The 72,089-nt window shown below is 38.5% G+C and overlaps 1 protein-coding gene across 3 annotated transcripts; it reads left to right on the top strand.

Moving 5' to 3' along the window:
- Nucleotides 1–15,749: 15,749 nt before the first annotated feature.
- On the top strand, nt 15,750–69,873 carry lipeb (lipase, hormone-sensitive b). Of its 3 annotated transcripts, none has more exons than XM_051920626.1 (13): nt 15,750–15,854; nt 42,608–42,927; nt 43,016–43,300; nt 46,367–46,457; nt 46,757–46,902; nt 47,218–47,403; nt 47,523–47,672; nt 51,716–51,860; nt 52,383–52,610; nt 52,711–52,863; nt 63,358–63,560; nt 67,025–67,354; nt 68,339–69,873. In XM_051920626.1, exons 2-13 carry the CDS (start codon nt 42,697–42,699, stop codon nt 68,690–68,692), a joined length of 2,502 nt encoding a protein of 833 aa, XP_051776586.1. In that variant the 5' UTR covers nt 15,750–15,854; nt 42,608–42,696; the 3' UTR covers nt 68,693–69,873. The 3 variants fall into 3 exon arrangements, with proteins under 3 accessions (XP_051776586.1, XP_051776587.1, XP_028679686.1); XM_051920627.1 differs by lacking the exon at nt 15,750–15,854 and adding an exon at nt 15,867–15,918; XM_028823853.2 differs by lacking the exon at nt 15,750–15,854 and adding an exon at nt 40,998–41,232.
- Nucleotides 69,874–72,089: the final 2,216 nt, after the last annotated feature.

Here is a 72,089-nt window from a genome sequence, read left to right as displayed (position 1 = left end):
AAGCCTTTAAGTACTACAACGCCCTATTGGCTGTACGGGTTGGACAAAAAATCTATATATTTACTTGTTTAACCTCACACTCTCTCTCTTACTAACCAACATCTGAAAGAAGCATCTCTCTTGCTAACCTGTGATGATGAAGAGAACATAAAATGTTGCAGGACAAAGTAATAATGAGATACTGACAACAGAGCTTTCTTGGCACAGTTTCAGTTTAGTGCCATAAGTGGATAAAGTTTCAGGGTCCTTCTCATGCTGCCTTCTAGTGGTCGCTGTCTGTCTACAAAGGCATGTAGAATAAGGGTCTGAGCCCTTCTCTGTCACTCGGAGGTCCAGTGTGACAGTTTTTTGCCCTTGCCATGTTTATTGCATGCAAACACTAGTAAATCTTTTACTCACCACACAAAAATGATTTTCTCTTATACATCAACACTATCTAAACAGTACATGCCAAAAGCATATTTTAGGCAGCTCACTTTGTAAAGTATATTCTTCTTTTCAATATCCAGTGTGATAAAAACACAGACCAGACATCATAAAAAGGTTTGGGGCAGCCACCCGTATAATATCCCTGGCTGCAAAAAGTTTTGAGATTGACAGAGATGTTCACAATACTGAGTCCAAAACAGAACTGATTCCTTTGTGGTAAGATGGCGGCTTTAAAGGCCCATATAGGAAGTGACGTCATCGAAGGGCCTGGGCCCGGAAGTGATGTCTTCTGAGGTACTGGAACCTGGCAGGATTTCTCGGGAAAGGTCTGCAGGGAACTGAGAAAGACAGTTACTGCACACCGCCCTCTGGTCGGATGTGGTATTACCATTACTTAAGCCCTTCAGCTGCTTCCTACTCGCACGTGTGTGACAAGAACCCCCCTCCCCCCCTTAGTCCAGACCCACCAGGTCGGGCGACCTGCACCAAGAGGTCATGAGCACAAGAGAGGGCATCAGCTTTGGTATGGAGAGAGCCCTTACGATGAATGAGCGAAAACTTGTAAGGTTGTAGGTCAAGAAACCACCTACTGACCCGTGGATTTGAATCTTTGTGAAGGGCCATCCACTGTAAAGGAGCATGATCCGACACTAGAGTGAACTGTTGTCCCAAGAGGTAGTACCTCAACTGCGTAATCACCCATTTAATCGCCAGGGCTTCCCTTTCCACTGTTGCGTACCTGGTCTCTCGATCCAGCAGTTTCCGGCTCAGGTACATGATGGGGTGTTCAACACCATCGACACTTTGACTCAACACGGCACTGGACAAACAGGAGAGAAAAATTAGGAGCGATTAACACTGGTGCTGAAGTAAGAGCCTGTTTTAAGTCACAGAACGCAGCTTCCGTCTTGTCAATCCATACTACGTTATTAGGAGCTCTTTTCTTCATCAAATCAGTCAAGGACGTTGCTCTCTCAGAAAACTGAGGTACAAACCGGCGGTAGTACCCGGCTAATCCGTGAAATGCTTGGACTTGTCCCTTGGTTCGCGGACGGGACCATTTTATAATGGTATCTACTTTTGAACACTGTGGCTTCACGGTGCCCTGACCCACCAGGTAGCCCAAATATTTAGCTTCTTTCAGTCCATAGAAACATTTCTTTGGATTGATTCGGAGCCCGGCTTCTCCTAGTGTCTGCAACACCGCTCTGACCTGCTGTACGTATTCCTTCCATGTGCTGGAATAAATGACTATACGCATTATGGGGACGGAGCACTTTGTCCACCAGACGCTGGAAAGTCGCTGGAGCCCTGTGTAACCCGAATGGAAGAATATGATACTGCCAGTGTCCGCTAGGGGTGCTAAATACCGTCTTCACCTTTGCGGAATCCGTTAAAGGAATCTGCCAGTACCCCTTTGTCATGTCAAGTGTGGTCAAGAACCTTGCTTGGCCCAGCCTTTCGAGAAGGTTGTCCACGTGAGGCATGGGATAAGCATCAAATTGTGAGACTTGGTTAATCCGACGGAAGTCATTGCAAACCCTCCAACTGCCGTCAGGCTTACTAACCAAGATGATTGGAGTGGACCAGGGACTAAAACTTTTCTCTATCACTCCTAGTTCCAGCATTCGCTTGATTTCCAGATCCACTTCTACTTTCTTTGTCTCTGGGAGTCTATCAGGACGCTCTTGGATGATAACTCCAGGCTCAGTCATTATGTCATGCGCAATCAGAGAGGTCCTTCCGGGTTTCTCACTCACCACCTCTAGAACAGATAGGATAGCTGACTCCAGCTTCAGTCTCTGTCTGAAAGTTAATTCCTAAATTAAGAGTGTCTATTAGAGCAAAGAATGAGCGTGGCAGAGCGGAGGAGGGATCGGGATCCCTGTCCTTCCACTGCTTCAGCAAGTTCACATGATAAATCTGCTCTATTGGTCGATAATTGGGTTGTTTCAGCAAATAGTCGATGAGTCCTTTCCTCTCCTTAATTTCATAAGGGCTTTGCCAATGGGCGAGTAATTTGGAATGGGAGGTGGGAACCAACACCATGACATGATCCCCCAGATGGAATTCTTGGAGCGTCGTGCTACAACCATAATAATGGGCCTTTGCTGCTTGCGCCTCTTCCATATGACTTTTTATTATAGGCCGAATTTTTCCAAATCTGTTGAGTAATTGCACAATATATTCCAATATATTTGTAGAGGAAAGAGCCTCTCCTTCCCAACCTTCTTTCAAAATATCTAATATACTCCGGGGTTGTAGACTGTATAATAATTCAAAAGGTGAGAACCCCGTAGAGGCTTGTGGGACTTCCCAGTATGCAAATAGAACGAATGGGAGGAGTTGATCCCAATTCCTCCCATCCCCGCTGACCACCTTGCGAAGCATCTGCTTGAGAGTCTGGTTAAACCTCTCTACTAGACCGTCGGTTTGAGGATGATACACCGTGGTCTTTAAGTGCTTTATTTTCAGTAATTTGGCCGTTTCCCTGAACGTTTCCGAGGTAAAAGGTGTCCCTTGGTCCGTGCGATTGCTTTAGACATAGCTGAGCGCAAAGGAACAGCTTCCAGGTATTGGGTATAATCCATAATTTGCATAATCCACGAGGACTAATATATATTTGTGTCCTCGGGCTGAGAGCTCTAATGGTCCCACTATATCGACCCCTATTCTTTCAAAGGGAATGTCAATTTGGGGAAGGGGAACGAGAGGAGCACGGCCCCTCCTAGGAATTTGCCGTAATTGACACTCCGGACAAGATGTACAAAAACCTCCTCATTAATTCCTGGCCAATAAAATCTGAGCTTGATCTGCTGTAAGGTTTTTTTGGTGCCTAAATGGCCTCCAAGGAGGTGAGAATGTGCCAATTCACAAACTTGTTGCCAGAAGGTTCGTAGGATTAACAACAATTTCCGGACCTCCCCCTCATGCTCGGCGACCCGATATAATAAGTCATTCTCTATTACGAAGTGAGGTCCTTGTGGCATGGACTGATGTGTGCGTTGGCCATTAACAAGAACAACTTCGTGTTTTGCGAATTTAAGGGAGTCATCATTCCATTGCTTCCTTTTAAAAGAAGCTGGCATTTCTCTAAATTGAAAATGAATTTGGGAGAGAGGATCTGGGTTGACCTCAAGGGGCAGAGATTCGTCCCGAACCATCGAGGTATATGTGGATGACGATTCCACCTGTGACGGTCCCAGAGTCTCTCTGTCCTCCTCACGGGCTTCCGTATCTCTCTCTGCCGGCTGAATACATGGCGCGGAGACAGCTTGAGATGAATCATCCTCATCTATAACTAGGCCCAAGTGTGGATCAGGAGTAGTCTGTTGCTCACCGCATTTATTATTAGTCCAGTCCCGCCCCAGTATTACTGGAAAAGGTGGATCGGGGAGGACCGCTACGGGGAATTTTTTTAGCAATCCTCCTTGAGAAATTAAAACTAGGGCGGATTTATAGGTACAGACTTCTCAGTGAATACATTTAATACTGGTCTTTACTTTCATCTATTGTTGTGGTAACACATATCGGCAATCAACAATGGAAATGTTACTGCCGGAGTCGAACAATGCCTTGAGTTTGTAACCATTTACAACTACTTGTCCCGTATGGGAAACCATCAGGGGATTAGCAAGGGCACACAAAACGCTCTCCGTCCTTCACCTGCATTCCGCCTCGGTCCTGGATAGCTTATCCAGAACAGGCTCCAGCTTATCGCAGAGACTTATGGTATAGGACGTAATCTCTAGGGAATCCATTAGAGGACCGTTCTGCTCTCCCAGATTTCGAGGCTGACTCAGGTTTTTTTATGAGCCGCATCAGCTCTTCCATTGAATGGAATTCTCCCCAGACCGGCTGGGCAAAGTGCTGGGGAAGCCCTTGTAAAAAAATAAAGCAGGCTATTTGCTGCACTATTTGGAAGGGGGTTAATTCAAATGGCCGTAGCCATAACGACACCTGTTCCCAGAGGGCCATAGCTTGCACCCTAAACTGATCCCTTAGGATTGAATTTCCAAGTTTTTATTCTCCCTACCTGCTGGTCTGGGGTTAACCCATTTTTAGCTTGGTCCTTGGTCCCAATGGGGTCTCAGCTCTCTCGTCCGAGAGAACATAATAAGCCCTTTTTGTTTCATTCCCAGAAACCAGCCTACATCTGTATGTCTCCTCTACACTCTCCTTCTGGTAAGATACTAGCCCGGGGTTGCACTTATGGAGCGGAGCCTGTACCGAGCCTTTCCTGACCACCGGACGAACTCCCCACCCAGAAACTCGGCCCCGATACTTTCCTAACAGGCTGAAGTTTAGGTCCTGTCCTGGTTTCTTCTGGGACGAAATCCTGCCGGCTACACCACTTGTGATAAAAACACAGACCAAACATCATAAAAAGGTTTGGGGCAGCCACCCGTATAATATCCCTGGCTGCAGACGGTTTTGAGATTGACAGAGATGTTCACAATATTGAGTCCAAAACAGAACTGATTCCTTGGTGGTAAAATGGTGGCTTTAAAGGGGACGTGACGTCATCGAAGGGGACTGACCTGGAAGTAGCGTCATCGAAGGGGGCGTGCCCGGAAGTGGCATCATCTGGGCCAGAAGTGACATCTTCGAGGGCCCTGGACATGGAAGTGATGTCGTCTGGACCGGAAGTGACGTCATCGAAGGGCCTAGACCCAGAAGTGATGTCTTCTGAGGTACCAGAACCTGGCAGGATTTCTCGGGAAAGGGAACTGATAAAGACAGTTAGTGCACCCTGCCGCCCCCGGTCGGATGTGGTATTACCATTACTTAAGCCCTTCAGCTGCCTCCTACTCGCACATGTGTGACACCAGATTTTTTTATCTTTGTAACATCAAAATGAAAAAGCCACCTGCATAAAAAGTTGTTTTTCTGTCACAGTTATAGTTTCTCATGCAAAGTACTTCCTGCTGTACAGATCAAATTTTTTTTGCATTGCAAGATAAAATATTCTGTACTTTTCAAAGAAAAAGAACATATTTAATCAACCTTAGCTTAATTTTTAGGTTCAGTGAGTTTTGAAATTCCAACAAATTACATTTAACTTATGCATATGGATTTTTGTTGGTATTTTGCTACACTGTAAGATCCATTTCCAAGAACGACTATCCCTTACCATGTCAAACATGACCAGACCACAAAGTGAACTTTGAAAATCTGCACTTTACTTGCCAGTGTTGCATTCTTAATGCAAGATAGGGTGGATGCGGTTGTTACCAAACATAGACGGAACTGAGCATGAATTCTGATTGCCTGAATACAGTGTAAGGATGGCATAACCTTCTTTACTTCATCCTTCATTTTTCTATAGAAACATTACAAAGGGTTATATTCACCAGCCTGAGAATTGTGTGCTACAAAAATGAAGAAATTCATTTTCAGCTGAATTTACTTTCTTTGAAACCCATCCATCTTTAAGAGCATAAATGATTCCTGTAATTTACTGATTACCACCTTCTTACATATATCTGCAATCATCTTAGATTTTCACCATGTAACTAGAAAAGCAGGAAATAATTAAAGAATATGTAATTTCCTGTTGTAACCCAAGTGTTTTCTGTACCACTTCTCCAGTTTTATAAAACAGCTATCTTCATTTCTGGGTTTCTTATTACTGTATATTTGTTTGTAACTTGTACATCATATTTTTAGTGATCATCTCCCAAATTTAAATATAACTGACACAGTACCATATTAGAATGCATTATTAACAACAATTAATGTTTAACAATCATGTATTTCCTGACAGACTGAACTTAATTCAAGGTTGTGGAATGCCACAGTGTATTACAGCAGCAGCAAGAACATGGCAGCTACCAACCCTGCATTAGTTGTTGGTCCATAATGGCCTATATACCCACATTCAGTCTTGCTGTGCCAATTAGAGCTCATCTTTGAGGTGTGTGAGTAAAGTAAAGATCTGCATGATAGCCTGGTTGTTGATACCTAACTGGGCTGGAAAAAGTGACTGTGGCATATATGTGTAAGTGCATAACTGCAATTCGACCAGGAATTGTTTCAGCCTTGCTACTCGGATAGGCTCTGTAACCTCCTGATCCTGAAATTTAAAAATAAAAAATCAAGTTAAGAGTCTGGTACTTTTAAAATTATATAAAATATGCTCAATGCCCTTTTAAATATATATATCCTCTTTAATAAAATCCCTGTGTGCTTCCAGGTGTCCGTGTGTGTGTGTCTTCTGGTGAAGTGCGCATGCGTGGGGTACGGTGAGATGCGCGATATTACTGTCAGAGAAAGTTAGAGGCTTTTCACGGAAATACAAACCAGTATTACTGCGAGAGGAAATTAAAGGTACACAATACAGTGACACATATTACAGCCACATACAAGCCAGTATTACTGTCAGAGAAAATTAAAGGCATATTACCGACGCGCACGCCTGTATTACCGCCAGAGAAAATTAAAGGTATATTACGGACGTACAAGCCAGCGGACGTACAAGACAGTATTACTGTCACAGAAAATTAAAGACACACAATACACGGTGGCAGCCCACGAAGAACGGTCAGCTCAGCAACTAAACATCAACAAAAGAAAGGCTGAAAAACAAAGAAAAATACGACCAACAAACAGAATGCGGTCAAGGTCCCTTGCCATTTAATATAGACTGTTCCTACTAATGTTTATGCACTACTGTTCTAGCGCCTGTTATTGTAACGGGCTAAATGACTAGTATATATATATTTTCTCCAAAGATTCAACTGAAACAAATCAAAAGGAAAAAAAATGATATTATGGTGCCTATTTAACCATCCATTCATTTTCTATACTCACTTTGTCCTGATTAAACCTATATGGTCCTACCCCAGCAGCAACATGCACAATACTGGTTCCAAATTTAAATGCAATGCCAAACATGGTTAATAATCTCTAACGACATTGAATTGAATTGGTGAGGAAGCCAGGAATTCCTAAAGTGGAGGACATATCAACATGAGAAGATCATGCTAACTTCACAATAAAGGTACCTCATGAAGAAATCATGCATGCAATGTGAAACAGACATAGTGTCAACTGTGCTACATTTATTTTACATGTACTCCTCATATTTACAGTATATTATTTAACCTTTATCTGAAATTACTTTTAGTAGTTGCTGTATGATAAAACTAGACGTAGACAGGAAAATTCTGAGAGACATGGATGGCATCAACTAATTTTTATAATTCCAAATATGCAATGTGTCACTGGACAGCAACAAGAAAGCCCCCGCAAGAAGAGAAAGAACATGCAGTCTTTACACCTCCCACCAGTACTTGATCTGAAGAGCAGTGCGTCAGCAGGATTAATAACTATACTGGACATAAATGTATGGAAATAAATAAAGTAACATTTAACTTTTGTGTTCTGGTATTTGGAGGACAAAGGAAATTATAGCTGGGAAGCACGGACTAGTAGCCAGAGCCACAGATAAGTGGAATGCTTTTTTGGGCCCTTATGAGATGAGGTGTTGAGAATTCTCTGAAGCTTATTATAAGCAATGACAACCATGTGTATGAATGGGGTTTCTTTGCTTACATGACTACACACAACTCTGCCTCTTTTGAAATGCTGAACCGCACCTCCTTCAAACCACCAGACTGACATGAATCAAGACTCCTCATCACCTCTAATTTAAGAGACCCCTTAATAACCACAAAAATTCAATGCTAATATAAAAGTGACTGTCTAAACATGCTGAATTATTATTTATGGTCAATAAATACAGAGGGAATAGACTCTGTCTGACTGTAATTACAATGAAAAAGAGAAAGCTTTTACTGCAAAATTAAAGTTCAAAAGAATTAGCTTTAGAGAACCAGCTTCTAATATAATGTAAAGCATCATCAAAATTAGATAATCATCGATTATTATGCTAAATACATTTTAAATTCAAACATGGTATAGCTTGTGAAAATACATCCTACTGTTCTTGCCATTGTTCTTAAAATGTTTGCAGATGTAAAGTGCCTTTTGGAATCTTCTTACTAAGTGTGATTGCTTTCCTTCTACTTCTAAAGATATCCAAAAGAAGAGAATTAGGAGATCTTTTTTCCTAAAGTTATTTTGCATTCAAGAACCTTTGACCTCTTGTGGAATTTTTGCAGAGGCGTTTTCCTGTGTTTTACAGTGTCCTCATTTTGATACTGTTGCAGCTCTGCTATTTTTGATTGGAATTCTTGAAATTCTGTTGAAAAGGCTGCTACAGTTTCACTGCCAATAAACTGTACAAATAGATCTCCTGCCCACCTGGCAACAAAACCTGCGCCTTTCAGTAGCTGACTAGTAGTTAGTAAGGAATAAATTGCTACATTAAAGTAGGTTGTTACATGTGCTTGTTGAAATAATTATTACGTGTTTTCTGTGTGATCAAAATACAATTTAATCTGAAATGTTATCATTTTCTATCACATGGCTATGCTGGTTTACCCGGAATGTCCAATGTTATCAAAGTGACAGTAGCTTTCATACTGTAGAAAATTTCTATCTTTACTGCCATAGGTCAGAAAAACAACAGACATGTTACTTGTACTTGTTTTATGTAACTCAAGCAAAATATCACTGTCACATGCGCAAAGAAGGTCTCTTCCCTGATGTAAAAAGGACAAGGAGTGATGGAGATAGAGGCTGCACAGCAGCTTTCTCATCCTTTGCTTCCACCCCCAACCAGGATGACCCTGAACAATCAGGATGTGTAACATTATCAACACCATGTGTCCTCTCCTGTTTCTTCCTTCATAAATGACATTAGCACAAGGAAAAGGTCATCATTTTGGGACCAACACAGGCAAAAGGCACATCACTCTCACTAACTCTTGCACTTCTAGCACAACAAACAGACTAAAAAATCTTCATTAAACACAGTAGCCAATGTTGCCCCAACTCTTTTCACTTGTTCTCTTGTCTTTTGTCAACAGGCTGTTAAGAACACATAATATCTTATGCAACATGCATCTTATAACAAAAGCACAATGTAAAGTTCTCAGTATAATAAGTATGCTTATTATATTATATTAGTAGGGGGCTTTGCCCACACCGCCAAATACTTCACATCTCTGCTGCTCGCTTGTGAAGAGGGGGTTGAACACACCCCAAGGAGAAGCGATCACTCTTCCAACACCCCCTCATAAATAGTGATACAATGGGAAACACAAAGTTTTTTTTTTACCTCCTCTTTGCCCGATCAGCTGCTGGCTTGCTGCTGCTGCCGTGCCGCGTGATCTGCATTTCACGAGGCGCACTTCTGTCATATCACCTATGTCCATATATTCAATCTCTTTTCACTTTTACCTTTTCATTAATATTGCATTGAATTTTGATTCTGTGTTTGGAATTACATCGTGACAATGCAACATATAACTGCCTGTGAGTGAATATCGCTTCTTTCTCTCTACAAGAAATGTGTCTGACATAACCAGGCAGGACTTTTCCAAATCTCTTTGCATAAACTCTTGTCTCATGGGACTTCTGGCCCAGGGCGTGGTTACATCGCTTGGCACGAAGACTCGTCTCATGGGATGTGAAAGTGTCTCTGAGACAATCAAATCTTGTCTCCTTCCAAGGTTTTTTTTAATATATTATATTATATTATCCATCCATCCATCCATTTTCCAACCCGCTGAATCCGAACACAGGGTCACGGGGGTCTGCTGGAGCCAATCCCAGCCAACACAGGGCACAAGGCAGGAACCAATCCTGGGCAGGGTGCCAACTCACCGCAGGACACACACAAACACACCCACACACCAAGCACACACTAGGGCCAATTTAGAATCGCCAATCCACCTAACCTGCATGTCTTTGGACTGTGGGAGGAAACCGGAGTGCCCGGAGGAAACCCACGCAGACACGGGGAGAACATGCAAACTCCACGCAGGGAGGACCCGGGAAGCGAACCCAGGTCCCCAGATCACCCAACTGCGAGGCAGCAGTGCTACCCACTGCGCCACTTATATTATATTATATTATATTATATTATATTATATTATATTATATTATATTATATTATGGACGGCACGGTGGCACAGTGGGTAGCGCTGCTGCCTCGCAGTTGGGAGATCTGGGGACCTGGGTTCGCTTCCCGGGTCCTCCCTGCATGGAGTTTGCATGTTCTCCCCGTGTCTGCGTGGGTTTCCTCCGGGTGCTCCGGTTTCCTCCCACAGTCCAAAGACATGCAGATTAGGTGGATTGGCAATTCTAAATTGGCCCTAGTGTGTGCTTGGTGTGTGGGTGTGTTTGTGTGTGTCCTGTGGTGGGTTGGCACCCTGCCCGGGATTGGTTCCTGCCTTGTGCCCTGTGTTGGCTGGGATTGGCTCCAGCAGATCCCCGTGAACCTGTGTTCGGATTCAGCGGGTTGGAAAATGGATGGCTGGATGGATGGGCTGGATATTATATTATATTATATTATATTATATTATATTATATTATATTATATTAGGTAATGATGCAACAGTCCTTCAGTACTGACTTATACTATACAATACTGATTATATTATATTATATTATATTATATTATATTATATTATATTATATTATATTATATTATATTAGGTAATGATGCAACAGTCCTTCAGTACTGACTTTGATGTTACTGTCAGGCAAATGTCCAGATGCATAAATTCTGATCTGACAACTCGCTTGTTGGTGCTAATCTAGCCATTTAGTTCAAGTGAGGCCATCTATCTTTGCAGATAAAGATCATGGCATTATTCACAGCAACAGCAAAGGGCAAGAGTAACAACTGAGCACTCAGAGTGAATCTTACTTGACCTAACCAGACATTTCCATAGATGTCTGTGGATCCAGTTTTACTAAGTTTATATAGCAGCGTGTCACTCTCTCCTAATATCCTTAACAAGCCATTGATCTTATAATGATCAAGGCCAGGCCGGATGAGAAACAGAAACTCACAGTTAGATAAAAGTACATGGCAGCCTGTTTTCTGCATAACTCTAAGCAAGGCAAGGTGAACATAGCCATTGCCTTAGGGACTGCTGTGCAGTACCTACTGTACATTTTAGTCATTAAAAATGAGATCTGACACAAAAAAGAAAACAAATATTAATACTAAGACCACAACACTGGAGACGGTATTCTTAAAAGATGTCAGTCAATTGCCCTATTGGGCAAGAATTTAAGCTGAGAGGTGGGAAAGAGATCTTGGCAAAAGAACCACCCAGTAATTAGACTGTTGTTAAAATGCTAATTTCTTGTTTGGGTGGGTCAGACCATTAAAGCACTATTTGTGGTATCTGGCCTTGGGTACTATTAGCAGGTGATATACTGTATATAATCCAGATGGGACTGAAATTCATTCCTGCGGAGTAGCTCATTGATGTAAGCAGTGGGCTTGTTGATATCTAAATGCATATGAGAGGAAAAGGAGATCCTGTTGGCACAGAATACCGCAGTCCTTGTTGCAAATGGAAAGAAAGAAATTTTAGAGAAGCTTGATTCACCACAAAATACAACAGATTCCAATGAGATAGTAGAACATTATGGACTAAGACATTCTTTGCAGCTTTTCAATTGCTATAGTATAGTGCTGTGGTTAACAGTCAGAGATCTGGCATAATCAATCCATCAGTCTTGATGTAATTCAGAAAGAATTCTAGAGTGCTAAGGTGGAACCTTTAAATCCCTTAGCCTATTTCTTCTTGAAAGGAATAGACATAAAAAACAGTTTAAAGACTCAATTGCTTACCTATGTCACCTCTTGGCCTGGGGCAATTGCACTGGCCTCCTCCTAGTCCTCCATGACTTCACTGTCTTTCCATTACCCCATAATGGTATACTTACAAGGAACAACTTTGGCACTTGGCAAACCCTGTTTACTTGTATGTGCATGTATGAGAGCTCTCTGTTTTCCAGCATGGTGTTTAATCCTTGGCATGTCCAAAACACTAACAGTGTGACTTGGGTACTCACCCTGCGGCTATGCTAGGAAAGGGGTTTTAGTATATGCGAGAAAATTAATGCCTAATAACAGAAAAAGTCCAAGTTTTTACTGGCAGTAACAGAGAGCAATAAGTGATCCGTGAGTCTCATGATAATAAACCTATTCAATCAAACCTGATTAAAACATTTAACAAGCAAAGTTTAAGCCCTGGTTGGCTGATGTAGTTGAGGCATGATCAGAGCAGGTGTCTAATTGCTTTTATACGATCAGAGGTCTGACAAAAAAAAATTAAATACAGAACGAAGCAAACAATGTTGTTTTGATAAAAAAACTATACATGGCAGTTTTTTTTTAAAACCAAAATGATCATTTGAACAAGTCATTAATACTGCAGTTGAGACATTACAGATAGTCTGGAAAGAGCCACTTCTAGCGGCTTTAACAACAACATCCAGTACAATTCTGCATAGTCCAGGAAAGCTGACATAAACCTAAACAACAAAATGGTAGACAATAAGGACATTGCAGGAAATAAGGCACTTCAAAAACACTTCAAAATGAGCAAAGGGTATCTTTACAACCTTTCCAAATATGGGAATCCAATGTGTGCAGTGATATATTACTTTTTTGCCACAAAGTGTAATAGGCTTTTAAAAAATGTTTAATTGATGTTCATTAACTATGCTATACTCAAATGTATTTGTAACAGCATTCGGTTGCAAATCATTCAGAATGCAGCATTAAGAATCTTAACCAGAAAAAGAAAATGTTTTATCATTGTAACATTGGTTTCCTGTGTTCTTTTGAATTAACATTAAAATACTACTAATGGTATATAAAGCTTTAAATAATCTTGCTTGTTCCTATGTTTTGGAGTGCCTACCCCTTACATTCCAAGTTGTAAGCTTTGATTTTCTAATGATGGTCTACTTATTGGCGGCACGGTGGCGCAGTGGGTAGTGCTGCTGCCTCGGGGTTGGGAGACCTGGGGACCTGGGTTTGCTTCCCGGGTCCTCCCTGCGTGGAGTTTGCATGTTCTCCCTGTGTCTGCGTGGGTTTCCTCCGGGCGCTCCGGTTTCCTCCCACAGTCCAAAGACATGCAGGTTAGGTGGATTGGCGATTCTAAATTGGCCCTAGTGTGTGCTTGGTGTGTGGGTGTGTTTGTGTGTGTCCTGCGGTGGGTTGGCACCCTGCCCGGGATTGGTTCCTGCCTTGTGCCCTGTGTTGGCTGGGATTGGCTCCAGCAGACCCCCATGACCCTGTGTTCGGATTCAGCAGGTTGGAAAATGGATGGATGGTCTACTTATTATTTCAAGAGCTAAGCATAAAAGAAGTTGTGAGTCACCCTTTTGCTGTTATATACAGTATCAAAAATCTGGAACAGTTTACCAACAGAAATATGCCTGGCTAGCACTATGGATCACTTTAAAAAAATCCTAAAAACCCACTTTTTAAATTTTGGCTTTACCGTAGCTACATTTTAGTTCTACTCCTAATAGAATATACATATCATATTTTCAATCATTACAAGTCTCTACTTTTCATGTTTCTTTTTCCGTTTTTTTCTGTGGTGGTATGTTGTGACACCACCACCATGTGATCGAGGCACTATGCAGTTGCCTGTGATACTAGACGGAAGGTGGGAGACCCGACTGTACACGAGACCAACTGCATTGAATCTTCTGGGATGAAGCCTGGAAACAACGAGGAATTATATAAGTGCATTTATGTCAGGTAGAATTCTCAGTGGGGGTTGGGTGGTCTTCTAGCCTTGAACCTCTGCAGATTTTGTTTTTTTTCTCCAGCTAACTGATGATATTTTATTTTTTTCTGTCCTCCCTGGCCATCTGACCATATCATTGCACTTATTTGATTAGATTAGATAAAATGTATTAATCTCATGAGGAAATTCAAATGCCTATAGCAGCTGAAACATAAATAAACAAGAATACAGTCAATCAATCAATCGATAAATAACTAAATAAAAACAAATTTAACAAGTATCAATTTAGAGACTTAGAATATGATAGTAAATATACTGTATAAGACCTATACCTTTCTACTAATTATATAGTACATCCATTTTATTTTATGTAAGCCCATGTTTTTTATTCATTTGTATTCTTACCTAATTTAATTAATTCTTCTTTTCTTAGAACTATTTCTTTGACATTTTATAAAGCACTTTGAGCTACATTCTGAATATGACAATGTGCTATACAAATTCATTTTGTTGTTATCTTAAGTTGATTTTCCGCAGATGCAATGTTGCATTTCCCATAGTTTATTTCTGTCATTACAAAGCACTAATGAACAAAAGGAAGGTGTAGTTTACATGATTATTATTGGTTATTGACATATGCAATGCTCAAAATGTCTGAGCATATTCCTGTCTCTAGTGGGAGTAATTGGGGGGGGGTCCTTTTGAGCTCAACACCCTTGGGCCCACAGGGGTCTTAATCTGGCCTTATTTCTTGGGCATTATTCTGTCTAGCGCTCGCTCACTGCCTGTTTTGAACTGAAGTAGCTCTTTCTAGCAAAACATACAGCCTGTTTCGATATTTACCTTATTTTGAAATAATCAGACCTGTAACAAATCAAAATTATTAATAAGTATTTATCAAAATAATGATTTATCAGTTCATTTATTAGAAATGAAGAGAGGTTGTGTGGTTAAAGTTGTATACTGTAGCAATAAAGCCACACAGAGTCAATGAGGGGAAACATATTGGTTATTTCTGCGGTGGGCTGGCGCCCTGTCCGGGGTTTGTTTCCTACCTTGCGCCCAGTGCTGGCTGGGATTGGCTCCAGCCGACCCCCGTGACCCTGTAGTTAGGATATAGCGGGTTGGATAATGGGAGGATAAATGGAAATTGGTTATTTCCGTGTTAAACAAATTGAAAATTAGGCTGGTGACGGACAATATATCCTTTATCTGGTACACCGGATGAAGCCTATACAGCCCAAACACTGTGTCTCTTACTCTAACCTACTTTTCTATTTTTTCTTTCAGTGTGGGAATGACCTTAATCTGTTTTTTTTTTTTTCTTTTCTAGAAGCTCGCTGGCGTAGCCCTTCACTAATTCCAATAATAAGAAATGTCATATATGTAAATAATATTTTTATGGTGCACTCACGTCACAAATAGGTCCAAAGTGTAGAAGAGAAAACCCTGTGCTTTGTAATATTTGTATACTTAATGACATCACGCAGACAGGGCGCTGGGCCAGCGACACGGAATCCTCCTGGCGTCACAGTTTAGTAGATAAACATCAGAGATGGGAGGGACATGGAAACCACGCGAGGGGCGTGGCCAGGAGCTTCGAGAACTGGACAGGTTTAGAAGAATTGGTGCAAGGGCGTTGAAACCGGTTATTGGTCGATGTAAAGTAACTGGGCGTGAGGATGGGGGCCAAATGTCACAAAAAAGATGGCGTCAGGGAAGTGGGAGGTGTGAATTTGTGAAACTGGAAACTGATGGAGTGGGGCGGCAGCAATTGATTCTCAGGTAAGACTTGGGGTACTGCCGAGTGTGATTTTGGGGACAAGAATTTTTCGCGATTGCTCGGGCGGTAAGTATGAGTAGCGAAAGATGATCGGGCATCAGGTACTTTTTTGGCAGCTGATGTGCCTGTTTGGCATCGGATTAGACAGAATATATTGATTGCTAACTATGGGAATTATACGAGGGGCATTTAACCAGCTTGCGAACTCTGCCAATCTGATATGGCTACAACTGCAGCACCGTAGAGCATCTGACTGAGGAGTACCGGCATGATGAGACTGATATGTGATATTTAAGTGGTTTGAACGAGTCTCCTAAAAAGTATGTGCTGGGCTCGGATTTGGAGCAGTTACAGAAAAGTCGGGGACAGATTCTGTAGTATGTGGTCTTGCATTTTGGAAGAGCCTATTTTGAATGCTGTGTGGTAGAAGCCCAGTCTGTCACGAGAAGCTTTACCTTAAACGATCGGACTCGATGATCTGGAATGTTGTGCCATTGCAACTGTCCTAGCTTGTGCTGCATGAGAAACCGCTGCTGGATTAACTGTGTTTAATGTACTCTTGTCCAGCCAGTAAATCTTTTTATTTTTTGACTGATTGATTTTACGGTCAGAGCTAAGGGTGTTTTACTGCATATGCGGTCTGGCCAACCGACTTGGTAAGTAGCTGGAATACAGAGTCGCAGTGTATCTGGGTTGGTCACAATAGGGAGTTACACTATTATTTCGGTATATAGGTAATGCATTTTGTTTAATTGGTATGCAGATGATACCTCTCTGTTGCAGTACTTGAACTGCAGCTAAGCGGAAAATCCAACAGAGTGCAACTACTGTCATTTTGTCAAACTACAAGGATTAGCAGCGCACTAAGCAGTGTTTTGACGAGCGCAGGGGTATTTGATTGGCCGAGGGGTCTTGAGGTGGGGTTCCGCTATTCGGCCTTTGGAATGTTACTTATCCGTGCTGCTACAATATATAATGCCTGCTAAAGTATATCAATCAGAATGCTGCCACGGGTTACAAAGTGGGGTTACTTATTATGATCGCATTATACATTAAACGTGAATAACAACCGTGCCACCCTGTTATTAAAGACACTTCGCAATGTACAATTGTGAAGTATTCGGAAATGTCCATATCAATGACACAATCACGTGCTCATTGCAACATCTGCGCAGGTACCGCTGCGTTTTCTGTAAATTTTGATTGGCGTCCCAACTGAGCATGCTTGGAAACAACGAACGGGATTTCTTACTAGAGTATGTTTAAGTTGCAAGGCTATTATTCACCAAAACTACCACCACGTTAATTCAGGAAAAAACGTGAACCCGTAGAAAAATGAAGTTTGTGTTATTTGACCCAATTTTTTTAAATAGTGTCCGTATTCCTGATACAAAGTGAAGTAACGGAAACGGTATAACCATCACTATAAAGAAACGATATTTCTTCGCCTTGGTGAGCCTTATTAAGCACTACTTCATCTTACAAATTAGAAAAAAAAAAACGTTGAGCAGACATGCTTGTGTTACACCTGCATTGATTAAACTCAGTTTTGCCAGTGATGTGATTTGTCACCTCCTTGTACTGTACTAAGCCAATCTGAGTGTTCCCTGTGAAGGACGGGGTCTCATTAAGCATTAGTTCCTGCCTTGTACCATAGCCAGCTGAGATACACGCCCCACTACATGTTTCTAAACATCTTGGGTAGAAGAGACAAACAGATGGAACTTTATCTTTTCCTGTGCCAAGATACAGAAAGCAGCAATCTATCCTAACAGAAATGCAATAGCACAAAGTCAAATTAGTGTTGCCTATCCATCTAGAAACATGTGGGAGGAAACCTTGACTATAAGCACCATACCTGGGTTTAAACTGGGATCAATTCCCTGTGAAACATAATTTCTAGCTGCTGTGCCACCATACTGCCTTTATTTTGTTTCTTTCTTATAAATATTCAGAGCACAGTTCTTTCTAGACTCTTAGCATTACAAGTTTCTCAATGGTATATCAGTCTTTTTCATAGTATCCATTATCCTAACTATGTTTAGCTGTAAACTATTATTTATTTATCTGAATTCCTATCTGCAGTGTATCAGTTTTAAACAACATAATAAAAGTCTGACAAGTTCAAAACTGTGAGCACTAATTATATCCTTTTTAAAGTTGAAATTAGAGATTCCATGCAGCAACTTAGGCCACTAGGTTCTTATTTGTGTGTAAAATGAAGGACAGCGTTTATGTCACAATGGAACAGTCAGCTGGGGTTAAGGCTGCATAGACGCCCACTGAGCGAGGAGTCAAGGGTTACTTTTATTTATGACAGTTAGAGGGGTGGTGAGATTTCAGATCTTCCAATAGAATGGAGTTTAGATGACCAATGGAGTTGACAGAGTTTAAGTTTTATCAGTCAGAACTGTCAAGTCTGCATTCTGTGTTCTAGAGCTTTTATGCTTTCTCTCTTGTTTTCAGCAAAGCAGCTATTTGCCTAGGCAGAGGTAAATTAAACTGGTCATATTTAAATTCTTTAATCTAGGAAAGGGATAACATCTAATGAGAACAGTGTGAACCTTTTACAAATTATAAGCTTGTACCCATACTGACATCCAATTTGTTTACTTTCGTAGTTATTTACAAAGCTGAGTGGAGGCAGAGTCTTTCCCAGAAGCATTGGGTACAAGGCAAAAATCAACACTATGTGGGATGCCATTCTGTCAGAGGCACACTCGTGCACACTCCAGTCACTCATACTGAGCTTATTTTAAACCTACCAATAAAACTAACATTCATGATTTTGGAATACTCAAAGAAAACCCACACAGATTTTGTGTATAGGTGTCAAACCTAGGACTTTGAGGAAGCTTTATGAATGATTGAGCCAATGCAACAATGCACGCTCAAACTATCTTAATCCATCTCAGGTTCACAGGGTGCCGGAGCCTATCTGCAGTTTTGGATAAAAGGCAGGAACCAACCCTGGACAGGCTGGAAGTCAATCACAGGGTTCACTGATGCACATACGCAATTTAGAATACCAAACTTACTTAATACATGTTGTCTTTGAACTAATGTTTTTGCATTAGTTTGATGTTGTATCCAAAGTGTCAGCTTTATAAAGTGCACAGATTACCTCTTAAAAAATGTGTTTATAAAATCTGACCCTCTTTAAACCATTTTGTTATTTATTTGTGTTGCTTAGGGTTTTAAATTAAACATAAAAAGAGAAAAGTGCCCAATGGGTAGGTAACTGTGCTTAGATTTCTATAGAAGAAAAAGAAGAGGTGTGTATCCCAGAAAGGCAGCCATATATTATAAAACAGCTGGACTGATTCTCAGTTGAATTTTATTCTTTTAGTTTCAGAAAAATGTCATCCCGTTGGCCACCACAAAGAAGATAGTGGTATAGGATCTATCCACATCCATCTATTTTCTAGTGTACTTATGGATTTCTTTCTTTCAAACAAAAGTAAGAATTATGCATTTGTCAGAATGGGTACTCTGCTAGAAAATGCTCCTGAACAGACAGTGTGGTTGATTAGTATCTATTAAGATAACAAAGACCTCCGACAGCATGGTAAATGTAGACATCCAGTACTGAGCCACATTGTGAGGCCAAGGGAAGCTGGTTTTATCAAGGAGATTGATCTCATGATGTGGCCAACATTTGTAAGGTTAATTTTCAGTACAGATGATTCCACTCTATAGTCAAGTTTGGTTCCGACATTAAACTGATTATTTTATGTGCTTAAATTCATGGTGTAATCAAACCATTGATTTTTATTTGGTACTGCTTTCTTGATGACTGGTGGGGATGGAGGTTTAGTCCAACTTAAGCCTCTGCATTTTTTGTCCAAAAAATAAATAGCTGAAGGAATCAAGTGGAAAAGCATAATATTAGAGTGGCGTCACAAGTATTTCTTTTTATCCTCTTCAGTGGACAAGGAGGAATTGTTCTGGGTTATGGCCAGCAGAAATGCCTCTTGCCTTGTCAAAGGCAAACTTTCAATTGCACTTGTATGCCAACAGTTTTTTTTTTTTAAGCTAACTAACTAATCATATACGAACATATTTTCAACAAATCATATTATAATCTGAAATAATACCATCCATGCATCTATCCGTTTTCTGAACTTGCTTACTCATGGTGCTGTTACTGCTTCTTTATTATCTGTCAACTAGTCAGCAGCACACAGATGATTAGCCTGTTTCCTTTTTTAACCACAAATTATGCCATATATCTAGCAATAATAATAATACACAAATATATATAGATATGCATTGTTAAGCCTGCTTTATTTATTTCAAGATCACAGGAGACAAGAATCTGTCCTGGAGGGATCAGGTGCAAGGCCAGAATCTTCCTTGGACAGGGCATCCAAAAAAAAAAAAACACAAAATAAATATTCTGATTATATAACTTTTATATAACTATTATATAACAACATATAGTTAAAACTGTATAACTAGAATACTCTCAGGATGCTTCACAATAATAACAAATTAATTATAAGTTGATAAAATAGTGAAGCATTTTAGAAAATTAAAACATTAATGAATATTAATCACCATGGATTACTAAAGGCACAACAGTAAAGAACCTTTAAACTCCATAAAGCAACCAAATTCTTTTTAAAGAACTAGGGTTGGGGTTAAAAGACCAGAAACGGTGCTCACCTATAATGTGGCACCCTCACCAAATGTCGGCGAAAGTGCAGCTTGGATGAAATTCAAGCCTCAGTATTTGTGGAATGTTGTGGCCTCACTCTTCCTTAAACTTTATTGAGTATAGGTTAACATTTTGTGTTTTTGTGTACGAGTCTATGTAAGTTAACCATCTATGTGTATGAAGCATATAGTGAGCTTTGAAGCATTTAGGTTCAAAGCCATCTGTAACACATTGACTGTTGCTTAATCTTCACCACTAGCTACAGTTGCAGCTTCACAAACTAATGTGTACAGACTAATTACTTTATTACCTATATCTGCCTAATATGAAGTTAGTTACAATTTCCTCCTGGAAAACCTTAATTTATCAGTGTTTGAACTTGAAAAGATGTCAAAGTCCAGCACATGGCTTCTGCCCAGTATTTGCTGAAATAGGTCTCATAGCTGTTTGAAAGGAGCTGGTGGTGGATCTCTGTTCCTAATAACTTTTTGTCACATCCCATAGATGCTTGATTGAATTAAGATCTGGCGACAGTGTTTGTTTAAGGTGAGTTTACTATCAAGTACCTGCATCCATTTCAAGAATGCTCTGGCCTGATAACATGGAGCATTATCTAAGGCCCCTTTGAAGGTATTAGTGTGAAGAGATGCTCAACAGGGATGCTTAGACATTCCATTGCTATCAAATTTGACTTTTTTCATATCAAGGACTCGTTTGCCACAAAACATTCTTCATGCCATAACTATGCCCCCACTAGGCCACATTCTTTGGGTACTGTGTCTTTCACCATATCCTGGTTCTTTTATAACCTAACTCACCAACAGTGTGTTTCTAGACATTACTGTTTTTGATGGATTGTATTTGAGTTATGACTGATTCCCAACACGTTCATGACCACATTATGGATTAATAAGGCAAAGAGCTGAAGAATAATGTATGTGCACTATTTCATAACATTTAGTTCCTGAACATACATGTCAATTATAGGGTTGCTGAGATCCGGACCCTACCACAGCAGCATTGGATGGATTTTTAATTTTCTGCATGGTCAGACAATGGAACAGTTTATGGACTTGGCAAAACGCTCAAGTGATGTGCCGGCCGACATTGTTGTGGCATTTTTAGGCCTAAACAGCATTGTACGGGGCGGCACATTTTACTTCGATAAAGCAATTGTCCGGTTAATTGAAGACATGAACCATTGTTTCCCTGTTGCTGATCTTTATCTATCCTTGCTTCCCTTAGTGTATGAGGGCCCGATTCAACAGAGAATTGAGCAATTCAATGCAGCCATACAAAGACATCAGAAACGGGTAGATGGGATTTTCCCATGTGCCCACTTAAATTTAAAAAGATCACCATCGGCCATGGCAATTTTGACCAGGGATTCAGCAATCAGGTTAGTTGACTCTTGGAGGCCTCGGATATAGATAGGCCTGCCCCCACCACAAATACTAACCTTAAAGGTTCATGGTGTGTGGGCCTGTCTCTGTCTGGGGCCCTAATCTTAAAATACTAGTTTGGGGCTGAATTTTAGAATTAAACAGCACCTAAACTTAAGATTGTCCCTCCTGTTGTTTTAGATTGGCCTGCCCCTACTGCAAATTCTGAACTTAAAGTCAGTGGGGGTAAGGTGAATCTGTCCAGGGTCCCTAATGTTAATCAGTAGGGGAGTCTCATCTTAAGATTGGACCTGGCTTTTAGTATGTTCCTGTTTTATAACCCTAAAAAATCCCTATTTTAGCCCTAGTTAGCATATACTTTTATAACCCAAGGGTATTATTTTTAAAGCTTTGGGATACAGTATTTTACCTTTATTGATTACTTTTTAGACCTTTTTAGATCAAAATTAGTGTAAACTGTTGATTTTGCAATTTTAAAATATTTTAAAGATTTTATGCAAATTTTAACAGATTATTAATACATAGAAGGGTCTTTTAGGGTGGTTTTTTAAGGTATTTTAAGGTATTTATAAAGCTTTTTAGGAGTAGTTGCTGTGCTGGGGAGGTAAAAATAGTTGTATACACACTGGAAGTGTACCTGTGCATTGTGCCTCTTCGGGGGCACAACAATCTCTACAAACCCTAACCTACCACAGCAGCATTGGGTTCAAAGCAGAAGCAAACTCTGGATACTTGGCTTTTCCACTAACCATATTCATCAACAAATGAACTGTTGTTTACTTGTAGGTAGGAGTTCAACCCTGGGACTCAGTGACTATAAAACAGTCATGGTGAGTGCTGTTCCACCCTAATACATTAAATCATGGAACACATTTGAAAGGGTTTTCTTGCCAATTGGCTCTGTGGGGGATAAAAAAATAGTTTGCTGTTGTGGCTGTTAAGTGCTAAACATTTCTCTTGAAATGTACCAGATTGAGGACCATGACTAGCAAGCAAATGACCTATAATAATGTTTGTTTTTTTTTTTTTAAAAAAACACAAAGAGAACAGAAGTATAATTACACAAGAGAAGTAACACATGCATCTAAAAATAAACCTTAATATATAATAATATATAATACACAATTTGTATTTATTGTATTATTAGTCTTCATTAGACTGGCACTCTGTCATGGTTTCCTTGCCCCCAGTGGTGCAAGAATAAACTTTAGTCCAGCAGCAACTCCTTAACTGGTTTGAGAAAGTATCAATGTATGTGTAAGTATATAGTTGTTTCATTTAGTTAGAAAATGTTACAAAAGAATATAATATTTAGCTAAGAAAAAGGCTCAGATGGAAAAATGAAAGTTTTGTGAAGACATAAAAAAAGAAGGTCTAGAAAGTAATCAAAAGTATTAAAGCCAGAAATTTGCCATATAACTAGCCTTTATATTTCTGCTTTGAATATTCACCAGAAATTGATTTTCATTGTTTTCTATATTTGCAAATTTGGGCCACCATTTTCTTTAATCACATATTTTAAAATCTGGCTTTAAATAATACAGTACTTTGAAAAATTTGCCAAGGAGAAAGTCAAAACCATGGAATAAATAGGAGAAGCATTTGAAGAATCCTTTTTGGGAGGTGCATATTGGAGACTGAAATCTCTATAGAGGCTTGCAGAAAACATGACATTCTCTATTGTGGTAAAACACAAACCAATGTATGTAGTGATTGTCATACAGCTGTATTCTTAATTACAATGACGTTTCTCTTTTTGGCTTGTCCAAGATAACCAAGTCAGCTCAAGGATGTCAGTAATGACTGATGTGCGGTAAGCCTTCAACCCACCCTTAAAGAGACAAAGCATATCCCTGCTGTGCTGGTACAAAACAGGAACTAACCCCTAACTGGATTAACTGGATCTGAAAATGGCTGGCTGGCTATGGAAAGGGGTGAATGTAGTTATAACACTTACTTGGTGGTGTATCCCAGTCCTACAGTGTACACAAAGAATAAGATTGTGCTTCATAACTGTTTACTGAGGACACTAGATACCAACAATTTGATTCAGAGGTGTAGGCTTGGTGCTGCTTACTCAAAACATAACAACTTAGGAACTTGAGAAGCTCCACAAAGTGTTTCGCTATTAAATAATACAATACAGTTCTAGTGATTACTCAATCTGTGGAGCAGTCTAAAAAAGACTTGACTGTTAATTGACATAATTTTGGCAGAATATTCATAACTAATTTACATAAGAAGTCAGAGGGAGCTTAATATGGGTATTCATTTTCTATTAATACAATTCTCCTCCGTATACAGTGGACCCTTGACTTATGAACTCAATTCATTCGCGAGGGCTGGTTGTAACTCAAGTTGGTTGTAAATCAAGACTGTTTTTCCCATAAGAAATAAAGGAAATACCCATAATGCGTTCCGAACCTCCCACAGCAACACTTACTTAACCTTTTCATAATAAAAAAGGGTTGTATAATGTGCATAATTTACCAAAACACCAATAATTTTTCTAATGTACTAACCAAAAAGTTATAAAAAGTGCCTAGCCTACCAGAAACAACAATTTCATACTGTACTCACCATTTAATTTGACATCTTTGGGTTGTAGGAAGGGAGGAGGAGGAGAATGAAATGGAAGGTGGTTATTGTTTGGAAGGAGCCTCCTTATACAAATCTTTTCTTTGTAAAATTGTCGAGATGGTGGATTTTGACATGCTGTACATATTAGCGAGATTGGTCACACGAACGCCACTCTCATATTTCCGCACAATTTCCTTACCTTCGTTACCTTCTCTTCCTTCCTTAGCAATTATCGAAGTAAATTACATAAATCACTCCACTGACCGAAATTACGTCCACAAACACAAGTATCTGGGCTCCGACTGAGGCTTACGAACACTCTCGGCTGTTTGTTTACAATCACACAAGTGGGTACACGTGACCGCATTCGGGTCGTAACGCAAGACGTTGGTCGTAATTCAAAACAAAAATTTTGGTCATAAACCAAGTTGTTCGCATGTCAGGCCGGTCGTATATCAAGGGTCGACTTGTACATCCATTTATCCATTATCCAACCCGCTATATCCTAACTACAAGGTCACGGGGGTCCGCTCATAGCCAATTCCAGCCAACACAGGGCGCAAGGCAGGAAACAAGCCCTGGGCAGCCAGCCCACAGCAGCCTCAGTATACATAATGTTATTAATTCAGTGCTAATAGGGAGAGATTAACATTTTATGGATATTGTGCACTACAGTTCTATTTATAATACCAAATTGTTAACCTAGTTACATTTTTCTTAAAGCTAAGGGTGTCTAAAACAAATTCTACAAATATGGTACAGCAAGAAATAGAAGTTGGGATAAAATGATGTAACATAACATTCTGAAAAATGCATAATCCAATTGAGGGACACAGAAATTTGGAGCCTATGCTATCAACACTCGGCATATAGCAGGAAACAGCCCTGGACATACACTCTGAGATGTGCAGAATCCACATGGCCAGTAAGCAGCCTGGGATTTAAAACCCAGATGCTGGATCTGTAAAGCAGCAGCACCATCCTCTATGCTGCCATGCTTGATTAAATAATCAGCCAAAATTGTGTATACACAAGGTAATATGTTGCAAAAGGTGAGCTTTACTAAACCTCTACTGCCAACACTGAATCAGCATTAGCAAGTACATGGTGTATAATGGTGATGGATCTACATGCCTTTTCATCTAATTGGATTTCCAATTAATGCAGGACTTTTTGGTCTGATTAAAATCCCATTGAACAAAATTAACTTTGTGCCAAAAAATATTACATTTTGTCTTAAAGTTTAAAGATTATCCAGTCAATCTTGGCATCATGCATAGTATTCCTTTCATGGAATGAGAATAGAGTGTGAAGTAATAAAAGAAATGAAAAGTCCACATAAACAAACCTTGAAAACAATCTCGCTGTCCTGAATTAACCTCGGGCTGATTGTATTCTTTCTCCCGTGATACAAGGACCACCATACTAAATTGTTAACTTGATCTACTGGCATTTTGGTAAGTCATGTCATATAACGATGGCTTAAATATGATTATTTCAAAGTTATCCAGTATCTAACATTTAAGTTGAAGGAAGAATACTGGCTGTATTTGCACTGCCAAGACACCTGAATGGATTACATTAGAAGTCCATTCCTTAGTTTACAATACTTTTTCAAATGTCAGTTTTGTTTCCTGGCTGTCACTTGTATTAATGGTCCTTTGATATGAATATGCTGCTTGTTCTTTCTCTCTATCACCTAATACCCTTTCTTCTACATAGCTGTTTGGCATATGTGCTGTTATTCAGTTTCACACATGCTGCATAGTTTCCTTTTCTATAAACAGCAATGGAAAGAATTAAACTGGGAAACGGGGAAAGAGTGAGAGAGTCATGCCCTTGGGCCTCGAGTTTGGCTTCACTTACCTTCAGCTGGCACTCTTATTCTCTAAAGCTGCAAGTCGGTAAAGACAACTGCTTGCTTTGTCACAAGGGTTGCTGTTTCATGTACTGTAGATGATTGATCTCTTATGCTTATTTATATGTTGCGTTGTCGCATAGTTTTGATTGTAAAGGTATATTCTTGATAAACATAATATAAACAAACATAACTGAGCATGCATGTAGTGTTTTAAATAAACTAAGAACGCTCATCTCTGTGATGCCAGAAGACAGTACACATCTATTCAAATATACAATATGTATTGCCTATATATGAATTAAATGTGAAAGAAGTAACACAAAATTTGTGATCACCTTTCATCACAAAATGTGAAACAATTACGATTTTTAATAAAATCTTCCAATAAGGCATTTTTAGCAGTTTTTGATTAAACCTCAGAAAAGAGTACATTTAGAATAGGATTTGGATTACGAAATCTTAAATAGAAGTCAAGCAGCCCAGTCAACACGAGATTACTTGATTCCCTTAATGGATTAGTGGCAGATCCCGTTAGTTTTAAGTGGTGATATTAAGAGATTTGAAAAGGGAAAAAAAAGAAGTCATTTGGACCCTAACTGTCTTCATGTGAATTTTGCTTTTCTTATTTTGGATTTCTGTTGAACCCAGTAAACACTTACAGTAGTTTGTATTATGTGTGAATTAGAGAGGAAAATGCAGCCTATTACAGACTTTTTTTGTTTTTTTTATGGTGAGAGTGTTGCTGGCCTGATGCTGATGTATTTCACATCTTTTCAGTATGTATAATACTATACTGTAGATATGCATTTATCTTTTATTCATTTGTCATAAATTTACTTTTTTTTTTTCTTTTTTTTTTCAAGAGAGCCCTGTTGTGACATTTTCAAATATATATGTATAATGTTTACCTGTATAGTACAGTACTTAACTCCCCTTCAGTCTTTTAACATTTATATTATTTTACACTACAGAATCTGAATTTATTATATAGAACTTTTTATTGACCATCACATTCTCCACCATCAAAATGAAACTGAAAATGCTAGAGCACTTGCTTGAATGAGGACTGGTTTAGACTGATACAGAATTCTTTGAAGAGGATCACTTGTATTCTGTTTTGTGTGTTGTATTTACCCAATTCTTCTACACCCATCTCTTGCCTAACCTAACTGTAACCTACCTATATTTCCCAAGATTTATTCCCAAATTTCCCCTGCTAAATTTTTTTTCTTTTTTGTGGTGGATTGGTTCTTTCCATTTTAGGGAGTCAAGGCCTGCTGTCAAAAACTTAGGGCCTGTTAAAGTCCATTAAAGCATTCCTTGTGTGATTTTTGGACTATACAGTAAATAAATTGTTGTATTTTCTTGCATCTCACATCTCTAGGTAGTCCAATACCTGCCAATTCATTTATTTTTAGTAGGAGTTGACTAGACAACTGTAGTATGAGTTTGTTTGGAGTCCTTGTCCTGCTAGAGTACCATGTCTCATAACAGATTTTGCCATAGTTTCCGTTTGTGCACTTCGTTCAGTTTCAGGCATAAAAAATCAAGTGTATATGCTACTGATATCCAAAATATTACAGGATTGTATTTTGACATAAAATATAAATCATTACATTAAAGGCAAATATTAGAATTGGAGACAATATTGGGCTTTTCACACTGTAAAATCTTCTATATGATCTAAGAATCTGTGATACATTGTTTTCAGGAGACTTTATCGGTATACTGTACTCTGGGGCAGTGCTTCTGAGCCAAAAGTGGTGGGTTGTGAGTTCCCATTGTTTTATAATGGTAGTGGGTCGCAATGGGTTCCCTAAACGACCAACATTGTGGTGTAATATATTTCCTCTCCCAGATATGATGTGTTCAATTCACAAAGGGGGAAATGGGGTTGCAAAGACAACAAATTTCTACTTCTATGTGCTAATCAACATGAAGCTTTACCTGTTACCATCAGACTTACTGGCAGCTGTAAACAAAATGCCTTCTCACATTAATATTCCATAAAGCACTAGAATTCAAATATTACATATCAAATATGAAAAATATTTGTGTTGAACTGCTCTATCATTTAATAAATATTGTAAATGATCTGTTGATATTATCACTAATTTTTGATGTCAATACGTAGATTAAGTGTTGGAATGTTGTCTATTCTAATGTCAGTCAGTCATTTTCTAACCCATTTATTCCTGAACGGGGTCACGGGGGATTCGGCAGCCTATCCCAGCTAGCATAGGGCGCAAGGCAGGAACAATCCCCTGGACAGGGTGGCAGTCCATCGCAGGGCAAAAACACACATGCACACTCACACCAACTACAGACTGGAGCCAATTTAACATCAGACATTCACCTACCCAGCATGCCTTTTGGACTGTGGGAGGAAACTCATGCAGACGTGGGGAGAACATGCAAACTATGCAATCTCCACTCAAGGAAGACACGGGATGTGAACCTGCCACCATGTGAGTACTGCCACCGTGACATCCTTAGTAATTGAGATGTGATGTAAATTTTTTTTTGGTTTGCATTGGCTTTATTAAGCACTCAGGCAGTTGATGCTATACTCAACATTTCTTCCATCTTGGTGGTAGAAGATCGTCCACATGACTAGTGTTGTTTTTATTAGTACAGGTACAGAAAGTTTTGGGGATTTCCCTCTTCTACCTTTATTTTGAGTTATGTAACCCTTTCTTAGTTTAATCTCACTGAAATTCAAAAAGAAATCCCTCAAAATCAATTCTTACCGCTCTGATCTGTTATAATTTTACTTTATTTTTAATTGCTTTTTATTTCTATGTTTTCATAATAGTGTCTTTAATTGGAGATGTGCTCACTAAATTGGATTCTTTTAAAAAAAAATCAATGTTTTGATTTAAAATGATAGAAAATACTTAGCACCAAGTATACGTAGACTTTATTTAACTAATTATGTGACTTAAAGACAACTGCTTCCATCGGATCCTGTTTTGAAGCATCGTGAAGTTAATCTCCGATATTTGCAGTTTGTTTAGAATACTTGATGTAGTTTTGCCTTTGTCCATTTGAGTGTTCCAGTTTTGTACTACTAACCATCAAGCTTGTGACATCAAAACAAGCTAATCAATGTCTCACAATGTGCACACAATAACCTCACCTTTGAAGTAAGATGGTGCCAGTGTGTTGGTCGACCCGCCATCTGCTATGTGCTCTAGGATTGTTTACTTTTTTCATGTGTATTACACGTTTATTGTCATTTATTTTATTATTTATTTATTTTATTATATTTCATTTGTTTATTGTTCATTGATTAGCAAACCCTTTTCAACATCTAGAGGTCTGCTGCCGACTCATATAATGAATCTTTGGATGTTATTTTGGATGTGTTTCTGGGACTTTTTTGCACCCCTCACCATTGCAGACAAGATGCATGTTCCCTGACTTCTATCCTATGCTGGTGTAAGCGCCGTAGAAAGTGCTGCAGAAAACGAGGTATGCGGGGAGGCATTTTGGGGAATGTGTCTCGACTGGCATCAGTTGGTAGATTACGTTGTGCTGGGCTCTTGGAAGGTTGTGCAAGACAGAGAAGCTTTGCTGTCTGCAGGTCTAAGGAGTGGAGGTACATGGCGCTTCACCCTGTCTTTCCTGACCTTTTGATTGCAGCTTGTCCCCGTCTCCTCGGCCCACCTCGATTGCGCTGCAGTGGTGTAGTACTGTAGATCCAAATCTTCACCAGCTAGAACAGGGGTAGGCAACGTCGGTCCTGGAGTGCCGCAGTATGTGCAGGTTTTTGTTCCAACCCAGTTCCTTAACGAGAACTCAATTATTGCTGATGAAGCACATATTGCTTAAGTGACATTTTAATGCTTCATTTTAGTGGTCACGCTTGTTAAGGTTCTCCAACCTTAATTGCTTATTTCAATCTTAAACTGCTGCATTCAGTGTTTTAATTGCTCCTTATTAGCAATAAGATGTAAAACAGGGGTAGGCAATGTCTGTCCTGGTGAGCCGCAGTGGCTACAGGTTTTCATTCAACCCAATTGCTTAATTAGAAACCAATCATTGCCAATCTCAGACCTTATTTAATTTTATGGCTTGTTAGTCTGTGCAATGTAAGGCTTTTATATCGTAGATTTTTTTCCTTTCCAAGGATATCATCCAAATGATTTGAAGCCTAAAACAGATCATTTTCAGTCTGTCACATTTTTCTATTAAGTGTTTTATTAAATCAAACCGTGCATGATGAACACACACAGATGTAATTGGAAAAAAGCTAACTGGAGAACTGCTGGCTGCTTTGTCTTTTACATCTTATTGCTAATAAGGAGCAATTAAAACACTGAATGCAGCAGTTTAAGATTGAAATAAGCAATTAAGGTTGGAGAACCTTAACAAGCGAGACCACTAAAATGAAGCATTAAAATGTCACTTAAGCAATATGTGCTTCATCAGCAATAATTGAGTTCTCGTTAAGGAACTGGGTTGGAACAAAAACCTGCACATACTGTGGCACTCCAGGACCGACGTTGCCTACCCCTGAGCTAGAACATGCATCGCTGCCAGTAAGACATTTTATATCATTTACGATGGCCCTACTTATTGCCAGATCTGTAGAAAACGATATGTTTATTTTGGAATACTTGACTCAAAATTTGCTCACTCTGAGTGAATGTGATTGTGCCCTGCAACTAATCTTACCTCATCCCAGATTGGCTTGCTCCAAATACCGATAGGATTTTGCTCAATTCTAGTTACATTGCTTAAGTATAGGTGCTGCTTGTGGCACTTAAGCCTCTCAATTTTTCTTTAATTTGATACATTTCTTAAGTATTTGTTATGTTTATTGGAAATGGCATGCTAACCATTTTTAAAAAATGGTTTGAAAGAGCACATATAAAATTATATTAATATGATAACAATAATATTTTACTAATTCCAAACATACAAACTCCACAAGTTTCAAGCATTGCATGTCATATCTGACAAACTCGCTTATCCAGTTTAGTGTCTTGAACAGCCAGGGCCTATCTGGACTACATTAGGTGAGTTGGCATATTCTGATCACCCTCAGTGGCCTTACCATCATTTGTTGGTGTCAACACCCTTTGGTAATTTACACCTCTGTTTATGAATATTATTTAAAAAATATATTTTGTATGAATATTGTTCCTATTATTTTTCAACACAATTTACTGTATACAGTATTTTAATAATAGTGCAGCTTACTGGCATCATTTCCAGAGGTATTTCCTGCCTTGCGCACAGTAGTGTCAGGATAACCTTGGGTCCCCACAACTCTGAAATGCATTTAGCAAATCTGTGAATGTTATGTTGTTGAATTTGGTTAACGGTTTATGAAGTTGGCATGGGGCCAAACTAGACCATCACAGGGTCTCTTACTGTTCTTAGAACCCAATTTTGAATCTATTCATTGTGGAGTTTGCATTTTCTAGTCAAGATGCATTTGTTGGTTTTTAAGGCACAAGTATATTTCTTCAGGGTAAAGGAATTGTGTAAAGAAGGAAGCATGACCCTGCTTGGTGAACTTTAGGCTGTAAAATGTAGGACTGACTTGTTTGACCTATTTATTACCTGCCAGTGTCCCAGTTGTAGAAATGTGTAAGCAGTGGTGCTTTGCACTTGTGTTATCTTTAGCCTCTCTAGATTGAAGTGTATAAACACACATATATGTGTTGTCTTTAATTCATAACATTAATTTCTCAGAGTGTGTAATTTGCAGTGCCAGCCTGTCTCATTAGAGAACTCGTATAACATCTGCTGCTGCTTGTATTGCTCTTCATTCTACTTTAAATTAGAACTAACAAGTCTAAAAATGGGAAAGTTGGATGTCTTGTGAGCACTGAATAAATTTGTTTATTAACCAGTTAAGATTTGTATTTTTCATTTTGTCCAGGCAAGTTAGTAATCATTTCTGAATACTAACACTTCTGAAAATATAATTGTATACTGTAACTCTATCCGGGCAATGGAAACAGTAGTTAAGGCCCACATAAGCATTTTGCTTATTTCACGGTCAAAGTGTTTTAGTCGAGATTTCTTCCTTGTAATTTGGAAAAATTTAAAGTGAACTTCATTCCGGTTTCTTCTAAACCTTTGAACTACTTATGTTGTTTTTAACTTGGCACCAGAATATTTTTCTTAAGAGTATTATTTGTGTGATAAAAATATCTGTACATTTAGAGAATGTTCAGATCCCATGAGCCTTATTTGTCTTGTCTCAGTCTACTGCTATGCACGGAAGATCCCGTGTTGAGTAACTAAGTTACTGCAAAACACTTGATGTTCTAACAGCATTCAGTTTTTGTGGCTAAGTGAGTTCATCATAATTTCAGAAGCACTCTGCTCTTTTAAAAAATGTATTTTTGAACTATGAGGATACGCACCATGAGTGCTGTATCCCTTTTTAAGTTGTACTGTTATTTTTGCCTTACAACCTTGCAGGCAGTATAAGCTTTACTATTTGGGTTCACCAAAAATGCCATCTGAAATCGTAAATTGTACATAGTGGTCACATGACACCAGTGGAACAATCTTATTGCCTAGTGTTACTACACCTTTGTATAATTGACTTCTGGAGCTAGTCTAGTGCACCATGCAAAGTATGATCTCAAGCCTACAGTCTGGTAAGCTGTGGAGTGTTTTATCATGCACCATTAATAAAACTGATTTCTGGGTAATGCTTTGCAAAAAGGTTTTTTCAAAAGAATTCTATTGCCATCTTCTGATGCAAATTCTTTTATTGTGTTGTGTACATTGAATAGTGACATTACTTGTAAGTCTCCTACAGACAGGTGACAGTAATACAACACCCATAACAGATGAAAAAGACCATAAATAAATCATCTTACATTTATGAACATTTGCATTGGTAAATTCTACAGCTTTGTGGTGTCTTTGTCCCACTTCCATCTGGCAGAAGGTTCTGTAGCATCCAGACAGCTTCTACCCATTTGCTTTCTGAAATCAGAACTATGTGCTGCCAAACCAGATCTGCCCCTAGTAGTGTATTTATATGCAGTCCAATAGTTATATTTGTTGTTTTATTGTTTATTTATTACTGTTTATTTCAAGTTATTACTATCTACTCAGGGCGGCACGGTGGCACAGTGGTAGCGCTGCAGCCTCGCAGTAAGGAGACCTGGGTTGTCTTCCTGGGTCCTCCCTGCTTGGAGTTTGCATGTTCTCCCCGTGTCTGCGTGGGTTTCCTCCCACAGTCCAAAGACATGCAGGTTAGGTGCATTGGTGATCCTAAATTGTCCCTAGTGTGTGTGCCCTGCGGTGGGCTGGCGCCCTACCCGGGATTTGTTCCTGCCTTGCGCCCTGTGTTGGGTGGTATTGGCTCCGTGACCCTGTGTTAGGATATAGCGGGTTGGAGAAAGTCAGTCAATCTACTCATTTACCATATATTTAGATAGATAGATACTTTATTAATCCCCAAGGGGAAATTCACAAGTTACACATTTATTTATAGTATACGTTTTTTTGTTTTTCTTGCATGTGTATGGACGGAAGCCACTTGACTTGACTAAAGAGGTAGATATTGATTACTTGTATATTATATTCCTAGTCTAACTTTTCCCAAGTTAGTGATCTTTATATAGAGAGTCATCATTAAAATTCACCATTACAGGACTGTTTAATATTTTTTCTTTTATAAAGCATTATTGGTAATATAATTTATAAAGATGGAATGAATGTCTAATTTTATGGTTTGTCTTAATCAAATCTTAATTAAACTGGTTTTTGGATCTACTCTAATTGTACTCCTCGCAAACTGTTGAGTCTGTCAAAAAACCTGGACTTTTATTAAAGTCGTTCCAAGACCTCATAATCGAGAAAAAAATTCTGTAAAATAAATTATTGCAATGATTTGCCAACTAGAGTATGAAAAAACTTATCCCATAATGAGAAACTAAGATGGCCATTTAAATTCTAATTAAATGGCAGAAATGCAGGTGATTTAAAAAGAGATTGGATGGGGTGGAGGAACAGTAAGTCACAGATACGAGGAATGTCCTTATGTGATATATTTAATGGCTTTTTTTAATTTGGTCTTCAGTTTAACAATCTAATTGCTTAAGGCACAAGTGGTGTCTGCATTGCAATGCTAAGCATTCTGTCAGTTTACAAACTTCTGAAACAGAATATTGGGAAGAAAATTAGCAAAATCATGAAGGATTTGATCAAGCAGATTAATAAACTTTTGTCACTCAGCCTGCTATCATGATCATGCATGTTCTCAAGTCTGCTGTGTGAGAATGCAGTTCGCTTGCATAGAAAACCTGCTGATTCTCGGATAGCACACTCCCATTGTTGGATGAATATGTCAGACATCCCAGTTATAATTTGTCAAGGATGACTAGTCTTCAAATTCACATTTATTTGTAAAGCACTTTTAACAACAGCAAACAGCTGCAACAAAGTTATGTACCGCGTAAACAAAATAAAAACTGCTATATAAAACCCACAATAAGATAATAAAAACCAAGAGCACTAAACAAAAACTGTAAAACCTAAAATATAAAAACATAAGCACTTCTAAAATAACACTAAACCCAAAAACATTATTCTATATCTCCAAAAGCCAGAGAAAAAGAATTAGTCTTTAGATGGGTTTTAATTGCCAGAACTGTGCAGGCAGTTCTGAGATATAAAGGTAACTCATTCCAGAGTTTTAGAGCAGCCTCTGCAAAAGCTCAATCACCTTTCCATATGAACCGAGAATGAGGCACTGATAATAGAAGCTGTAAAGATGATTTAAGTGACCTAGACGAGGAAACCTGGATAAGGAGATCTGAAATATATGAAGGAGCAAGATTATTTAATGCTTAAAGAGAAAAACTTTTAGGCTATCAATCACCCAATCAGTCTTTGTTTTGTATAGTATATGGCCATTAACAGTGTTTGCAGATACACACAAAATTCTGTAATTGGTTATGTGTATAATTTTGCATGCTCCCCTCCTTGTTCATTTGTGCTTAGTCTGAATATTCCGAGTTTCTCCCTCTTCTTAAAAACCTGCAGTTTACTGTTGCCTCTACATTGATTTGATATTTGTGTGGGTATATTTGTGAATATGTCCACATTCAAGGGGAGGTCTCTTCCTTGTGATCAATGCTGTTAGAATAGGCCGTGGCCTGCATTAAGTAGTATTGGAATATGAAATGTGAAATGAATGATTTTAATAACTAATTATTAGTTTTGCTTGTAAGCTTTATCATCCATTCATCCATGTTCTTTACCCGCTTATGCATATGTTTGGTCATGGACAAGCTGTAGCCTATCCCAGCAAGAAGTGGGTGCAAGTCAGGAACAGTCCTGGGACAGGGTGCCAGACCATTGCAAGGTGAACACACACAGACAAACTAAGGACAATCTAGAATTGCAAGTACCTAACCTGCATCCCTTTTGAACTGTGGGAGGAAGCAAAAGGTTACTGTAAGAAATCATCCCAGCCATTTTTACAACAACCAACTATTCACCAGTGTAAGCAAACATAAGGTCATACACTGTATACTGTATCACAACAACATAAAGTATTGCTCCAATGGCTAACTTAAATATTGTAAAAAAAGGTAGCAACTTTGAAAACTGGAACATCTACATGGGCTATTTTTTTTTATACTGAATAAAGTCGAGTCAAAAAGAAATGAAACCTTTCTTTAGTGAAGAAGCACAGGAATATACTAGACCACTAGAAACAGTCCCATCTCTGGGATGTCTGTCTTTCTGGATTTTCCTAACAGTGATTTAGCATTCTTTTACTTGTGATAACAGCAGTTAAAAGCAAAATTTCGAGTTAAATTCCAAATTCAAGTATAAATGACACTGTGAGACAAGTGATGGTGATTATATTTTAGAACCTGGATGTGTGTATGGTTTTAAAAGTGTTTGGTTTCAAATACAAATATAAACTTGTAAAGATTTTTATCCTGAAGTTTTCACTATATACACAGAAAAATTACATTTGCAAAAAAAGACTTTATTTGTAAAGTAATAATACTTACTGGTTCTGCTTGGTGTGTCCTCATGATTAGACAGTGCAGTGGTTGTGCTCTTAAAATATAAAACAAAACAGGTATGTCTATGTACATCTTAAAAGCTTTTTATAGGTGATAATGCTTCATATCCAGTTTTCCATAAAAGTAAAAATTGACAACTTTATGTCATTTTGGAAGTGGAATGTACATATAATATACTGTCTGTGTGTATAAATGATGGATTTTCAGCCAAAGTATTAACAGCACAGGCAGAAAATACACAAGTGTGCCTTATGATGAACTTGTGTCCTGTCTGGGGTTTACTCTTTCACGGTTACCTAAAAGTTAAAGGTAAAATAATTTAACAGTACCTGCTTATGAAAATTATGTTCTCCCCTCTCAGGTCTAAGTAACGACCAAGAGCCTCCAGTAGAGGATTCTGGTTCAATCTGTTTCAAGCTCGCAGTGTCACACTGAGCATCTTGCTTACATTAACACTTTTCCATTTGTGTCAGTAAAGAAACCATTGCATTTTGAACTTGGGAGTCATAAACGGATTGATTTTGGAACATGGATGGATAAGTTAGTAACCTGAAACTAAGGTGCTTCATCCTGGTTTATTGAACAGAGCTCTAACTTATGTTACTTATGTTAGAGCGGTAACAGAATTGGCCCAGTATTCTTAATTTTCTTTTGTTGCGGTTTGATGAACTACTTCTTAGAAAGATATCTTGTCAGTCTTCTTAGTACAGGCATTTATTGTTCTGAGCGCACATCAGCTGACAAGCCTGGGGGGGGGGGGTTAAGTTAAGCTGGTGCCAGGCAGAGATTCCCCTGTTGATCACTTCTGTTTGCCAGCTCCTTGGCTGCCAAGTCTCTGGGTATGTTATGATTGTTTGTGCTCTCTTTTAGTGTTATGGAAGCACATCTGGAGAAAGAAAACAAACAAAAATAACAACAGCGTGAGAGCGGATTACTTTAACATTGTCATTGTGGCAGATGAGTGGAAAATTTTATATAGCTAACAGAAAGAGGCACGTTAGAAAATGGAGTTTTGAAATCACGAGTTGAATGTGAGAGGTGAAATTTCTAGCACTCAATGAAGGATTAAGGGTGTATCTGTTCACCTTTTCCAAAACTAGCCTAAAATATTTCCGCATAAGTTACTGGTTACTGTAGAATGTGGGATCTTTGACAGCTTGTACTGTTGATTAGATCATGTCTAGATATTACATACAAGCTGATGTTGTTTTATGTTCTGCCCCAGTGAGCTTCAAAGCTGTGTGTGCCACATGTTACACTTGAGTGAATTAACACATTGCACTTTGCTTCCTGCAAGTGCAAATGAGTACACTTTAGCAGTCCGATTCCATTTGTGTCATACAGTGTGCATTTTCTAATATGCTCGACAACCCAGAATAACCAACTGATATAAAGTGCTCCAAGAGAAAAGCACAATACAGTTTATATTTTCCATACTTTACCCCTCTGCGCCACAGTTTAAAATTACAAATCAAACAATTCAGACATGATTATAGTGCACATTGCAGACTTTCAGTTAAGGGTATTGGCATAGATTTCGGTCACACCATGTACAAATGACAATACTTTTTCTACATGGTCCCCTCATTTCACGTCTCCATATTGTTTAGGACATAGCAATGGCAGGTCTATTAAAACAGTCATATTTAATACTTTGCCGCTTATCCCTTACATATTTTTTATTGATTGATTGTCAAAAATTGATGGTGACCAGCAGTGTGAAAGTTGTGTTCCTACATTCAAGCTGTTGCTGCCCAGGTGAGTGCACATGAATAGTATTCAGTTTATGTTCCTGTAAATAGATATATTTCCGTGTATTATATAATGTGTAAAGTTTTCAGCTTTATCTTGTAGATGTGCATGTTACTCTGCACCTGTCTGATGGGAAAGGTGCTTTATAAAATAAACACAATTAAAACTGATTATATTAAGATGGTGCATGTCTGACTAACAGTTCCAAGAACTGTGCTTACTATATCTGTGGATTTTGCATATTTTTTTCCTATGTTTACAACCGTTTTCCCCAAATAATCTGGTTCTTTACTGTAATGCAGTGACACCAACACCAAGTTAATGGGGAAAGACTGAGTTTGAAAGTTTGCATGACTTTGCCTTGTAATATTCTTGTTTCCTTTCTGGGGTTTATTCTTTCACAAACCTGAAATGTGAACACAAGGTTCAGCTACTCTCAGAATGCATCTCTTTCACCTAAACTGTGAGCGTTTGTTTTTGCTTTGTTTTGTTTTTCACAGTAGCATAGATGACACCACAGTACTTTTGTACCAACTACCAGTTACGCCTTTGGAGATGCTGCGTTCCATGTGCGCAGACCACAGTGTGTCTGACTAATCAAAACATTGTGGTGACATCAATCCTAGCAGTTGACATTTCAAAGGAAATGCTGACTCTGGATGTAAATCAGCTGGCCCTACAGCTCAGAGTCCACTTGTTTTTGTGCGAGTGTTTATCTTTGAGGAATGCAGCCCTTGGGCATTTTCTGGTCTTATGTCTCAAAGTTCTGCCTGTTGTGGCCTCAACCTAGAGATATTATCACATTCACCATTTATTCAATGTAATCTTTGTCCAGCTTTTTTCCTAGCCATATGAGCTTATAATATTTTATGTACAGCTGAGAAAAGTTTTAATCATAGAAAGTGACATACATTCATTTTGAGCTGTGCAAACACAGCATGATACTGCTTTCTATTTTTCAGTAATAGTTCTGGTATCCATTTTGTATTTACCAAGAAATAACCTTTTTTCTAAGAAATAGAAATTACAGATTTGTTTATGATTATGAACCCTACTTGATTTTGTTTATTTGCTGAATATGTTTATTTTTTGTGTTTGCATTTAATTGTTACTCATCACCATCTTCATTTCATTTATCTCTATAAGGATTGTAGCAACATATGGAGTTGGAGCCGGCCACCTGCACATCATTACATTAGATTATATAAACTTCATTAATCCCATGAGGAAATCCCAATGTGCACAGGAGAAACAGAACCATTTACAAGGATACAGACTCACAGGGCAAACAATACAGCCATTCAATTAGAATTTAAATAAATAGATTATGAACTTAATGACTACATTGGAAGGAAGCACTGAATTGCCTCCTAGCAGTGGGCAGAAAAGATTACCAAGATGCACTTCTTCACACACTGTGGTGGAATGAGCCTGTGGCTAAAAGTGCTCCAAAGAGACCACCTCCTGGAGAGAATGGAGGGGATTTTTTGATTGGAGAATTTTTTTCCTGACGAGTTTGTTCAGGCATTGTGCTTCTTTTGAGCTCAAGTTGCTTCCCTGGGAGACTGCAGCATAGAATAACACACAGGCTATTATGGACTGGTAGAACATTTCCAGCAGCTTGCTGTCCTTAGGAAGTACAGTCTGCTCTGGCTCTACTTGTACAGAGCCACTGCATTGTCAGACATGTCCAATTTGTTGTTTGTGAACCCCCAGGGTACTTGTAGCTCTGCGCCACTTCCACGTCCTCCCCCTGAATGGTAACTGGTCTCGGAGGCTGCTCGGCATGCTGGAAGTCCACCATCAGCTGTTTTGTCTTGCTGATGCACCCTATGATGGAGAAGTCATCTGAAAATTTCTGGTGGCAATAACTGATGGTGTAGTGGAGGTCTTGTGTAGAGGGTAAAGGTCATATCATCACCATCATCATCAATATTGTTCTTATCATCATCAACTTTATTCCAAAACCTCCTGTAGAATTCCTAGACACTCCCAGGTCAACTGGGGGGATTAAATCCCTCCAGTACATCCAGGCTGTGCTCCCAGTGGACAGGGGCATCCAAATAAATCCCCAAACCACCTTAGTTGGCTCCTCTTAATCCACAGGAGCTTCTGCTCTGTTCCAAGCTTCTATCAAATTGCTTGTACTCAGTCTAATTTCTTTCTGTCACTGGTTCCAGCTTGTCACAATACAGTAGGTGAGGATGGAGATGTAGACGTTTATTTCTCTTTATTTGGTTTTAACATTATCTCCTCAACCAATGGAAAGTGGTCTTAAAGGGAAATAGCTTTGCTTTTAGCAGGTGCTTTTTTAATTTTCATCCACTAGTCCTTTTTCTGAAACTTTTTTAATTCAAAGTTTACAGGTAGGCATGTTCTTTTCCAAACCTCACTACTAAATCATCCCAGAATGGGACGTCAGTCTATCCAAGAGCAGATTTCCACACACACAATGGACCAGGTTAGACTTACAATTAACCTAAAATGAATGTTTTTGGGATATAATAGGAAACCAGTTTAGCTAGGAAAAGCCTGGCAGTGAAGGAGAGAAGATGCCAACTCTACACAGTCAATACCTGGGTCAGTAGTGGTGGCTGGGCCAAAGTGAAGTGAGCTATTAATTTGTGTATTTGTGGAAGAGTGGTCTTCCTTATTGATTCTCTCAGGAGTGAACAGTGTTCACATATGGCAGTCCCTCTGTGGCAGAAGACACACAAAGCAGGCTTCAGAAATCGTAAATGGAATTTCTCTTGAGGAAAGTGTGGGGAGGGGTTAGAGGGGCCTGAATGGGTGGTCCCTCATTGTATTTGGGTGGAGTCTGTATGTGCTGACAAGAGCAGCTGTGTTTTTATGGAGCTGCTTGCAAGGGCTTGCAGATTAATTATTGAAAGAGCAGAGTGACCATGAACATGGGCAAGATGAGTGGTGATGGGCTAACTGACGTTCTAGAAGTGCAAAAGTGACTTTGAACTCCTTCCTAAGAAGGAGGAGAAAGAAACAAGTGTCACAGCCGGCCTTGTCCCGGTTGCCTGTCTGCTTTTGAGTGTGACTTGAACTAAGTTTGCTGCTTTCCTAACCTTGAAGAGGAACGGGCAAAGCGTAAGACATTTTTTGTGTAGTGCTAAACCTGTTTTGTAATATGTAGCTGTGTAACTCTGCATAAGCTCTGTTTTTGACTGTCCCTTCTTTTTTTCAATTTCTGGAACTGTTTCTTGGCCCTGCTTGCCTTAATATTTTGCCTATAAGATTTAGAAATCAGGCTGAGTTTATAACCGTTTATAACCATCAAGGTCTAACACCAGCACCTTTATGGACAGTAAATTATCTTTTTCATAGCAACACGTGATTGCAAAAGTCCACATTCTTTTTTTTTGAGTCATCTTTTTATTGTTTAGTCTGTTATGTAACATTTAGTTATTTCCTTCTTTCTGTTATGTTAGTTATATTTGTCTTCTGCATACATTTTACTAGTCTGATTTTCATGTTTAACGTAAAATGTTTGTGGTTCAATTATAACATGTCCTTAATGGCATTGAGCACATTTTATGTTGCTATTACAGTCAGATCAGATTTACTTTTCTTTCCCCCATCAATAATGTGGTAAACATCTGCACTTTGATTGTCTGACAGGTAATCCTTGCTCTATCAAATATCATAAGTGTTACATTCCATACATATTGATTATTATAAATTATACAGATTAAATGCATTTCTTTGTATTCTTTCCCTTGATTATTTTTTTTTCGTAAAGAGAAATAATGCTAATGAGAATTCTGATGTGTTGGCACATACAGCAAATAAAACCGACAAAGTGACAGTGCTCTGTATTAACTATATGCTCATGGATGTCTTTACTGGTGCTTCTTACTTTCCAGTTATCTCACTGGTCAGTCAGTGACACATATTCCACAATGTCAGCTTTTCTCATCATTCACCTGATATTTTTAGCTTTGGAATGTCATTTGTGTGTTTGCTGTGTACCTCTCCTAGTAAGGTTTATACATTTGAGCTATATGTCTGTATGCTTTGTTCAATCTGCCCAATAAGTTGGCTGTAAATCCAAGCCTTGCTGTAGTATCATCAGTGATCATCTGCCTAATTCTTATGGACATAATTTTAATGTTAGTACAACAGCATTGTCTCTTTCCCTTTGTGACATGTTGTTAGTAGCCATTTTCTGGGACTTACTAGTTAATGCTTGTGATATAGAATTATAAAGTTCAATTTTAATCAGTGTTGTTGAATAAATAATGTTTAAGGTTTTTCAGAATTGTGATCATTTTTCTGTCTGACATTTCACATATATATATAATCTTGTTTGCTTATGACCATGTGATCGCACATTTGTTTACTTGGAAGGAAAGGAAAGGAAAGGAAATGGTGTGTGTTAAATGATTGTGCTATAAGAGATATTTTGTCCTTTCACTTTCTTGCCCTCTGAATATATATATATATTTTTTCTTCCTTAATATAGGATCTTCAGACGCCTTGTTATTATTCCCCGGGCCCCACCATTCAAACACTTGTACCAGCTGCGTTGAACTTTTTACATTATTAGAGAAGATGGACACAAAGACTATGTTCCAGGTCCTGCACGACATGCTCCATGAAAACATTTCATTTTTCAGGCAGCAGGGCTCATCTGAGACAGCTAAGCGCTTTGTTGAGGCTTTCTGCTTAATTCAAGGGCACGCTAACAGCCTGGAGCCAATGATGGCATGTTTCTCCAGCATCTACCACATCTTTGACTTCGACTCAACCACTCCAGCCAATGGCTATCGTAGCCTAATGAAGGTTAGTTGTTACAGTTATGCACTGGCAAGCAAAGTCTTTTCCAGCTCTGCAGTTTTACCTAATCCTTGTATTGCTTTTTTTACCTCAGGTTGTGCGTTCCTGTATTCTCCACATTATTCACAAAGGCCGGTATGTGGCTGCTAACCGGTGCGGTATTTTTTTCCGGGCAAGTCATAATGTGATGGAGATCGAAGCATACTGCTCAGCCCTTTGCCAGCTTCGGGCACTAGTCTACTTTGCCCAAAGGCTCCTAACTGCTAATCGCCATGGCAGCCTTTTTTTTGAAGAGGATCGCGGACTGTCTGAAGAGTTTGTTAAGGAGTATGCATCACTGCACAAAGGGTGCTTTTATGGTCGCTGTCTGGGCTTTCAGGTGAGCTGGGGTGTGAGGAAATAAAACCTTTGAACATATTTACCAACATCTACAACAGGCAAGATGTGTTTAGCTGATCTATTTAGCACTATTGTAAACAGATTATATAGTATTACTATCATAAGTAATATTCATTTTCCCAGGCTTATACAGTGGGTACGGAAAGTATTCAGACCCCCTTCAATTTTTCACTCTTTGTCATATTGCAGCCATTTGCTAAAATCATTTAAACTAATTTTTTCCCTCATTAATGTACACACAGCACCCCATATTGACAGACAATACCGCTTAGAATTAAGGCCAAAAAGTTCTATCTTGGTCTCATCAGACCAGAGAATCTTATTTCTCACCATCTCAGAGTCCTTCAGGTGTCTTTTAGCAAACTCCATGCGGGAGTTGGCCTTAATTCTAAGCGGTATGTGTGGAGACAACCAGGCACTGCTCATCACTTGTCCAATACAGTCCCCACAGTGAAGCATGGCGGTGGCAGCATCATGCTGTGGGGGTGTTTTTCAGCTGCAGGGACAGGACGACTGGTTGCAATCGAGGGAGAGATGAATGCGGCCAAGTACAGGGATATCCTGGACAAAAACCTTCTCCAGAGTGCTAAGGACCTCAGACTGGGCCGAAGGTTTACCTTCCAACAAGACAATGACCCTAAGCACACAGCTAAAATAACGAAGGAGTGGCTTCACAACAACTCTGTGACTGTTCTTGAATGGCCCAGCCAGAGCCCTGACTTAAACCCAATTGAGTATCTCTGGAGAGACCTAAAAATGGCTGTCCACCAACGTTTACCATCCAACCTGACAGAACTGGAGAGGATCTGCAAGGAGGAATGGCAGAGGATCCCCAAATCCAGGTGTGAAAAACTTGTTGCATCTTTCCCAAGAAGACTCATGGCTGTATTAGCTCAAAAGGGTGCTTCTACTAAATACTGAGCAAAGGGTCTGAATACTTAGGACCATGTGATACTGTATTTCAGTTTTTCTTTTTTAATAAATCTGCAACAATTTCAAAAATTCTTTTTTTTGTCTGTCAATATGGGGTGCTGTGTGTACATTAATGAGGGAAAAAATTAATTTAAATGATTTTAGCAAACGGCTGCAATATGACAAAGAGTGAAAAATTGAAGGGGGTCTGAATACTTTCCGTACCCACTGTAGGTATTAAAGATGTACAGGTAGAGTATTGCTGTAAATAGTCTTTATTTTTTGGAGTTCTTGTATCTTCTTGTACTTCATTGTTCAGATTTCTGAACTGCTTCTCTCGGTTTAACACAAAAAAGTTAATAAATTGAGGAGTGCAGTAATGATTAAAAAACAAAGATGGCAATTGCCTGCAATATAAAGCATGCATTGCACTCTTTTGCAAGAGAAATACTGCATTATAAAACAGAATAAAACAGTAATGAGCATAGTACTTTCTGCAGTTAAGATATTGAATACTATATATACAGTATATGCACATATAATGGTAAGTAGGGGTTGTCTCAAAGACCTAATCCCTTGACACAACTGCAAACAATGGCTGACCCAGCACTCGGACCCCCAAAGGTCATGTAAAAAGATGATTTCCCCTCAGGGGGATTAAGTATGTCAAATCAAATAACATGCAGGACTTGGGCTCATGAGACCTTTTATCTTAAGAAGTACTTTTTTTTTTCTCTACATTAAAAAACAAGGTACAGTAGTTTCCTCTGGAACCTACCTCCGCCATCAACCCCCATCTTCCTCCTCCCAGCCAACACAGGGCACAAGGCAGGAACCAATCCCAGGCAGGGTGCCAACCCACGGCAGGACACACACAAACACACCCACACACCAAGCACACACTAGGGCCAATTTAGAATCGCCAGTCCACCTAACCAGCATGTCTTTGGACTGTGGGAGGAAACGGAGCGCCCGGAGGAAACCCACGCAGACACGGGGAGAACATGCAAACTCCACGCAGGGAGGACCCGGGAAGTGAACCCAGGTCCCCAGGTCTCCCAACTGCGAGGCAGCAGCGCTACCCACTGCGCCACCGTGCCGCCCCTTTGTTCATTTGTTTCGGCAAAATAAATCTTGCCTTGTGATTAAGTACAGATTCTTTTGGTATAGTACACTAGCTCAATAAAGACCTTTCTAGTATGTTTTGGTTAAACATTTTAGTATTTTTTTAATTTGTTAACCAGTAATTGACTTTGTCTGATAATGTGCATGCGTGTGTGTGTGTTACTGCACACTAGCAGTAACACAGAGTAAAACAATAAATAAACCAATAACTAAGAAAGTAAATATATAAATGCTAATTTTACAACTGTGTTTTATAGCTTGTTCAAAATGCACCATAGAATCCTTTTCCTGTATTTTATATGGATTAGTTGTGGACATCTCATCTTAAAATCCACTCAGTGTGCTTTTCTAGCACTGGTAGGAATTCAAATGTTCTTTGTTATTTTGCCTTATAAGGAAATTGAGCAAAACAGACAAGAGATGCACATTTATTTGGTTATTGTTGTTCTCGTGAGTGGATTGAATGTGTTTTGCTGTACATTTTATGCCTAATCTTATAGGTATTACTTAAACTTGTATTATGTTATATTTGGTAAAATACTTGGGTGTTCTGCTAATTCTAAAGAATATTATGTAACAGTAATGAAACTTTATTGACTGGGCTTAAAGATCCTGTCCTGGAAACATTTGTGTTACTATCCCCATTGGGCATTTTACATTTATTTATCATATACATCTCATCCCTGTGTGTTATAATACCAAAAAAATCCTCCACAAAGATAATCGTAGATTTGGACTAAAATTTAATTGACTTTTTTAATAATACAAGACCATTAAGTGATATGAATGTAAATGCATTACTTAATTTATCTGAAGAAGATTTGTTGTATTAGTTGCTATTTTTGTATTTGTGCATGATAGAGTTAATTCTATAAAAAATATTTCCAATCATACATTATATATACAGATGGAATGTACCCAAGAATTATTTTCATGCCAGTTGCTATATACTGAAGCCTGTACTATACTTTCACACTGATCTCCTATACTTTTTTTTGTATCCTTACAGTTCACTCCAGCTATTCGTCCATTCCTGCAGACTATCTCAATCGGTCTTGTGTCATTTGGAGAAAACTACAAGAGACATCAGTCTGGCATTGGTGAGTGTCCAGCACATGGGTATATGCGTTCTAATGTTAAAAAGCAGTACAGCCCATAGTACCTCAAACAAAAACATCAATGTGTAATACAAGTTACTCATTTTGATTTGTTTTTGTTTTCATCATAATTCCTTCTTCACAAATCTTCACCCTGAACTAAAGAAACTTGAGTGACATGATGTGACCAGTTTGGCTTTGTGGGTGATGAGAAAGAAGCTGAAAAACCTCCCAAAAGCCACATCATTACATATGCTTTGATGCAGTTACTATGCTCATGTTTTTGTTCTAATTTTCCACAGGGGTGGCAGCAAGTTCATTCTTTACAAGTGGCAAATATGCTATTGACCCAGAACTACGTGGAGCAGAGTTTGAGAGGATCACACAAAACCTTGATGTTAACTTTTGGAAGAGATTCTGGAATATAACTGAGACAGAAGTGTTGGCAGTAAGTCAATACAAAAAAAAAAATATCTGTCATATCTAATCCTAATTGCTTAACTGACATCTGATTTCAGTCCGGTTTAACTTTGATCTCCAGTTGCAACTGCTGTGCATTTTTTTTTTTTTACCTCCGATGACTGTCTGACTTTTAGATTAACGTTTCTCCTTTTTGTGATCAACCATCCATAAATCAAGACATAGTTTCACCCTCTCTTACACACATCCTCTCATACTTGTACACAGCTGAATGTCATTACTATACATTGATGTGCCTTCTTATGTTTAATCACTCACTGATTAGTTGTTTTACTGCTTGCAGTCACTAGCCAACCTTGCATCCACGACTGTACGTGTGAACAAAGCCTTATTGGTGCCTCCAGAACCCTTTGAGTTACCACTTGTTGCAGATCCCAAATTGAAAGTCACTGTAGCACCACCTGTAGCACACACTGGACCTGCACATATCCAAATGAGGCTCCTGTCATATGAGCTACGGGAAGGCCAGGTAAGTTATTTCTAAAATAAAATAAAATCTGACTACAGACTTTTTAAAAGTGGCTGAATTAGCTGTGTTTATTTGTACATATGTGCAAAGCTTCTTTTTTTTTCTGAACTCTGTTGCAGGACAGTGTGGAACTTACCAACCTAGTAAAACCCGAAGTAGTACCATTAATTGACCTGTTAATGAAAAGCAAGAAAGCTCCCAGGTCTAAAAACCTTATTGTGCATTTCCATGGTGGTGGATTTGTGGCACAAACATCCAAATCACATGAGGTGAGAAACAAGCAGGCCTTGCTACATTTCATCAGCGTGTGAACTAGACAGCCTATCTAACATATTGGTCAGAGAGTGAAGTATACTGTAAAAAGTAAATAATGGTGTTCTTGACAGTCTGCCTAACAAAGCTTTTTTTTTTTGTTTTTTTTTTCCTTTGATAACAAGGTGACTTGCATTTAAGGAAATCATTACAGTGTTTTGGGAAACGTGTTGAAAAATATTAAAGTAACATTTTCCTGAAAATAGTTTTTTTTTTTTTTTTTCTTCTTTACTTTGTGTTTTAAATTTTGCCATTGCAACATAAAAATATTTTGCAGAATGAGTTTCTTGAGCATGACACACGTGGAGTATTGTAGTAATCTTATATATAATTCGCCAGTTTACTCACTCACTCACATCCGTCCGAAGCCAAATGCGCAGTCGCCTTCTGCGCAGCTGCCCGAAAAACCTTACAAGACCGACATTGCTGCAGGTGGCGGATTTACGGCCGCGAAAATTCAAAGAGAAAGGCGACTTCAATTAAAGCTCTAGAGGCCTGAAAGGCGATTTCGACTACAGCTCCAGGCCTAATTACACATTCATTCAATACACCTATATCAAGTTTGTGGTGCTTATACTTATTACTATTCCACTCGTGCCCATTTCATCTTACGTTTTCAAAACGGGCTCTTTGTCTAGTTTTAAATAAGAAGTGCAAGGCTTCCTTACAGAATGTAATCGCAAAGTTGGTTAACATGACCCAGGTTATTTTTATTTTAGTTGGCAGTGACCAATAAGGACAAGGGCACTTATAATGGGAATTGAACTAGTCTTGTTGTAAATCATATTACAAGGTAACTGAGCATGCTTGACAGTTAAGTGAAATCTGTTCTCATGTTGCGTCTCAATTTCTGTACTGCTTTGATTCAGTAAAGATCATGGTGGTAATGGGCTAAGTAGGGAGACCATATTTTCTTTTCTCAGTCTATTCAGCAGATATAGCGAGTGTCGTAGGTTTAACCTTGTACCTTATCCATTTCTAAGATACCTCTTTTCAGAGGATAGCATTAGCACCCTCTTTAGATGCCTAGCTACTTGTCTCCGAATGATGCATTGTAGTTCCACTCCTCCAGGTTTGTTAACCACATTATCCTGTTAAAAAGTGTTCTTCTTAAAACATTATTTCAAGCTCACTATCCCAGTCTATTGATTGCTACCTAAAGTTTGTAACTGTTATGACAGTATGTACAAAGTAAACTTACTCATTTCGCTTGCCACTGTTTTCCAATACAATACCTACAGACCACTGTCACTATGTCTATCATTTGTGAAGAAGAATATGAGCTTCTACACCTGGGACAACTGTTCCATGTCAGTTGAAATTAAAAAAGAAGGGATCCATGAACTTGTATTGTTGACTATCATCCCAGCTGCATCAGACTATGTTGCAGACAAGTCCTTTGTAAGGCCTAGATTAGTTGAATAAAATGAAGCCTATATTCACAGTAAGGCTACTGTTGTGTCCACAGGTTTTTAAATATAAATACTGTGGTGATAATTGTACTTGAAACGTCAACTGCATTCTTTTGTTTTCTACACTTCTCCTTGTCATCATAAGTGGATGAATTTGTAGGCATTCTGTATTGAAAACAAAGTAGAACTGCAACCTGCATGCTGTTGGTCATGGCAGTTTATTAGGTGTCATGTGTCCCACAAATCTCTTTTTGTTAATTTTGAGGTATGCATTCAGGACATATCTTTACACACTAATATAAGATTTGTATCACTTGTAAATTCATTTGAACACAAACAATAAAAATTGGATATTATCTGAAAACTGGAATCACTCTTAGCCGTGGTGAGAACATAATCTAAAATGCCAATATCTAGACTCTGAAAAGATGTAAGCTTTTGGTGCCTTAACTAAATATATGCCACCTTTATAACTTTTCTATAGAACTTGTGCACAGGAGAGAGGATGGAACACATACCTGATAAATTAATTTAAGATGGCTACAGGACTTTTGCTTTTTTAACTCAAAATTCATAGTTGCAGAAACCAAATGACATGAAACATACCTTTCACACATTACCCCAGCAAGCTGGTAATAAGCCTTCTCCATGTCTCTAGAACACAAATATCATTAGCAAACTTCCATGAGCTGACAGATACTTGCAAATGCAAATGACTGGGCTGCGGTTCCACACCCAAAGCAAAAGTCTACCCAAGACTAGGATATATTAGAAAATAAGCTAACTATGCTACACTGAATGTTGTTACATCCATCAAGGAGTAGTAAATACCAAAAACATTGGTTCTTTATTGCGTCACAACCGCAACGTCATTAATGAAATCATTAGGTCATGTGGTGCTTCCATTGGCATTGCATAAATAGTAAAAACCCGATGTTAGCCAAAATCATATTAAAATGTAAATCACTTCTCTGTTATTTATCAAGTCCAGTATGTTGTGTTTAAGGAGTTATGTATAAAACAAAATGAAGGAGAAGCCTCCAAAAGAATCTACACAATCAGACTAGGATTCTGATTCTGGCCTTCACTGGCCAGTCCAAAAGAGCCTCACCCAGCCCAGCTTTGTCTCAACTATAACAATACATTCTTAAAAGTAACAACTCTTTAATTGTATTGTATTGGGTTGTGTGGTTCCTTGTTGAACCATTGCTTCATAAAGAACCACTTCATTCTGGGAGGGGTGCATATGAAGTTGGTTGTTTGGACTTTGAAATGTTTCCTAATATGTGGACTAAACGTAAATCTTTAATGTGTAGCAGACTACATTACAAGGTAGCAACAGATCAAGAAAATCTAAAATTGGTCTGTTTTGTTGTATGCAGTGAGAGTCCTTTTAAACTCAGAAACCCATTGAAATTTCACAAATTGGTTATTATCTATTCATGGTTACTTATGAAATCCAAATTAATAGAAGTTCTTTCTGGTACCTTTCTGTGGATGGTTCTTTCCAGAACCAAAAATTATTGCCTTATACAACAACTCTGAAGAATCCTCTTGACATATTTATTTTTAAGAGTGTGGGCTTTGGCCTGACTAAGCCCAATGTTTAAAATCCACAAAATGGAGCAAACAATCAAAATAACCGAAAATCTAAGGAAAAGCAGTAATACTCACAAACTTGAACTAACTTCAATGTAAACTGTACTAAGGCCTTCTCCAAGACAGAATATACAGTACAGTCTTTTTATTTATTTATAAAGACAGTAAATAATTACAAACCCAACAAAAATATATACAAATATGAAAGATAATTCAGAAATAACAAAAGATAAAAAATAAAACCCACAAACTCAAGCTGATTAATAACTGCTGAATGTATTTAAAATGTACAAAATATACAGTACAAAAACTGTTAGACAGATCAGTAATAATTACTATATTTTTCAATAGGCCAATATATTTCATAAACTTTTTCTCTGAAAAATTAGCAATGATTGAATTTGAATTTATTTTGCATTCTGCACCTTTTAAAAGAAATAGAGTGTGACGTATAAGCAGATTAACAGTTGAACTTAGAAGCTCTTTGAAACTTGTATTTCAATGGTATAATTGTAATGAATTAAGTTTATTATGAGTTTGGCAGTATAATATTGGACTTGACAGTATTACCAGTAGTTCTCCATATCACTGTTGATACAGTATTGCTGTTCCATAAAAATGGGACACCCTTGTCACAAGGACTGCACATTTCAGCAGTGTAATTTTCTTATGCTACATTTTCTATTTGTATGTATCTGTGATCATGCATGTTTGACTAAAATGAAAAAGAAATTCCTTTCTTATGTAAGGGAATATTTATCATTCAGATCTCATTCTTTTCCCGACACTGTCCGTTGCATTTAACCTCTGGAGATTTTCATATTTCCATAAATAGAGTCTGCAATGCTTCTGAAGTTTTGCATCAAGGCCAGTTTTTGCATTTGGGAGCAAAGGGATGTCTGTTTTGCACATATTTATGTCTATGCATTTTAACAATGACATGTTTATTAACAGTTTTTTTTTTAACTCCTCTTTGTCTCACTTTTCAGCCCTATTTGAAGAGCTGGGCCTGTGAATTGGGAATCCCAATTCTTTCAGTGGACTACTCTCTTGCTCCTGAGGCACCTTTTCCAAGAGCACTTGAAGAATGTTTTTATGCATACTGCTGGGCAGTTAAGAACTGCCACTTGCTGGGTAAGTTTTCCTAAGGACTGCAGGCTGCATTCTCTAGCTATATGAAGCACATACTTCCAACTTACATCTTTAGGGTGAAGGAACAATAAATGCACCTTCAACAGAAATATATAAAATAATTAATACACATCACAATATTACACGAATGCAATAAAGACAAAATAAAACCAAAAAAGAGAATTAACAGCAGAGTACACAAAATAATAATCAAAAACTTTTTAAGAAAACATACTCGAACCACGGAAAGACTGTTGGCTGAACAATGAATCCCTGGCCTCTCCAATTATTCATTTATTCATTGTGTACTGGAATTGGAGGATTCTTTCTTTATGTTTGACAATAATCTTACAAAAACTGTAATATTGAAGGCTTTGTAAATAGATTTTTGGGGACATAACTTTTAACAATATCAAGTCACTGAAGTTTATTCAAAATAGACCTGAGAAATGTGCATTTGTCATATGCCTTCTTCCTCATGCTTTTGTTTCTGGTAAATTGATTTGCAGTTTAATTTCAATGCAGGATCTACAGGAGAGCGTATTTGCTTGGCTGGTGACAGTGCAGGAGGAAATTTGTGTCTCACTGTGTCCATGCGAGCTGCTTCCTATGGAATAAGAATGCCTAGTGGAATCATGGCTGCCTACCCAGCAACACTGTTGACTGCTACTGCTTCACCATCCCGCCTTCTCACACTAATGGATCCGCTTCTGCCTCTGAGTGTGCTGTCCAAATGTCTCAATGCATATGCTGGTAAGAGATCTTCATAGCTCAAAAAAAAAAAAAAACCATAAGAGCCAAATTACAGAGCAACATTGTTCCTTAATTTGTCTCATTTCTCTCAAACTCTTAGGTATGGAGCCTCTTGAACGGAAAGAGGAAGAGAAACTAAATACTATTAGTATGGTCCGTAGAGACACTGCCAACCTTTTGAGAGACCTTAGAATGGGTGCATCTGCCTGGATTAATGCTTTTCTGGACAGTGGCCGCAGTCAGTCTAGCACAGGTAAGCAAACCAGCAGTAATGATGAGCGGTGATTCTTGTGATTTAAATGTTCCACTGTCCTTCATTTTGTGTCAGAGATGAAGGAAGGGGTAAAGCCAGGTCGGAGTGCTTAACAAATAATCCCAGCCATTTTACTGCCAACTGGACAAATATTGCAGTATACTGTAAAAAAAAAAAAAAAAAAATGGAGAATTGATCATGTGGCATTCTATGTGTTTGAGTCTGAAATATACTAAGAAAGAAACATTTTTGATTTAACAAAGAGTCTGCACTACTCTGTTAGGTGTATTTGAAGTTTTTGAGGCCGTCTTTGCCTTTGTACGTTTTGTTCTCTCCTTTGTCTATCCTTTAGTCAATCTCTGTATTTTAATTTTGAGTGCATGCATCTGGATAACCGCATTAGGATACTTTTACCCCTTGTTTTAAAGATCAATTACTAGACTGGTTTAGTATTGCTTTAAATATTATCTGCTTGCCATTCTGCAATACTCCATTATGAAATGTAGATTATCTAGACACACCTCAGATAACAAGTTGAATGCTTACTGGTTATTACTGAGGTTTTGGGTTGTTTATTTTTCTGGGTTCCAACCAAACAAAATCGTGTCCAAGGATTCTGTGCCAGTTTGGCAAGGTGAAACTGTACTGCTACATATTTACATCGTATCGCAAGTCAGATGTCATAAATTGCTAAGGACGTAAAGTTACAGTATATCTTAAACTTCACTTACAATTAAATATTGAAAACTTCTAAATTATGAAAAATAATACAAGTACCAATATTTAAATAATAGAAAATATTTTGTTTTCTTGTCAGCTTAATTATACTTATGGCAAAACAAGCACGTTCTTATTTTTTAAACAAATTAGAAAATGTACCCAGGGTGTAACAATTGAGTGTTCTAGGATTGACTTAACTGTTTTGAAAGACATGCTTTTTAGGTGGATTGGCAATACTAAAATGACCCTGTGTGTGTGTGTGTGTGCGTGTGTGTTCACTCTGTGATGGATTGCTCCTTCTAGTGCCCAGTGCTTGCTGGGTTAGACTCCAGCTTCCCTGTGACGCTGCACTGGAAAATGTATGAATGGATGAAAAGTTGAAGATATTTTCGTTTATTAAATAACCAGTAATTGTGCACTGCACAATAACATGCAGTGAATACACTTGACTTATAGTTTTCATCCTCTTTCTGTGTACGTTTACCATTTGTTTGCTCAGAGGTTGATGCACTTGCTGCTTCCTGAGCAGCTCTTCTTTTCTCCACCCTAGTGGCCTACTTCTTCTCTTCTTTCGTCGGCATCTTTTCGCGTTAAAACTGATTAAGTCAGTGTTTGTGTTGCAATTATTTTAGTATGTTTTCCTTAATTTTTCACTTAAGCTGGCACTTAAGTCTTCAATTTGCCTCAAGAATGATTTAAGATATTGAAGAAGTAGGGGAAGTGACGGTAAAGGTGGTAGGGAGGAGAACGGCGCCCATACGCATGCGTTGCATGGCCGCCCCGCTGGCTGTTGCCAAGAGTTGATTCTACAATAAAATTAAAAATAAAAAGAGGAATAACCTTGGATGTCAATCATCACCCCGGATAGTTGATGTCACGTAGTATATGTGTACCAAATTTCAGATCAATAGGTAAAACGGTTTGCAAGCTACAGGTGATTTAAAATCCTGGACAGACAAACGAACAGCCACGGTAGCATATTTATATATAAAGATAAAGATTTTGTCACGGTGGTGTGTATGACATGTGATAGAGGTTTACTCAGACCACCACACTGCATTTTGGTACTGGTATTGCATTCATTTTTAAAACGTGGACACAATACTGTGACCATTTCTGAGGATCAGACTGACTACTGAAAATCTGTTTGCTAACAGGAGTGGCTATTTGACATATAAAAGAGGAAGATACTGAAGACAAAATATACAAGTTGACCTCTCTCATGCTAAATATGTAAAAATATAAAGAAATCCATAGCTGAAGTCTAACAGAATATTTCTGTTTGTTTAAGGCAACTTGAAAGAGTAAGTTGCTTAGGGCAGGATGGATTTCATTATCATATTAGCTGATTATTAACATATTTATTTTAGCTGAGGCCTTACTCAACAAAGGATAGTTGTTTTTTTAACACAATGCATCCACTGTGGGAGTCCAGGTGCTCCCCCCCTTAAACTCAATTCCACCCATGTCCTAAAGCACCATATATGCTCACTTAAAATGTGCTATCAGTAACATTTGATTCTTGAGAATAATAGGAGTATATAAAAGAAAAAAAAAAAAACTGAAAGAGTTGACTGAAATCATCATTGTGACATGCAGGGAAGAAGACATTTTATTTGCAAATTTAGCAATGTACTGTCATTTGAAATTAAAATAACAGTTTAGGACTGCAACTACTTCTTCTTCTTTCTGTTGCTTCCGTTAGGGGTTGCCACAGCAGATCATCTTCTTCGATATCTTTCTGTCCTCTGCATCTTGTTCTGTTACACTCATCACCTACATGTCCTCTCTCACCACATCCATAAACCTTTGCTTAGGCCTTCCTCTTTTCCTCTTCCCTGGCAGCTCTATCCTTAGCATCCTTCTCCAAATATACTGATCATCTCTCCCCTGCACATGTCCAAACCAACGCAATCTCGCCTCTCTGACTTTGTCTCCCAACCGTCCAACTTGAGCTGACCCTCTAATGTCCTCATTTCTAATCTTCTCCATCCTTGTCACACCCAGTGCGAATCTTAGCATCTTTAACTCTGCTACCTCCAGCTCTGTGTCCTGCTTTCTGGTTAGTGCCACCATCTCCAACCCATATAACATAGCTGGTCTCACTGCTGGCCTTTAGACCTTCCCTTTCACTGTTGCTGATACCCGTCTGTCACAAATTACTCCTGACACTCTTCACCACCCACTCCACCCTGCCTGCACTCTCTTTTTCACCTCTGTTCCACAATCCCCATGACTCTGTACTGTTGATCCCTAGTATTTAAACTCATCCACCTTTGCCAACTCTACTCCCTGCATCCTCACCATTCCACTGACCTCCCTCTCATTTACACACATGTATTCTCTCTTGCTCCTACTGAACTTCATTCCTCTCCTCTCTACAGCATATCTCCACCTGTCCAGGGTCTCCTCAACCTTCCCCCTACTATTGCTACAGATCACAATGTCATCAGCAAACATCATAGTCCACGGGGACTCCTGTCTAATCTCATCTGTCAACCTGTCCATCACCATTGCAAATAAGAAAGGGCTCAGAACCAATCCGTGATGTGATCCCACCTCCAACTTGAATGCATCCGTCACTCCCACTGCAGACCTCACCACTGTCACACTTCCCTCGTACATATCCTGAACAACTCTTACGTACTTCTCTGCCGCTCCCAACTTCCTCATACAATACCACAGCTCCTCTCGAGGCACCCTGTCATATGCTTTCTCCAGGTCCACAAAGACGCAATGCAACTCCTTCTAGCCTTCTCTAAACTTCCCCATCAACATCCTCAGAGCAAACATTGCATCTGTGGTGCTCTTTCTTGGCATGAAACCATACTGCTGCTCACTAATCATCACCTCACTTCTTAACCTAGCTTCCACTACTCTTTCCCATAACTTCATGCTATAGCTCATCAATTGTATTCCCTTGTAGTTACTGCAGTCCTGCACATCCCCCTTATTCTAAAATATCGGCACCATACACTTCTTCTCCACTTCTCAGGCATCCTCTCACTTTCCAAGATTCCAATAAACAATCTGGTTAAAAACTCCACTGCCATCTGTACGAAACATCTCCATGCTTCCATAGGTATGTCATCTGGACCAACGGCCTTTCCATTTTTCAACCTCTTCATAGCTGACCTCACTTCCTCCTTGCTAATCCGTTGCAGCTCCTGATTCACTATCTCCACATCATCCAACCTCTTCTCTCTCTCATTCTCTTCATTCATCAGCCTCTCAACGTACTCTTTCCATCTGTTCAACACACTGTCCTCGCTTGTGAGTACGTTTCCATCTTTATCCTTTATCACCCTAACCTGCTGCACATCTTTCCCAGCTTGGTCCCTTTGTCTAGCCAATCGGTACAGGTCCTTTTCTCCCTCCTTAGTGTCCAACCTCTCATACAACTCATCATACGCCTTTTCTTTAGCCTTCGCCACCTCTCTCTTCACCTTGCGCCTTATCTCCTTGTACTCTTGTCTACTTTCTGCATCTCTCTGGCTATCCCACTTCTTCTTTGCCATCCTCTTCCTCTGTATACTCTCCTGTATTTCCTCATTCCACCACCAGGTTTCCTTTTCCTCCTTCCTCTTTCCAGATGTCACGCCAAGCACCCTTTTGCTGTCACCCTTACTACATTTGCTGTAGTTTCCCAGCTGTCTAGTAACTCTTCACCACCACCCAGTGCCTGTCTCACCTCCTCCCTAAACTCAACCTTGCAGTCTTCCTTTTTCAACTTCCACCATTTGATCCTTGGCTCTGCCCTCACTCTCTTCCTCTTCTTGATCTCCAGCGTCATCCTACAGACCACCATCCTATGCTGCTTAACTACACTTTCCCCTGCCACCACTTTGCAGTCTTCAATCTCTTTCAGATCAACTCTTCTGCATAGAATGTAATCTACCTGTGTGCATCTTCCTCCACTCTTGTACGTAACCCTATGTTCCTCCCTCTTCTTAAAATACATATTCACCTCAGCCATGTCCATCCTTTTGGCAAAATCCACTGTCCTCTGACCTTCTTCATTCCTCTCCTTGTCACCATACTTACCCATCACCTCCTCGTCTCCTCTGTTCCCTTCACCAACATGCCCATTGAAATCCGCTCCAATCACCACTTTCTGTCCCTTGGGTACACTGTTCATCACTTCATCCAACTCACTCCAAAAATCTTCTTTCTCACCCATTGCACACCCAACTTGCGGTACATATGCACTAACAACATTCATCACCTCCAATTTCCAGCTTCATAAGCATTACTCTGCCTGACACTCTTTTCACCTCCAAAATACTCTTGACATACTGTTCCTTCAAAATAACTGCTACCCCATTTCTCCTCCCATCCACACCATGATAGAACAATTTGAATCCACCTCCGATCCACCTGGCCTTACTCCCCTTCCATTTAGTCTCTTGCATGCACAATATATCAGCCTTTCTTCTCTCCATCATATCTGCTAACTCTCTCCCCTTACCAGTCATACTGTCATCATTCAAAGTTCCTACCCTCAGTTCCACTCTCTTTACTTTCCTCCTCTCCTCCTACCTCTGGACACGTCTTCCTCCTCTTCTTCTCCTTCTTCTTCGGCCAACAGTAGCCCAATTTCCATCAGCACCCTGTTGGCTAACAGTACTGGACTGCAACTTGCAAGTTATATACTGTAAGTTGTAAAATGTAGCAAAAAATATAAAACAATTTTTGTTTATTTTGTTTGCACAGTCCTTTTTATAGAATAGCCTACAGTGTGTTTTAAGCATTTTACTGACAGTGCCAGACTGTGTCAGCATTTAGCTGCCAAAATAAAAAAGAAGCAATTTGAAGTTAACTTGAAGGTAATTTTTTTTTGTAAACACAGCATTTTAGGTGTATTGCAGCAGTTTAAACTTCTTTTTTTTTTCTTAAGTAACATTTGGCTTTTGCCTACTATGAGTGCCCTTTGTTTCAAAATGCTTACTCCCTTAACTTGTGTGCCTTCTCCAAAATGGCAGTCATACTGTTCATGACAGTTTGAAGTGGCACAGCTTCATGTACCATCTACCCACTGTTTTCTGTGACCAGATAAAAAATATTTCTTTTCATGTGCACCAACCAAATTAGCTTTGAAACACCTATAGTTTTAACTTGGCCTAAAATACACTTACTGTTTTGAAAAAATAAATAAAAAATGTTTACAAAATAATTTTCAGTTTGTTAATATTATTTTCTGCTTTTACATGTTTTCTCAAGCTTTGTCATTAATGAGCAGATGACAGAGCACAGATTAGCAATTAGCTCAAAAGTTGCACAGTCTGTTTTTATTTTTTGCTCTTTTATTTTTGTGTGTGTTATTTTGAACGCTCTAGAGGAGGTTTGAGAGTGTTATGGATTCATGCCACTGATATAATCTACCTGCAGGAATCAATATGAAATATCTCATTCCATACAGAATTTATATTGGCAAACACCGACTTGTGTATGTAAATAAACATGTAATCAGTTTGAAAATGAGAACCGCCATGTTTGGTCTTTTATCCATGATGCTGTATGTGCTGGGTGAGTGTTATGTATTAATTAAAATATAGTTGAGCAGTAAATCTAATTGTAGTAAACATTGTATGTGACAACCCTTTTCATGCTTGGTTATTTCTGTGGATATTAATGAAGGACCACTGCTGTTCCATAGAGATGTGAAGAGTTACAATACATGATCTGTCTTGAGTTCCCCCCAAAAAAGCTCATCTTTCCCTGCAGCCTTGGTGATTCATCAGTTTCTTGCAGCACAGAAAATGAGCATCAGCTAATATTTACTACAATATGCCTTTAAGCCCTATTTAATGCTGCATTGTCTAGTGTGATGCTGAAGAACATGAAAACTGATTGTACAAAATGGTGAACAGAAAACTAAAACATTCTTTCCACTGCTGCTCTGCCAAGGTTTATGGGAAACTCATAAAATCACGCAAAATAGATCATTGTTATTTTTCTCTTCATTGCAACAGTGAGCTTTTATTTTGAAAAAAAAAAGTTTTTTGCTTCAGTAATGATTTAAATTATTTATTGTGAAATGATAATCATATGGCTTCTTAATTAAAACGTGTGGCACAATATCATAAAAGTATCTTTTTTTCTTTATTTAGTTTTCCCCCAGATAGCTTAGTGAAAACATGTAGTGTGTGTGTAATAAATTTATTAAAAATCAATTTGTTTCTTGTTAAATTGGATACCTTCTGTCTGTAAATTATTTTTTTGATCTTTTCATTCCACATCAATAAATAATGAATGTAAGTGCCAATCTTAGAAAGTTAATGTTTGATATTAAATTCATAGAAATGTTTGCTTAAGCATTTCTATATAATATGAGCTTCTTATAGCTACCTAGAATATGGTATAGCCTTTCACCCCCTGTAAGTTAACATGAGACAGATAGAATTTTCTTTGCTGTATCTGTAGAACAGAGTGTTAATTAAGCATGTTAGGAAATAGTCTTACTGCTAGCATGAACTCTTAGATATGTTTGCAAATAAGAAATGGTTTACAGTTTTCTGACCGTGTTTAACATGCTTACATGCTTAGCATGCCTCAGGTATGACTGCATGGCCAAACTTAGAGAAATGAAACAAGATATACCCTGTATAAGCCTTAAACAGGACTTTTCTTTAAAATCATTTTTTTCTCTATGTTTGTGTTAACTGTTTTGCTTTGAAATTTTACTAAAACCTTTAAAAAAACAAAGATATTTGGGCTGTGGAATTATTTGAAACTATTGTCTGCATCATCCTATAAAGCAAACTAAAAACCGCAGAACTTTGGTAATTTCAGATTAACACAGCTACAATGAATCTTGTAATCCCAGCAGTACATTTCTACTTATTATAGTATCCATCCATCCATCCATCCATTTACCAACCCGCTGAATCCGAACACAGGGTCACGGGGGTCTGCTGGAGCCAATCCCAGCCAACACAGGGCACAAGGCAGGAACCAATCCCGGGCAGAGTGCCAACCCACCGCAGGACACACACAAACACAAACACACACCAAGCACACACTAGGGCCAATTTAGAATCACCAATCCACCTAACCTGCATGTCTTCGGACCGTGGGAGAAAACCGGAGCGCCCGGAGGAAACCCACGCAGACATGGGGAGAACATGCAAACTCCACGCAGGGAGGACCCGGGAAGCGAACCCAGATCTCCCAACTGCGAGGCAACAGCGCTACCCACTGCGCCACCGTGCCGCCCTTATTATAGTATAGTTAGATTAAATGCAACTAATTACACTCTACCATAAATTTATGTATAAACACTCAGATGAATTTCTAAACCAGATCACAAATTAACCCTGTCCAGACTGTCGACTATAAAGCTGTGCAGGTGGAATTGTTATAATATGAGCTGTCTAGGCAGTGAAGATTCAACCAGCAGCTGTTAAGAAATTATTGGGACAGTGTGACCAAACCGCATTTTGAAGAAAACGTCTAGGATAAACTTGAAATATCCTGCATTTTAACCTTTCTGTCAATACAAAGAGTAAACCTTTGAGTTTCAAAAGTATTCTAGCTGTATTTTGTGCCTACATGAGTTTAACTCTTGTCTCCTACAGTGAGATCTGGCTTGTGGGAGTGCCTAAGGCGACCTTTGGTCTTTCTAATGCGTATTCTTCATCTTGAGAAACCCACCCTCTCTCTTGTTCTGGTGTCTGGTAGGCTGATGTTTCCACAACTGCCCCTTTGCATGTTTACAGCCCCACAGTGCTATTTGTCAGTGGCATCCTACCAAGATCTCATAAGGTTTCTGTGTATGTGTTTGTGCGTGCCCTTATTATTTTTTCCTTTTTTATGTTTTTAGGTACATACGTGAGACTGTTGGAAGCGTATTTCTATGTCCTGCCCCTATTTGTAAATGAGCTGATTCTTCATATGTTTTATCCCTTCTGCCTGTTGCAAATTTCATGCCTCACCCTTTGCCGAAGTTCCCCCTTGTTACTGGTCATGTATGACAACTGCTTAATTCCTTTATTTTGGCTTATTCCTGTTTGGGATACACAGGTTTGTTCAGCCCACATCTGTTAGACTCCGTACAGTGGGACCTCAGTGTAGTTAATTGAGTTCAGCAGTTAAAGTAGCACTTTAAATCATGAGGCAATCACCTGCCTTCATGGGATATTGTAAGATCATAATTGCCTACATATCATCATGTCGCACAGTACAGAAGTAGTAGTTTTGTCATTTGTACAAAGTACAGTGAAATTCACATTTGTATATCTGACTAATATAAAATGCTCTCTATTATAACCTTGTATGACAACATTACAGGAAGAGGCTGGAGAGAATGGTGAAAACTGCAAGGCTAAATAAAGCATGGTACAAGAATGATGCTTTATTTCTTATGACAAATTTTCATTCAACAGCTACATCTTTTTGTTTTTTGTTTTTTTTTTTTCTTTTGGCACACTCTGAATATTCCAGAAAGAATTAACTAGGCCTTTAAGAAATTTTGAATTTCGTGCTAAATAAATCAGCTGTTTGATCACTGTCCATAGAGCACCCATTAAAGTTGCACAGTATTCATTAAATGTGAGCCTGTCGGAGTGGTCGGTGACTGGTGGTGAAACACACTTTTTAACAGTTTTTTTTTTTTTTTTCTTTTTTGCATGTCTGGCCTGTGGGTCAATAAGTATGTGGTGAAATTATATGGAATAGAAAGGTCTTACATGTTTCTTAAATCTAACATGCTGTACAGAATCAAGGACTGCAGATGTCAAATGAACAACTCAAAGTGGTTGTGCAATTTAATAGTGTTTGTGCAAACTGTAATTATGTGATATTACAATAAAAAAATGACTGTCTGAACCTATTCAGCATGCACAGGTGATGCATAAAATTAAAACATGGCAGAACAGTTATGCAGTGGTTATTGTTTGTTTCACTTTCAGTTGACAGTTATGTAAATGATTAAGAACATTTCCTTTAGCCGAGCTTGAGTTGCACAATAAACTTAGCTGTTTGCTAATTTTATTCCTGGCAAATGGAAGACAGATTTTCTTTTTCCTCTTCTAATTATGACACTGTACAACATGATTTAATCTAATCAAACATTTAAACTATAGTGTTAGAAATCAGTAGTTCATCACTTGGTGTGAAGGGAGGGTGAACACATACCAGCACCTTTCATGAACAACGCAAAATCAACATGTCAGTCTGTTCAGGGAACCCATGGATGAGCGGCTGGCTGGTCCTTGTCAGTCTAGCATTTTGTTGTACTACAGCTTGTAATGAACAGGATTGGTTTTTAGTCTTTATAGACTTTGCAAATTATTTATTTATTCATTGAACAATATAAAATTTAATAATAACTGCAGAGTCCAAATTAATGGTTTACAAAAAGTATTTTTAATTGGAACATTTTCACTTCCACTTTTTTGTTTTGTAATAATAACTTGTTTAAATTGTTTGTGGATTATTTCTTAGTTTATTTTCCTTAATTATTCTTATTGTAATTTGTAATCTTGATGATATTAGTTGCTACTATGTCTAGTGTTGCTAGATTTAGGGTACTATCTGAGGTCTGAACCACAATTTATTTGGGGGACCCCCCAGCCCTTTTCAGCTTTTTAAGGCTGTTACCTGTGATTTCAAAAGGATTTTTTTTGTGTTTTACTTTCTGCACAATTATTTTACCTTCTTTTTTTTTTTTTGCTTGAACATTCACTCATATATCTATTATAGTTTACTGTTTTTAAAAATCATGCTTTTCAAACTAATGTGATCATTCATCTGTTCTCACTGATCATTTTCTAGATTCTGTTCGGAAGAGTGTTTCAGAAGCAGCTATAAGCCTTCCAAAGTACGATTGCAAGGCAAAAACAGACCCTTACACGTTTCCTCTGAAGCACAATTCCATTAAAAGTCAAACCAGTCAAGATCTGGAAGTGAAGTGGGACCCAAGTTCCTCTATACCCGGCCGCTGGGGATCACCTGTGAAGCCAGACAGGGATTTCAAGGTAAGAACTAAAACATGCCAATAAAAAACTTTGCAATTCTTTTAAATATTTAACAGACTACATAACTAGATAGGTGTATGTTGGCTTCTTCTGTGCTCATTTCAAAGGTGCAGATTTGCTACTGTATTATTTTTCATTTTCTCACTATCCATTCAATACGACAGTTTTTTTTTCCTTTCTGCTTGACGGTGATCTTCTTCCCAGAGTAGATTCAGTGCCTGTTTTTACAGACACGTTTATCAATTTATTTCTTTTTTTTTTTTAATATTGTTTTCTAAGAAGTTTAATCAATGTGAATCTAGTTTGTTTTTAAAATATTTATTGAGATTGATTTTTTTTTTTCTTAGTAGTCAGGCAGTCATTTTCTAAAGCGGTATGCTCTAGCACCCCCCACAAGCCTGTTCAGGTTTAGAATCTGTCATCCATTCTGACTTCTAAGGGAGTGTTTCTAGCATTAACAAGATAATAAAATGCTGTGTTAGAGGACTTCTGCGGTGTATAGGAGTAAAGTGAAACTGAAAAATGCAGAACATGAAACATAGTTTAAAAGAAGAGTGAATAGAGCTTCCCTGTGGGTAGCAGTTAAGACTGTAGAGTTGAAACGACAGGTTTGCACCGAGGTGATCACTTGTGTGATCATGAAAGGCTGGCAATGATCGCCTTGAAATGTATGCACTAATCATGGTACCACCATGCAATCCACAGTTTATTTAGATTTTCTCAAATCCCTTTGTTCCCCCCAATTTAGGTTGTCTCAAGGCCAGCCAAGTGACATATGTGCAAGGTTTTGAGTGTGGAAATTCAATTGAACATAGACTGATTCATTTTTTGATTTAATGATCCATTTTACTGTGTTGGGCTGGCACCCTGCCCGGAGTATGTTTCCTGCCTTGTGCGCTGTGTTGGCTGGGATTGGCTCCAGCAGACCCCCGTGACCCTGTAGTTAGGATATAGCGGGTTGGATAATGGATGGATGGATGATCCATTTTATGTCTCCATGGTAGTGAATCCAAAGCAAGGTCATGTTGGAATACAGTAAACTTGTCTGAAACAGAGAATCTCTAACAGAATTCTTCTTTCCTGCAAAGTTGCCAAGTAAAATGCTATCTGAAAGGACCTGACTAAATTCCTCTAGATCTTCATTTTGAAAAAATGTTTTTATTATAGTGGCCTAATACAGTACAACATTATGAGCCATCCGCCTGTACAAAAAAAACATTATGCTAGATTGATTGATTAAAACATTTCAAGCAATATGAAAGTGCCTAGAATTCCATTGCAGTGTCTTTCACTTTGATAGGTAATTCTTGAGCTGGCAGGAAAAGTTCTTGAAGATAGCTTTTACCTAAAAAATACTCCTTTATACTTCTCTCACACCACTAGACAAAAGAAGTAAAGTAGTGAGGGATGAGCAGTCCCTTCACAAGGTATCTACAGTATCTTATGTCCAAATTGTGACACTGCATATGTCCTCACAATCTGCTTCCATGTGTGTAGTGAGGAGCTTGTGTGGAATTGTGAAGTGATGCTTTATTCAACAAATTGAACATGCCTAGCAAAAAGAATGCATTTGGGTAACTAAAGATTGTTGCTTCTTTGAGAACTTAGTTGGACATGAAAGATTATAAAGGAAATGAATGGTTGCCGGGAGGACACTTCAAATATAAACACGTACATTTGTTTAGTTTATTTTGCAAATATACAGTATAATGTTATCAAGATTAAAGAATAAGATAAGCATTAGTACAATGTGGTTGTTTCTGTAAGTACATATTTTTAGTTTCTGTGATCAAGAGGAGTTTTTTGCTTGGTTTTAAGTCTAAATTTATATAATTCATATTGTTTGGACTAATACAGAGCTTTATTTTGTTAATTTGGCCAAACAGTTGAGTCCCATCTATCTACTCATCCATTTTTTATGATCACCATTAGAAATGTAAAGTAATGTAAACCAATACCAATTTGTGTGGCATTTAACTTCTTTCTGGAAAACCATAATGTTCCTCTGACTCCATGATTAACTTTATGACTAGGCCTAGAGGTAACCCAGAGGTTTTGTTTTATTCAAGTCTAAGTTTCTGTTAATATGTAGAGGGAAGAAAAGATATGGCAAAAATGGAGAGTGCTTTATGGTACATTGGCAGATAGTGAAAAAGATTAAGGTACTTCACCAGTCATTCGGAACTAAAGGCCATGTCACATTAGACTTTGTAATCGTTTTTTGAATCCTAGCTTTTATTTATATAATCTTATCAAGTTGGAGGCAGTTGCCGGTTTCCACCCGTGACTTCCAGTCGCATAGTCTTACATACCCAGTGACTCACTCCAACTACTCCACAACTCGCACCATCAAACTCAAACAGGTCTGATTGTATCTTTAGCAGTAGGGATGGGCTGAGCGTGCATGAGAGCTGAGAGCCAATAAATGCACATCCAGAAGTATAGTGCATATAATACAATGATGAGGGACCAGTAATGCAGTGGTTTTGGACGTCACAAACAGAAGTGAAGCCTGTCTGACTGATGCCTCATGTTTTACAAATCATGACAGAAAAGGGTGGAAAAAAATGACCAAAATTACAGCTAAACTCGCTTTACCTGTTAACCCTTCCTACAGTACTGACTTTGTCTGTCAGCATGCTATTGGTTGTCAGAAAAAGGGCAGAGGTCAACTATGCTGGAAGGTTGGCACGCAGTCAAGTAATATAACATGCCCAACAATTTTGCAGTCATGTGAATTGACATGGTCTGAGGACAAGATCAGCAATGGCAGTTGACAAGTCCCACATACCCAACGACTTGAAGTCATGTAATGTGACATCAGCTTAAGACATTTCAAGATTGGATCACTTGGGAATTAGGATTTTCAATGTTTTGTGTCCTTTGTATAATTAATTTTCACTTTTTAGTTTAGTGAATAAACAACATTATTATTTGGACTCCTTGGCATTATTTATATTTTGCCAGGTTTCTATTTTTATAAAATGTCTTGTGATTTGTAAGTCTCATTGGGTGTAAGGAATGTTATGTCTTTGATGTTGTCTGCATTATTTAATATTTAAATACTGCATTATTATGATTTGCAGTTGTATAAAAGTGCTAATCGCCAGTAAATAATCATATTAAGCTAAAAATATTTCATTATTTAATATTTAAATATTGCATTATTATCATTTGCAGTTCTAGTGCACCTACCTGTAATGTTTAGGTGACAAGTATGATTAATAAATAATTGTGGTGATACATTATAATGATTAATAAATTCATGTTGTTGGAAGGATCATTTAACTCATCATGTCTTGGATCTTCTCAACAGGTTATTCATTCTCTTCTACTGTGTTTATAAGCAGGGAGAGTCAATATACTTTAGATTTTCAGCCGCATTTAGATTAGATTTTTAGTTGCATGATCGATTTGTCCTTCAAGACCCTTGCGTAAAGTTTTGATTTTTGTTCTTTCTGCAGAGTGATGATGTTAGCTTTTTTCTAAATGAAAGTCCGGACGAGGAGTCAGAAGCCGAGAAGGAAACTGATGAGAATTCTTCTCCGATTCCTTCTGAGATAGAACAACAAACTGACAACAGTCACTGTGTCATTCCTACTACTTGCAGTGAGCAAATAATCTCAAATGAAAAAGATTCAGTATTGGACTTTCCAGAAGGATTTAAGCCACTAAGATCAGAGCAACTGGCTGACATGAAGTTGCAGACATCTCCAATTGTGAAAAACCCTTTCATGTCCCCACTGCTTGCACCTGATGACATGCTGCGAGGTTTGCCTCCTCTACATATTGTGGTAAGTACTCTCGTACTGAATTTGCTGTGGTACGTGACTTTCCCAACATCTTCAAGTCAAATATTCCAATTTTTGTGTTTGAAATTGGTAAATGTACCCTAGGGTGAAACCTTGTCATTTTTCCTACATTTCCCCAAATTAAGGAAAAGAAGAAAAAAAAAAAAAAGTTAAACCTTGCATAATTTGTACAGCCTCTAATTTTTTATATCCTTGCCATGTCTTTTGCTTCAGTTTTGACCCACCTTTGACTTTCTAATGGATTTTATGCTGCATTTAAAGTGTGTCGTTTGTTTACAACTCATAAAAACATCCTTAATGTCAAATGTTCTAAAAGTTAGGATCATCTGTACTACAGATTAAGATAGTTAATAAATATAAAATAGGTTGGTAGTGGAAACTTTGATGTCCTGGGTGCCTGAAAGGGGGTGCCAGAATCGGCTCAAATAAGACCTGGAAGGCACAGCATTGAGTCAGCACTTGAAGAAGTTGTGAGGTATAAGCTAAAGAGCATCATTTTTTTGTTTTGAATGGTGGGTAAAAGTGGTGTTTGGAATAAGACAGGATTATTTATCAGGGATGTCTGTGTGTCAGAGAAGTCCAAATCTTCTTTTAGACCATTTTGCTTAACCAGTGAAACTGCAGCCCTGTACAGTGTCCATCTTCTTATAAGGCAGATTATCTTCAAAGTGGAGAAAATGAAAGTCTGCTTATATACCCGAATGCTCTGTCTTCAATTTCTAGCTAGGCTTGAATATTTTGCCATTTAAACTAAAAGGTCACTTTTGAAAATGAAAAACCTAAACATTAGGATATAAATACAGTTTGCATAATCCTTTTATATGAATTTAATTTCCTGACCACTCATTTGGCTAGTGCCTTGTAAGTTATATGTATGGTGTGATTTTTATGATGATTTTCTTCTTTTTTTTTTTTCCTCTCCTCCTTCTCACCATCCTTCTGTTTTGCTTTGGTTTCTGTTTTTAGGCTTGCGCCCTTGATCCTATGCTGGATGACTCTGTGATGTTTGCTAAACGTCTTCGAGCCATAGGCCAGCCAGTGAGTTTATGTGTAGTTGAGGACCTTCCCCATGGATTTCTTAGCCTGTCACAGCTGTCTAGGGAGACCAAAGAGGCTGCCAACATCTGTGTGAACCGGATACGAGAAATCTTCTCAGAAGAGACGCCACCTCCCAGCTACCGTAAGCACAGACGCCTTGAGAGGACAGATGGTTTTATGAGGCTGACACCTGGTGGTGTATTGGAGCACAGACGAGAAGAGCCCATAATTGCTACATCACAGTCAACGCCTGACCTCTCCAGTAGAGAAGTTGGTGCATAGTGGCAGTGGCTACAAAATGGGAAGTTAAAAAAGCATAACTCGCTTTGCCTTTCAAAGATCTGCCCATTATGGCGGCATAACATGTGCACTGGGCTAAGGAGTTCATTGGCTTTCCAGTGGTCTGAATTTGTCTGGCTTTTGTGTCCAAAGAATTGGCCCTTGCACTGTGCAAAATTTGTTACACTGATGGACAGTGGTGTTTTAATTAAGGCATCTCACTTTCTTCTGGGCACAAGAAAAAGCAACGACAACAAATTTAGAAACTGGAGCGTGATATCTGAAAAAGCACAACACAAGAAGTCCAGCAGGAAGCTAAACTGACTTCCTAAAGAAATGAAAACAGTCTGTCAAGAGATGATGACAAAATGACCAAGAGGCCTTTCTCATTCTAGCTTTGGTGTTCATCAGCTGTGTTTTTAATATGGTAAAGTATTTGTCACACTCCTTGTCTTCTGGCTTGTTTGTAGCAATGTCCGTCTAGTGTCAGGATGAAGAGTGTTATTCACTTAAATTCCACTGTGAAAAGTAGCATGATTGCACAATTCCAGCTGAGTTTTAGTGCACTGATCCCATTCCTGTTTGGAGTTTAACCACAGGCCACTGTAATACCACAGCTGGGGAAACCCCACACTGTTAGAAAGTAGTATATGGTGCTCATTTTCTCACCCTACACATTTTCCAAAAACTAAAATCCATAAATCTAAAGCTTTTCTAAGCAGTCAAAGAAGAAACAATATTGGAGATTTAAAGCTAATTCAGTTTTGTGTACTGCAGTGCAAATCTGCAGGTAAGCCTGGTTTTATTTAAATATAATTTTCTTAAGAGATTATTTGCTTTAAATAGTAGGTAGGCTTCTCTGATATAAGACTTGGCTTGTTTCTTTTTTCAGCCACATGAGACTATTGAAAACCTTTGTTGTTTTTATGCCATGTTTTATAGCTATTCCTAATTTTGCAACTGATAATGCAATATGTAATCCAGACTCGAGCAGAAATTTGCTTTAGGCCTTTTAATTCAGGTCTGTTTTTGGAGATGATGCCTCCTGCTTGCTAGAGAACAAATGATATAACATTTTTGTGTTTTTAATTGGAAAGTTTATAAGAAGTGCAGTGTTATGTGTTAAATGTAAACTTCTTGATGCTGCTAAAACAATGCAGTTAATAAGACTGATTTTTTTTTTTTTTTTTTTAAATAAGATGTAGCTTATGACAGCTGTAATTCTTACTTTTTTGGTTTTTGTTTATTCGTAAATTACTTATGTGTTGGATCTCAAAGTGCCCTACCTCTCAGAGGTCCATATTTCAAGAGTTGACCGCATGAGGAGGGCAATTCAAACTTGACTGGGTTGTGAACAGCATACTCTCTCTGCAATAATTTAATGGAGCACAGAATGAGGAGGTAAGCAATAGTATAAAAGTGTTCTTGCAGTTACTAAATATAAACGTTAGGTGTCACTGCACATTGCGAATAGCTGGAAAACTTCACTTGCCTCCTTGAGCATGTCCTGTATCTTGCCATGTTTTTTCTCACGGATCACCCTGAGGAGTCATGCTCCAGATTCCGCTGTAAATGCCTTGTGTGGTACAGGCCGCCTCCTGCATATTTCTCTAGGGAGAAACAAGTGAGTTAAGGAATCTTTTTGGAATTCAAATGCATCCACAAAAGACGGTGCACTTGCAAAACTGAATCACTTTATTTAGTGCTTGCTGCAGGTGTGCCTTCTGGCCCTCAAGACTGGGCTGCTCTGTAAGCACATCCTGTCTAACTGACCGACTGCCATCCTAACTGGTGCTGACATAAGTAAGTAGCGGGTGGAGGACCATCTTCTGGTTACTCTGCTACATATTTTAAAAAAATCATAACACTTTAATTGTGGGTGTGTGATGGCATCCATCAACAAGCTCTTTCCCTCAGGTTGTGCTGCTGAGGGGCTTATTGTCTGTTTATTTTATTACCTTTGCTCTTAATAACTTTATTATAATTGTTGCTGCTGTTATTATTTCCTATGTACTACTAAAATGTTGATAATTTTAGAACTGTGTAATACTATACCTTGTTCCCTGTAACCACTTTCTCATTTTGCTACTAGCAGCCACCATTTTGTAAACTGACCTGTTTTCGTCCCCTTGGTTTGATGTTTGGTTGAATGTGCCGGTAGATTTGACGTTTGGTTGAATGTGCCGGTAGATCTGTTTAGTTTTAAGTGCCGTGTGCTGACTGAGATATCGGCAGCCACAGGCTGCACCTTGTATTCTGTGTTGGCCAATCTGAGCTGTTGGTTTTCATATACTTCATTATGTTCACTTAGCTTGGACTCTACTAGTTACTTGTGAAGCATTCCATTTCAAAATGAAGGACATTTTAGTATGGACGATGATCCTGATTGAAATGCTTTGAACAAAAGAACATTAAGCTCAGGTGCAAAGCCTCACGCCTAGAAAATCACAAGTTAGACTTTTTTATCGAGTCATTCCCCAGCATCCACTCCTCAACCTGTGTATGTTTTCGTGTTTATCTGTAGGAATGAATAGTAACAAGCCATTTCTTCCAAAACTGCTTGGAAAAAACATCTCTGCACTTTTAATATTTTAAGATAACTATATTTGAAAAAAGTAAATTTATATTTAATATGGAAAGTTGAATAAAAAAACGATACTGAATAAATGTGACCACTGTGATCTGTTATCTTTTATCGTGGAATATTCTCTGTGTTCTCTTAACTTTAGAACTGGACAACAAGTGTATGAACAGAAGAGAGATGGGACAATTTATATCTGTGCTTTTTAGACCTTTGCTTCAAATCTAAAAGCTACAGAAGTAGGAGCAGCCGAGGTTGCCTTCATGGGGGGTAGTTCTGCAAAATGGATCAACTTTACTCTGTCCCATAAGGACTGCCAAATGCAAATGCCAGACTTTTACTGTAGAGCAAAACCTGATTATTTGTGCCAACCCTGAGAAGAATTCAGCTGACTCATCAGCCATCATGTTATTAGTGATTTTAGAGGTGTAATCTTTCATTGGAGCCCTAAGAAATGAAAATCCATAGATGAATTTAATTAAACCCCCAAAATCACAATCTAAATCTTTATTTCTCAAGCTAATTAGTTTTGTAATTTTCATTTATTCAGTAAGGTTGGGCTTTAATTTAACATTAATAAGGAAATAAGCCCCAGTCATGATTTATCTTTTGGTGCTTTCAGAGGGGTGTTACATAGCTAATGGTGGCATCTCCCCTCAAGGCCTTCAGAGCCTCAATAAAAGTGCTCTGCTATTTAAGGTCTTTGGCTAATCCATTTGTCTCCACTCCAGTCATTTTATTTGGTAATAGTGCTCATTTTCTTTAGTATTTCAAGCCATTTTTAAGCTCTTCTATATGGTCCAGTGTATTGTTGTGGAA

The sequence above is a fragment of the Erpetoichthys calabaricus genome, chromosome 17 (genome assembly GCF_900747795.2).
Source record: "Erpetoichthys calabaricus chromosome 17, fErpCal1.3, whole genome shotgun sequence".
Taxonomy (NCBI): domain Eukaryota; kingdom Metazoa; phylum Chordata; class Cladistia; order Polypteriformes; family Polypteridae; genus Erpetoichthys; species Erpetoichthys calabaricus.
The sequence above is the reverse complement of the archived record's forward strand: the minus strand, read 5'-3'. Positions and strand labels throughout refer to the sequence as shown.

Bases quoted from the DNA above. Each gene is read 5' to 3' on its own strand.
- lipeb (XM_051920626.1), top strand. From the start codon at position 42,697: ATGGACACAAAGACTATGTTCCAGGTCCTGCACGACATGCTCCATGAA. The intron at 46,458-46,756 runs GTGAGTGTCCAG...AATTTTCCACAG, and splicing joins GAGACATCAGTCTGGCATTG to GGGTGGCAGCAAGTTCATTC. The intron at 47,404-47,522 runs GTAAGTTATTTC...ACTCTGTTGCAG, and splicing joins ATGAGCTACGGGAAGGCCAG to GACAGTGTGGAACTTACCAA.